Raw genomic sequence first — 72,089 nt, 5'->3', positions numbered from 1 at the left:
CGGCAAACCAAATGGTCATGGGTTCGATTTCCAGTTGGGAAACATGCCTGAATTACGGGTTTGGTTCCCATTTGGGGTGTGTGCAAGAGGCAACTGATTGATGTTTCTCTCTCCATCAATGTTTCTCTCCTTCTCTTTCTTCCTCCCTTCCCCTCTATCTAGAATCAATAAAAGAAAAAAAGAAAAAATAATAAATTGAATTACAAATATTTTTTAGGCATTTACAACATGCCCAGCACTGTGCAGGGGCGTGGATACATGATGAATAAAAGAAGCAGGATTATGGTCTCTGTCCACAAAGAGATAGAAGTCTAGTTGGAAAGATCAAATGGATCAAACAATAGGTTAAGATAACAAGGTAATACCATGAGGTAATAATGTGATAACACCTGAAATTGTTCAGTGTTGACAATGAGGCTGTATGAGATGAGAAGAACATATTGGATTGGCCAAAAAGTCTGTTTAGTTTTTTCTATAAAATAAAAGACACATTTTTCATTTTCACCAATAACTTTATTGATTTGGATCTTTTGAGTATGTTGGCTATCTCCTCATAACATTGACTTTTCTCAATTAATGTCTCGATTTGATTGCTATCAACTTCAAGTGGCCTACCTGGCTGTGGACTATTGTCTAACGAGAAATCTCCAGCATGAAACTTCATAAACCACTTTTGACACGTTCAATCAGTCCCAGCACCTTCTCCATACACTGCACAAATCTTTTTTTGCATTTCAGTTTTTTTTTTACCTTTCTTGAAATAAAGCATAACATACTGAAATGTTGCTTCTTTTCTTCCATTTTTAATATTAAAATGGCTACACAAAAATTCACCAATTTGGATAAGTTTTTTTTTTTAACTTTACATATATTTTAATCTCTGAGTACAACCATCAATGTCATACAGTTCATTCATTTAATGTGTACAGCTACTTTTATATATATATTTTTTCTGTTTTTTTTTTTTATTATTATGCTGTTACAGTTGTCCCAATTTCCTTCCCCCCCTGCTCCCCCCTCCCTCCAGTTGTCTCCTCCCTTAGTCCATGCCCATTGGTCCTGCATATAGTTCTTTTCAACATCTTCCTGTCCACTCCACTCCCTCCCACTATGCTTCCCAATTCCTGCACCATCTCCCCCCTCCCTTCCCCCTCCCCGCTGACCTCCCCCCAGTATGCTCCCCTTACCTATAATTCTTTTTCCCTTCTCGTTGCCTACTTAGTTTGCCCTTGCCTCAATTCCCTAGCTTCTGCTGTTGGTTGTTGTAATACAGTTTTCATTTTAATGTTCAGTGTCCAGATCCTCCTTCTCCTAAACAAGTCCCTTTAACACCTCATATAACAGTGGTTTGGACCTAACAAACTCCTTCAGTCTTACTTTGTCCTGGAAACACTTTCTCTGCCCTTCTTTTCTGAATGACAGCTTCGCTGGATAGAGTAATCGTGGTTGTAGGTTTTTGATTTTCATTACTTTGAATATTTCTTGCCAGTCCCTTCTTGCCTGTAAAGTCTCCTTTGAGAAATCTGCTGATAGTCTAATTGGGACCCCTTTGTACATGATTCTTCTCTTCTCTCTTGCTGCTTTTAAGATTCTCTCTTTATCTTTAATTTTTCACATTTTGATGATAATGTGTCTTAGTGTGGTCCTCCCTGGGTCCAGCCTATCCGGAACTCTCTGTGCTTCTTGGACCTGTAAGTTCACCTCCTTCCCCAAGTTAGGGAAGTTCTGCTTCATTATTTTTTCACATAATTTTTCAATTTCTAATTCTTCTTCTTCACCCTCTGATAGTCCTATAATTCGAATGTATGTTCGCTTATAGCTGTCCCATAGGTTTCTGAGCCTCTCATCATATTCCTCACTCTTTGTTTCCTCTTTCTGCACTGGTTGACTGTTCCCTCCCTATGTTCCGATTTGTTGATTTGATCCATGGCTTTTTTTCCTCACCACTTGTCTTGTATGTATTTTTGTTCATTTCAGCAGGGCTAGCCTTCATTCCTTCTCTGTCTTGATTTAGCCCTGCTGTTAGGTCTGTAAGCTGTCTTATGACTATGGCTCTAAACTGAGCTTCCAAAAGATTTGCTATTTGTTCCTCGGTCAAGGCTTTTATTTGTTTTTTTATTAGCTGTGTGATTGCTATTTCAATCATTAATTCTGCCATTCTGACCATTTTGTTTATCTTTCCCTCTTGGGCGGGGTGCTGTCACACCTCCTACGCTGTATTGGGCGGAGCCCCGTGTGCTTGTCACAACCTGGTGACCTTTCTCACCACACTGTCGCGCTTTGCGTGGGGGTGGGGGTCCAAGATGGATTCCCGCTGTTACTCTCCGCTGGCGAACAGGGCTGCCTCCCAACGGGGTCACCCTCTCTGGTGTTGGAATCGTGAGCCGAAGGTGCCTCTCTCCTTCCCCCAAACACAGGCGTCTGCTCACCAGGTCCCACTGTTCGCATCTACGGCTGCCGCCTCCAGCACAGTTCGATCTCTCTCAGCTGCAGGCTTGCATTTCCTACCCATCTGGACGAGCACCACTTGTTTATGACTTCTTATGTTGGACTTCCATGTAGCTTTATTTTTCAGGAACTTATTATTTTTAGTTTTGCATTAGCTGTATTCCTTCTTAGTTGTAGAGGGAGACAGAGCGCGTCCGTTTCTGCCTCCATCTTGGCCAGAAGTCCTAGGACACTTGGATAAGTTTTTTTTTTTAACGCACGCTGCTACAATAGCTGTCAAAATACAACCTAACACAATTGTTTCGATGAAGTTAAGATAACTAAGCACTACTAATCCATCTTATGAAAAAAACAAACTTTTCGGCCAACCCAGTATCACTAATTGTCTCATTCCTCTCCTGGTTTTTTCTTAAAGTTTTAAGGTTTCGTAGTGACACTGTACCCAGCATCAATAACCTCTTTTGCCTTCCCAGAGAAGAAAAGAAAATTCCGGGTAAAAGCATATTCTTCGCCCAGCATCTTTAGCCATGTTCACCAAGATGTGTCCTTATCTTTTTCTGTTTATTTCTTCATCAGTGGTGGTAGAGAAGTCAATTTGGGGCCTGTTACCTCTGAGTAGTAAGTGTCATAGTAACGTGAGTGGAAGGGACTTGAGGCTAAGGGATTAGGTCAGAAGATGCTTTGCTTTCTACTCTTTCCATGGTGAGCTCTCACCTTCCCAGAGACCTTGAAACTGCTTCTTAACCCTGAGAACTGAGGGTTCTCAACTAGGGCACCAACCTAAACCTTTGGTGGGCTTCAGCCCTTTCTCTATTAGCTGGATGACTTTGAGCAAGTTGCTTACTCTCAGCTCTAGTTTTTCTCAACTATTGAAAAGAATATATAAAAATGAAGGTGAGAATGAACTGAAATAATTAACACAGAGTGTTTATCATAGTGACTGGTACATAATACATTTTTCTAAAATGGTATATTTCTGTCATTATTAGCTCTACTACCAATATTCTCCCATCACTACCATCATCACCAACATCATTAGATGTCATCACCATTACTACCACCAGTATCAACACCATCATCATTATCATAATAATCTTAGTACATCATACCATATCACATCCCCTTAGGACCTTTTAAAATGACTGGTTAAATTTGTCACCCCACTTATATAATATCTTTATTCAAGTTTTCAGAGACAAGGAAAAGACTTGCTAAAAATTAATGCTGGCAATTTTATTACCTGTGGTGGAAGAGAAGGAAAGTCAGTTTTGGTTGGATAGACTGTTGGATGCTTCTCAGATCGCCTCCTCTGCAACTGTTGGGTCTGTCCCAGAGATAAATTCTCCCACTGAGCTCTCTGTTTTTCCCGTGAATAACAATGGTAGCAATGCAGGTAAAGGAGACCTTAGCCCACTAAAATAATTTCCCTTTTTCCCTTTAATTATAGGATCATGATGAAGAGAAGATGCTTCATTTCAGTTTTAGTCCATAATAATAGGAGCGCCTGGAAGAGAACAACAGAAAAGTTTTGAGGTTGAGATTCTAAAGCATAAAACGAGCAGAGTTAATTATCTTTGGCTTCCCAGATGGATTTCTGTGTACACAATTGTGTTTCATTTTTGTAACTCGAGGCTACATTTTGAGGGTTTCTGAAGTAAGGAAATTATCCACGCTGTGTCCAAAGTCATGCTCCAATTAAAAGCTCATAGGAAGGGTACAGGATCTGATGCCACCAGGGGAAGATCCAGGAAGTGCAGATCATTCTAAGAAGCAACAACAAACAATAGGAGTCACAAAAATGGGGAGACAGAGAAACAACCTCCCATCAAAAGGAAAGGTAGAATCCCCAGAAAGAGTGCTAAATGAAATAGAGGGGAGCGAACTATCAGATATGGAATTCAAAACATGGATTATGGAGAAGCTGAATGAGCTCAGCGGAAACTACAAAGAACTCCAGGGAAACTACAAGGAACTCACAGAGAATTACACAAGCATGAAAAAGGACATAGAAGCTATCAATAAGAGCCAGGAGGAAATGAAGAATACGATCTCTGAATTGAAGAACACAGTAGAAGGAATTAAAAGCAGGCTAGAGGAAGCAGAAGATCGGATCAGCAAGCTGGAGGACAACGTACACAAAAACTCCCAGACAATGCAACAAAATGAAAAAAGACTGAACAAGACTGAAGAGGTTCTAAGACAGCTGCAGGAAAACATGAAACGTAATAATATCCGTATCATAGGAATTCCAGAAGGAGAAGAAGAGCAAGGAATAGAAAACCTCTTTGAAAAACTAATGACAGAAAACTTCCCTCATATGAGGAGAGAAAGAGTCACGCAAGTCCAGGAAGCACACAGGGTCCCAATGAGGATGAACCCCAACAGGCCCACCTCAAGACACATCATAATTAAAATGGCAACATTCAAAGACAAAGAGAGGATCCTAAAAGCAGCAAGAGAGAAACAACTAATAACATACAAGGGAGCTCCAATAAGGCTATCATCAGATTTCTCAGCAGAAACACTACAGGCCAGAAGGGAATGGCAAAAAATATTCCAAGCAATGAAAAACAAAGGCCTACAACCTAGAATACTATACCCAGCAAAGCTCTCATTCAAAATGGAGGGTGAAATAAGGAGCTTCCAAGACAAAAGAAGGTTAAAAGAATACATCTCCACCAAACCAGCATTGCAAGAGATGCTAAAGGGTCTGCTTTAAGAAGATAAAGAAACAGAGAGAGACAGAGAAGAACACGAGTACAAAGGGGAAAAATGACAATGAATAAGTACTTATCAGTAATAACCTTAAATGTAAATGGATTAAACGCTCCAATTAAAAGACATAGGGTAGCTGAATGGATTAGAAAGAATGACCCACATATATGCTGTCTACAAGAGACCCACCTTAGAACAAAAGATCTACACAGACTGAAAGTAAAGGGATGGAAAAAAGTATTTCAAGCAAATGGACATGAGAAAAAAGCCGGGGTAGCAATACTTATATCAGACAAAACAGATTTCACAACAAAGTCCATAAAAAGAGACAAAGAAGGGCACTTCATAATACTTAAGGGAAAAACCCATCAAGAAGATATAACCCTTATAAATATATATGCACCCAACTTAGGAGCACCCAAAAAAAAAAAAAAAAGCTCATAGGAAGATGGACAGCAATACCACTTGGGGACCCCACAGAGAAGCCCTTCTCTGGAGAGATGTTTATTTGGTAATTCAGAAGGGTAAAGGGACTCATTCTAAAATTTTTGCTTTAGGGCTCTCAGGTAAAGTTCCACTCTGCAAAGGGGTGTTCAGTTCCGTTGAATTTCTTCACCAAGTCAACACAAATTTCAATGTGGAAATGAGTGTGTGGAGACATTTCCGATGTGGTATTTCTTTTTTTTTGCCTTTGGATAAAAACACAGTCAGACCTTTGTGCACAGTGCAGATCCTGGAAGGCCATGGAAGGCAGAGTGGGAGGATCTCTAAAGCATCTCAGGGGAACATTTAGCACAAACACAGCACATGCCAACTTGCCTTAAGGCTGGGAGACTGAGAGCGCCTCTGCAGCAACCCCACTCTTCCCACACACTCACCTGAGAGGAACTGGAAGTCATCCCCATGGCTTGTGTATGAGGCTGATTCATTTATCCATTGAACAAATATTTGTTGAATGTCAGCTAATGTCAGACCTATTGTAGGCACTGAGGATATAGCAGTGAACAAAAACAGGCAAAAATCCCTATTGACATAAATTCACTTTTCCTCAGATTGGCTTAATATTGTTATTGTGCTCTACCTGGTTATATGTATGTACATATATATATTCTTAGATTTTATGTATTAATCTTAGATTTCTTAGATTTATGTATAAACAATACATAATAAAACATTAATTTTTATATATAAAAATATTTAAATATATATTATTAGATTATAAAATCCAAGAATCAGGGAATGAGTTTATCTAATTATCTGTGTACAAAGCCCAGAATAGCACCATTCGTTCATTCACTCATTCGCTCACTCACTCAACACATACTCTGAGTTAGGTGTTAAGGATATAGTTATGAACAAGACAGAAAACCTCTCATAGAGATTATAGTGTAATTTAATGAATATGAAGACAAAGATAGTGATGCCATAATTTTCTGACATTTAATCCAGGTTTAATGATGTACAGATTTTAAAACTTACATTTGAAAAGATATAGTCAAAGAGTAATGCCATATTCGTTACTAGTTGACACATTTTCAGCATTAATGACTTTGTCCACTCCAGGTACAGTTTTTTATCTTTTGTCTTTTTATTTTGAAGTAATTTTAGGTTTACAGTAGTGTTGCAAAACTAAAGTACACAGAATTCCTGGTTACCCTTCACTCACCTTCCCCTTTTGTTAAGATCTTATATAACTATAGTACATTTATCAAAACTAAGAAATTCACATTGGTATGATACTATTTACCATATTATAGACTTCATTTTGATTACACCAGTTTTTCCATTAATGTATCTTTTTCTGTTCCAAGATCCTACACAGGACATCCTGTTGCATTTAGCTATCGTGTCTCAGCTTCTTCCTATTAGTGACAAGTTCTCAGTCTTTCCTTGCTTTTAGAACTTTTACAGTTTGGGAGAGTACTGTTTAGATATTTTGTAGAGTGTCCCTGAATTTGGGTTTAATGGCTTTTTCTCATTAACATACACTGGGGCTGTGACTTTTGGGGAAAGAATGTCACAGAGGCGAAGTGCCCTTCTCACAGTGTTATATCAGGAATCCATGACATTACCATGACTTCTCACTGGTCCTGTTGACCTTGGTCTCTTGATTAAGGGGTCTGCCAAGTTTCTCTACCATAGTCATTTTCCCCATTTAAATTCTCTGTATAATTGAAGTCAGTCACTAACACACTCAGAGGAGGGGGAATTCACCTCTACCTCCTGGAAGAAGGCTTCCTTTCTTCTTTATTTTTTTTCTCACTTACATGTAACGTATGAGTATTTGGGATTAAGGGTTTTAAGGATCATATATAATTTCTCCTTTAAGTGATGTTAAAGTTATGTTATGTGAAAGTTTAATCTGCTTGTACAACACCTTGTTTAGAAAACCATCATTTAACATGAGTTCTTATCAGAGAGAGAGGGAGTGTTTTCTTTGGAGGGTTCTAAAGTTCTTGTAACTTGTAAATTAAATCCAGTACTACAGATGAAATAATCTTTTAAGTTTAACACAGTTGTAACAACTGCTTATTGTATGTATTTTAAAGTAAATGACTCAATAACAGTTCACTTCACATAACTGTGGAATCATAGGTCGTGGTCGGCAGTTGTCCGTCTCGAGAGACGATGGTGTAGCTTCTTAAGAGTCTATCTGCACCGCCGAGAATGGCTGTGCAGTCCGACTCGGGAGTGACATCGTATCTGTCTCCTCCCGTGTTGAATCGACATCTTGCGATGATGCTGAAGCTACAGAGCCTGGGCAGGGTGATATGGAGGGTCTGCTGTTGCCCATGCAGCAGACCCCCCCTCTCTTCGCAGCTGAAGGATCCAAGGGAAAGACGGAGTCAATACAGCTTGGCTTCAGGTGCGCCGCAGGAGTTGCCGGTGTTGACTACAACGTCAAACCGCCTTAGGGACTCCGGCTCCGGATTTTCTGTCAGGGTTTACTCCCTTAGCCTTTCCCCTGAAGAGGTATGCCGCAAGGCAGCGGAGGTTTTTTGGAGTCAGAGTTTTCCTTCTCTGATGTACCCTGACTGGAAGATCGAACCAGCGACACTTAGCTCGCAGGCCGACGCTCAATCCACTGAGCTAAACCAGCCAGGGGAATCATAGGTAAGATACAAGAATTATTTGGTCCAGCCTCCTCAGTCTACACATGAAGAAATTGAGGCCCAGAGATGAGGTGCCATTTTTCTGAGGTTGCTCAGCCAGTTAGAGGGAGGCCAGAACTCCTGCTTCTCAAGGCTCTTTTCCTGTAAATACCTCTGTCTGATCTCCCCAGCATCCAAGGGAGTCTGTACCATCTCTTCCCTGACCCTTTCCCAGCTCTTTCCACAGTGCATGGCCTTCCATTCATTTCTGCAGGTCAGGAAAAGGCCCGTGTTCAGGCCATCCTTAGGATGCCACAGGATTATGGAAAACATATTTTGCAGACACCCTCATGCTCCACTGCCGCCCAGCTCTCATCTGCAACTGGGAGAAGAAGATCCGGCATCCTCCAGCCTCTTCCTCAGCTGATGGCTAGAGGCCACACTCCCAGTTTACCCAGGGTCTGCTTCTGGCTGCAGTTGCTACAGTTTCAAAGTGGAAACTCTCTATAAAATGTAGAGTTTACTCCTAGAGACTGCTGTTCCAGGGACAACAAGAGCAATTTCTTAGAAGACTGGGCTGGCTTTAAGCTATGAAAGAGCTAAGCTAAGCTAACAGGTCTCACCTTCTGAAGAGGCAATGAGAACTATATAAAAGCTGGTATTGGGAGAAGAAACTATAAAAACATTGTCCTCTCCCCCCACCACTCACTTCAACTGGGGTTAAAAGGCAGTGAGATAAATGTGTGACTGAATATGCTCAGCTAAAGAGATATGTAATTTCTCCCAGTAAAGTCAGTGGAGCTTAAAGTCCGCTCACATCCTACGCACAAGGGGAGTGCCAAGGACCAAGTCCATGGGGAAGTGTTCTCTCTCCAGTATCTCTGTGGACGATGAGGTGTGTGCAAGGTCAGGGATCCAGGTCTCAGTCAGAAAACCCGAGTAGCTGAGTTTTCATGTTGCCCATTTTGACAGTCTTGGCCACAGTCAATGAGACTTAGAAGTGGAAGCAAAGGGAGTGAGAGTCTGAGGAAGTGGCTGCAATCATAGCATCAGAGGCTTCTCCTGCAAAGGGCTTTCACACCCCTCTTGGAAAGGCAAGTAAAGATGGTTTTTGACTGCTTCAGTTTCCCTCCCCTTGGTGTGCCTCCTCCATATATGTCCCTCTGTCTAGGGTCTTCAGTACTCAGTCCCCTTCCCTCCACAAGAATCTCTCAGAAGAGCTTGGGAACTCATTCATAGCATGTCAATCACTGATTTCACTTCAAAGTGTCAGCCCTTTAGAAGGACTGTTGCCTGTAAAAAGCCATAAACACCCACATGTGGTTCTCAGCCTTCCTCAAGTATCAACATCATGGGTAGTACACTGATGAATACAGGAGCCCAGCCCACACTCAAACTCTGGACTATTAAAAAACTCCACAGGTGATTCTCAGGCACAACCAGGCCTGAAAACCATTTCGAGTTTAAGTGAGAGGTTCTTGGTGTGTGCTCCCTGGGGCCAGCAGCATCAGCATTGCCTGGGAACTCAGGAATGCAAATTTGCAGGCCTGAATCAGACCTCCAGAATCAGAATCTCTGGGTGGGGCCCAGAAATCTGTGTTTTATTATATCTTCCAGGGAACTCTGATGAAGAGTGGTTTGAGAACCACTGCTTTTAGCAAAAGGAGCAATGTCTAATGGGAACATTTTGGTCAGGAGGTGTGTTAGTGTGGATGGAGGGCAAGGATGCCCTCTGAAACCACACTTGATGAATGGTTGGCTAGTCTGTACCCAATAAAGTCATCTCTGGTCACTGTTTTGAACAGTGGAAGAGTTGCTAGTAGAACTGTGTGAGGTCCCAAGGTGCTTCCTGTGAAGGGAACTGATGTACAATGTTTCTTGTATCTTACATCATCTTCAATGTCTCTATTTCACAGTGCAGTATTCCCTCACTTTACCCTGGCTGGTTTGGCTCAGTGGATTGAGCATCGGCCTGCGAGCTAAGTGTCGCTGGTTCGATCTTCCAGTCAGGGCACATCAGAGAAGGAAAACTCTGACTTCAAAAAACCTCCACTGCCTTGCGGCATACCTCTTCAGGGGAAAGGCTAAGGGAGTAAACCCCGACAGAAAATCCGGAGCCGGAGTCCCTAAGGCGGTTTGACGTTGTAGTCAACACCGGCAACTCCTGCGGCGCACCTGAAGCCAAGCTGTATTGACTCCGTCTTTCCCTTGGACCCTTCAGCTGCGAAGAGAGGGGGGGTCTGCTGCATGGGCAACAGCAGACCCTCCATATCACCCCGCCCAGGCTCTGTAGCTTCAGCTTCACTGGAGAGGACACTCCAGCGTCATCGCAAGATGTCGATTTAACACGGGAGGAGACAAATACCGTGTCACTCTCGAGTCGGACTGCACAGCCATTCTCGGCGGTGTAGATAGACTCTTAAGAAGCTACACCATCGTCTCTCGAGACGGACGGCTGCCAACGACGGTCACTGGTGGATCTACCAAAGCTGTCTCAGATCCACAGACCATCAGCAGTGTTAGATCCTTTTCTTCCAGTAGGAAGGATAGATTTTCTTGAAGCGGTCACAACATACTAGGTAGTAGTATTGATTGGCGGTGGTTATGTTAACTCCCCTCTTCCTTCCTCTTCTGCCCCACAAGCCACAGACCACAAGCAAGGCTGGTGGACAGGGCAGAGATGCAGAATAAGTTTGCGGTAGAGGAAGTGATTTGATTTGTTGAGCTAAATTGGACTGAATTAAAGGCCATAGAACTCTTCTGCACAGTATTTCATTCTTTTTTAAAAAATTAAATTTATTGGGATGACATTTGTTAATAATAACAATATATAAGTTTCAGGTGCACATCTCTATAATACAACATCTGTATATGCTATTATGTTCTTTAATTGTATATTTTATCTGAAAACAGTAGTCTCAAAGCACTCACTTGAAGGGCAATGTCTTCAGGGTGTGGAGCGTTACATGTGGGAAAGATATCCTGAACATTGACTGAAATGAGGGGAAATTTCAGTTCTATTCAGCTAGCACTGTTCTTGGTACTGGGAATGCAGCAATGAACAAGAGGGACTCTGTACCCAACCTCAGGATCTCAGAGAGAACACAAACAGGCGAGAATGCCGCTAATGAAGAGGAGGCACAGAAAGGATGCTGTGGGAGTTGCTTTGCTCTTCCTTCTGGGTATCAAGTAGGTCCTCTCTGGGTGAGTGATACTTAATCTGAAGACTAAAGGTTGAACTGGAATCGGCCAGGTGAAGAAAAGAGTGGGAAGAAGGACATTTGAGACAGAGAAAAAGCTTGTGTGGATCCTGGAGTTAAGAGAGAGCCTGGTATAGACGTTTTAAGGACTGTAAATTGAATATGTGGGACCTTAGAGAGCGCAGGGGATGACAATACAAAATGAGGTTAGAGAGGTGGTAAGTCTGGATCCCCCAGGGGCAAGGAAGTCAGATGGAGAATTTGGACCAGGGCCTAAGGGTAACTGGAAGCCTCTGAAGGGTTTAAAGCAGTAGAAGAAAATGACAGATTTGCATTTTGGAAAGTGGATTGGAAGAGGGAAGAATGGGTATTGAGAGATAGAAGATGTCTGTTTATACAGACTAAACTTAGGAATGTTTGCTTAGGAAAAACATTAAATGAACTAAAAAAATGATGAGACTACAATGTGTGTTCTTATGTTATTTTTTAGGCCTAGTTTTGTTTCTTTGGATGAAACAGATTTATGGCAGCGATCTTCAAAGAGTGCATGTGTATTTGACAGACATGTGGCTTATATCAAGTGATACTAATTGAACACTAGCCCTTTGCAAATCAGAGAATAAAAACATGGTGCTGTACACCACGGGGGAATTCTAGGAAGGCTTGGTCCTTACCCAAGGAAACTAACAATGGAGTTATGGAAATAAACAAAACACTGAAATGTTCATTGAAAATTCAAGCAGTATCAAAAAGTGAGGATGGAATCATCAACATTCTAAAAGGAGTATTTGAAGAAGTTGCTTCATGGAAGATGTGGGTCCTGGGCAAAGCTTTGAAGGATCTTGGTAAGTGGGTAGACAGACAAGCGTGGGGAGGACAGTAGGGGAGGGCAAGGCAGAGTATGAGCAGGGACCGTTGTGGTGGGATCCACATTCATGGTTTCCATTTGTCTTGATTTTCAGGGAAAGTCTGAACTGAACCTCAGATATAATAAAAGATCACAGTAGCTTTTAGCAGAGAATAAGGGAGGAGAAGTAAGTGTTCCCATATTAATTAGAGGTCACTTTTCTGCCACACCTGCTGAGACTGCAGCAGAATAGGAGCACGTGGGTGGACTTGGCTGGAAAAGTTGATTTGGAAGACACCTGCAAGGGCAGAGGGGGCCCTGGCACTGCCTCAGGGAGTGCAATGGGTCTTCTGTAACTACTGGTCGCCCCAGAATTCAGCATGCTCTGGTTTTTAGAACATTACCTAGGGCCAAGGCAGTTTTGAGAAGTTACATAGAACAGAAGGGGCCATTTCTAAAGTCACATTCACCAGAAGACCCAACTCTGCCCCTTGGCACTGAGACAAACTGTGAAGGAGTTCAACTGTTTTGAAGGGTAGACTTGGCTCTGAATTGCTCTCAAGTCCCAGGTACAAGTTGCCACTTGACGGCCACCTGCCACCACCTTGGGCATCAAGTGGAGAGAAGGGTGAAAGGCAGGGTGACTGAAACTGGACCTTGTTACAGCAGCACCAGGTCTGGAAAAGACTGAGAGAAGACAGACGTAGTCTGGCTGGAAAACAGTAGTCTGCAAGATGAATTGAACAGAGAATGTCATGGGCAGAGCATTTCTAGCTGTGGGTATTCTCTGGAGATGCTTGTGGGGCTGTGTGGTTGGAGGGCCAGAGACTTTGAAGATAGCCTATGTGCCCCTCCCTGTTTTCCCTGGAGTTGGCCCTCTTCTATCTATTCTGTATTTGGGGGGATCTACTTAATAATTTATTTTAAAAAAGATTCTGATGGCAGAAATGAATTAAAAATCTTTGTCAATAGAACGGCCTTTTCACAACATGCTGTGTTGGTCCCTGCTTGAAGGAAAGTCCCCCAAATAAGGAAGGGACTTGTTGAGTACTCTGACTCTGTGGCACCCACTGGGGCAGCAGCACTGAGCTCTAGGACCTCAGCTTGTGCAAATCAGGTGAGGCTCTGTGGGGGTCGCTGGGGGCAGGGATGGGGAGCAAGAGCTCCAGTATTGCCAACACAGAAGAACAATGGACTAGTGTGAGTGCTGCCTGAGGGTCCATTGGAGGTGACAGTCCACCAGGGCTGTGGGGCATGTTTGTCCAGGCAAGCAGCCACAGGGGATCCCAAGCCATCCTCCCCTGGCACATATCCTGACTACACCTGCAGCAGAGCCCCTGGGCACCTGGAAGATAGCAGGAGCGGTTGCTGGGAACCCTGTCCCAAACCACCTGGCCAGGCCAATTTCTTCATTATTTCCTGGTTGTGTTTGAGGACTGTCCCCCTCCTGCTGCCCCACACACAGCTTCTGGAAGGATTCTCCATTGTGTTCAGGTTGCTGAGCCTTATCCCTTAGCCACTCATGGCCTCACTATCCAGACATTCCTGAGCTGGGGGATTAAGATCTAATGAAACAGCTTCTAGGGGGAAGGGTCCAATGGGGACAGGACCCCTCAAAGGCTCTCACTGATGTTTTTGTGAAATGAATAATTTTATGAGTGTGCTTCTTTCTCCAACCCTGCCAAGCTGTCCCCCAAAGATGAGAGTGACTAATGAGGAGATTCTTCTAGGAGCCTGATGGTGCATCCAAGATTTAGGGCTAAAGTAGAAGATCTCCTCTAGGTGGCCAGCGTCCAGGGACACACACTCAGGTACTTCTTGGTTTCAGCATGTACTTCTCAGGCATCCATAGAGACTGAGATTCACAGTTAGCTGCTGATGTTGCCTGACGGCATTTGGAAAGTTGGATAGGAGCAGGTGTGCAAAAGTTTGATGTCTGTCATTTGCTTTGGTCAATCTAATCAGTCCAAGCTGGCATCACAGCCTCTGACAGGTGGGAGAATATAGTTGCCTAGATTAGATTATGTGATTCACTATCATTTATAAACTATGATTTTGTAACCTGGTTCCTGAGAAATAACAGTAGAGGGCCATGATAACCTGGACTTGGAGGAATCCTGGAGAGAGCAAGGTATCACCAGCCCACAGTGATTGCTCTGTTCTAGCAATCTACTCATTTATGAGTCTAGGTGACTATATCATGTAATATATCACCACTCTGTTACCTGTTCTCATATCTCTCTCATCCAGTCAGTACCACAGGACTTCCCTGAGGCCCAGGCACAAGACCATCCATGACATGGTAATAGTAAAAGCTGTCCCTTTTAGATGCTTTCTGTTTTCCAAATTAACAAATATAATCCTTACAAAAATGTTATAATGTATGAACACAGATTAAATAAGTAACTTGTCCTCCAAAGCTGATGGAGGCAGACTCAAACCCAGGCATTGTTGATCAGTCACCCAGCTATATAACGTTGCACAAGCTGGAATAGGTTGAGTACTTATTCTCCCCAAATTTCAGAGCCAAGCAATGGGGGGTGGGGGAGCAGGTAGAAGAGACAGACCAGGCTCTGATTCCTGAAAATGAAAGCTAGGTGTGGTAGAGGGAGAACTGGCTAAGGCAAGGGTTCTCAAACGTGATCCCCAGACCAGCGGTATCTGCATCACCTCAGAACTTGTTAAACATGCAAATTCTCCATCCCCATCCCAGACCTACCAAATCATAAACTCTGGGAGTCCTGATTCTGAGGCACACTAAAGCTTGAAAATCGCTGGGACAGGGAGTCACGGGCCTAGGCTATAGGCCTGTCTCTGCCCTGGCCTAGCTAGATGACCATGTGCAGGTAATTTTATCTCTCTGATTCTGGTTTTCTATCTAAAATGAAGGGCTCACTCCAGATTCATTCACTTTTCCTTACTCCAACAAACGTTTCTTGAGTACCTACCATGTGACAGATTCTGAGAGCAAAAGGTCACTATGCCTTCTAAATGGAACACAATGGTATCTAGGGGGCTTGATCATCTGTGGTCACCACTTGAGGTTCAACTCTAGTTAATTCTTGCTGGGGCAAGTGTTAGAAAGACTTTCTCTCTACCTCCTCTTTCTCCTAATTCCAGTGTAGCCCCACACTGTTGCCAAAGCCACATTTAAGAGGAGCATGACTCTGGTCTTGTTGCTCTGCAATTAAAACCTTCCAATGGCTCCCTGTTATCTATGCTTTCCAAATGGAACACAAGGAAGGCTCAGCCTGCTTCTGATCCTTGGAAATAGCAGAGGCCTTGGACACAACTCTGCACACAGGCCTGTAGGATGGTTGGAAGAGAGGAGTTCTGGCTAGCAGAGGTCCTAGGTTCTGCAGAACATGAATCCAGTGGCTGAAAAAAAAGAAAGTAAGATTCTCGTCCAACATTTGGCAAAGCTCTGCTCTTCCTTGAGGCTCATGTGACATTTCCCAGGAAAATCCTAGTTAAATTTCCTGCCTGTATTTCAAAACCTACAAAAATTTTGAACCAACAAAGAATGAAGGTGTTAACAAAGCATGAGTTTGAGTCTATTGTGGTAACTGGAGCCATTATACTCATCAATCAGTATCCTGAATAATGTCCCTGGGGCTTAGTGACTGCGGTTGGTTAATCTAGATGGGCTAGGGAACTCCTCCCAACTTCAGACACAGTCACTGATGTCTCCATGGCTGCCTCACCCTGAAGAAAAAGGGGCTAGCGATTGATGGATCCATGAGACATTATGGAGCGCATACGCTGCAATTGGCATTGTGTCAAATTTTCTGGATGTAAAAGAAACACGAGTTGCTTCCCTAAGGAACTCACACCTCCTGCACTAGAAAAGAACATCTGCCAATGTTTCTGCATTCTACAGCTGGGCAGCATCTGTACATTGGACAATCCATACTCAAGCAGAGGTGGGTTTGGGACTGCTTAGCAATTGTCTGGAACGTCACTCGAATCTGTGCTTCTGCCTGTGAAGGCCACCTCACTGGTGCAAGAACAGTTGCCTTGTCTCAGAGAGGTAAGTAGTCTGAGCTGAATCCTAGGTTGTGCATATGGGATTGGAATTCTTTGGGAAAAGAGGGAAAGGCAAGGATTTTCAGACTCCTATTTAAACTCTCAGCTTCTGTGCTCAGCATCCTCTGGTTAAAAACCTCTTAGGCATCTGTGGCAGAGTGAAAAGTCCACCAGAGCCCTGTCCACACTTCCCACTATCTGAGTACGCCTGGGCCCCCCTGAGCTCAGTGTTCACTTTGCCATTATGAGGACAGTGGTTGGTGCTCAGCTGATGCTCATTGAATTTGTTAAATGTGAATATCTAGGTTTAATTTCATTGATAGTTTTTATGTTTCCCTTAGCTGGTATTTTAGTAATGTCCTTCTTTCCTTCCTTCCTTCCTTCCTTCCTTCCTTCCTTCCTTCCTTCCTTCTTTCTTTCTTTCTTTCTTTCTTTCTTTCTTTCTTTCTTTCTAGCGCTCTCTCTCTCTTCCTTCCTTCCTTCTCCCTCTATTCCTTGGTATTTGCATTTTTCCAACTTTATTGAGATGTAATTGATAGATAACATCGTATAAGTTTAAGGTGTACAAGGTGTTGATTTGATATTTATATATTGCAAAATGTTTATTTACCATCATAGTTTTAGTTAATACCTTCATCACATCACATAATTACCATTTCCTTTTTTTTGTAGTGAAATCATTTAAGATCCACTCTCTTCACAACTTCCAAGTATATATAATATAGTATTGTTAACTATAACCACCACAGAAATGCTTTTCTGAATGTGCCCTGTGAAAATACAATATAAAGCTGAAAGTCTCAAGATGTTTGTTTAGAAAGATATTTTTTGATCCACTGCTTTCTTTCTTCTGGTGGGAAGGTGTTTGTGCTAGCTATCTTTCCTCCATTCCTCCACCCCCACTCCCACTAGAACATGAGCTCTTTGAAATCAGGGACCTTACTTTCCTTGTTCATTGCTATATTTTCAGTGCCAGATATATATAGTAGGATAATTGTCAACAGTTATTTGCCGAATGAATAGGATAGATGAATGAATGAATGAATGAATGAGTAAATGGGTGAATGAATGAATGGATGGTTGGATGGATGAAGAAATGAATGAGGGGATGGATGGATGAATGATTGATTGTGTGAAACTTAACTCTCTTGTGGTGAGGCAGTGTTATATAGTGATAAGAGCTCTTCTTATTACAAGAAAAAAATTGTAAATGTGTGGTGATCATTTGATATACATATCAGTATGTTGCACACCTGAAAATAATAAAATATGTCATTTATATTTCAATTAAAATTAAACAAAAAGAAAGAAAAACAAGAGCTGTGCAATCAGATTGCTCACGTTGGATCTCTGGCTGTTCTTATGACCTATGTGTTTCAGACAAGTTTCTTAACCCGATCCTGTCTGTTTCCTCATCTGTGAAATGAGGCTACTACTTCAAAGCATTGATATAAGGATTAAATGAAATAATATGTACAAGTATTTAGAAGGGTTCTGGGCATATAGTAATTGGCTAGACATCTTGGTTATCATTGGCTTTGCAAACTGGAAGTTACCTGTGAAGCTCCTGAAGTTGTTTGCTCTTCATCCCCCTCCCCCTACTTCTTTTTTCCCCTGAGTTGACTGTGTCTATTTGTGGAACATGTTAACTAATGGAGATTTTTTTTTTAAGAAACAAGTACTCATGCCAATTAATTTATACTTATTGTGTGCTGGTCACATCTGTGATCTTGTTTTTGCTTTTTTTGTATTTTTTTGTATTTTTTTATAGAGAACAATAGTGACCCTGGGTTTAAATCTAAAGCTTTCATATTCATTATTAATAACAATAATGATAACAATAATAATGGCTACAATTTATAGAGTCTTTACTATGTGCTGTGCATTGTATATTCTGGTGGCTAAGTCATTGTCTGGACCAGGAGATCATGGATACTAAGGTATTGATTGACTGTCAGTATCTGACTTTGTCTCTGGACTCACTGAGGCCAGGCTTAGCTCACTAGTTTTTCTCTGGTGTTACTGTGGTCACACATACGTCACATAGAGTTACTGTCTGATTGAATTAACTGCTTTGTCTTTGGAGACAGACCTTTTTTTTCTTTGAAGCTTCAAAATGTCTAAAATTCTGAGTGGTCTTTCTCCCTTTCTTGTCTTTTTCTTCATCCTCCACTTATATTTCTATCTCCTTTTCATCTTCTCCTTCTCTTCACCCATTCATTCAAGTTGCTCTCCCACCAAATAAGAGAAGTGGCAGTTCAAAAAAAGCAGTACAGCTGCCTACCCAGCACCTCCACCCATGACTGAAAGCTGCCCAGGAGCATGGCACATATGCAAATAGACTTGTCTTGACATGCTAGAGGCTTTGCCATTTTGTAGTAAACTAAACCTTTGATTCACAAGGAAATGGACTTTGACTTGATTGAATTCCTATTTCCATAGTGTTTGGAAAATCATGAATTACACCTCATGAAAATCCTGTCACTGGAGGTCTTTGTGTTTCAGGAAGAGCAAGAGGAGGAGGTTCTTTGTTGTATTTTCAGAAGGGAGGATGATTGACATGCATCATCTCAATAATCGACAAACTCCCTTCAGTTTTCTCCTTAGAGCCTATAGCTCAAGTGGAATAGGGGCCAACAGCATCCCTGATGTCTATTGTTTTGGTGGCTCTGCTCACTTGGGGGTCTTTTAATGCTGCACATGGAAGCAGAGAGGCCGAGTGGTCTGAGTTATGGGCATGCAGAGTGGGTGCCACAGGTTGCAGAGTCCCCAGATCACTATTCCTCAGCTGTGGGGTGGAGAAGGGAGACTACAGGAAAGGGATTGTCTCTGGGTGTGGAGTATTAACAGTACCAAGCTCCCTCCTGCGTGTGGGAAGAAATGGTTATGTGCTTAGCTAGACAAAAGATTTTCCACGCTACACTTAAGCTGGAGATTATTTTTCTTCTTAATCAAGGCTTTCTAGGGGCATTCCAATGGATAAGAGTTGAAAGAGGGTAAATAGAAAAGGAAATACTGAGAGAAAAGGGATGACTAGTTTTTGATTGCCTAGGTTAGTGCTTCCTAAATTTTAAAGTGATGTCTTCTAAATTTTTTCTTTTTCTATTTTTTTTTACTAAAAATAACTAACTAACCCATTAAGTCATGGGTTGCTCCAGACCTACTGATTCAGGTTTCCTGAGACTAAGGTTCAAGAATATTTCTTTATAATAATTATCTTGTGTAATTTGGATGGGAACTACTCTCTAGAAACTCCTGTGGGAATTTCCATTAATTAAAAAAATCAGGTTTTCATACCAGGATTGTGTCTTCCTTTCCTCAGGATCTCTAACATCTAAGTTAATTCCCAGCACAGAGCATTTGTAGATGTACCATGGAATATATTCCTCAAAGGTGGCCATCAACTGGCAGGCTGTGGGGGAAGGTACTCGTGGTGACATGAAGGTAAAACTATCAAATTAAGACTATTATTGAGAGTGTGGTGTCAAATAATGGTAAAGCAAAAACAAACAAACAAACAAGCACTAAAACAACCAAAAATCCTCTTTGCTTCTTTGCCTTAGAAGGACCACATGATGAGTAAAATAGCCTAGAAACATTTTCTTTTGCAAAGCTGTTTTCCAAACTCCACGGTGACAGTGACAAGGGCATCAAGGTAATAACCACTAAGTTTTTTTTTTTTTAAACTATTTTCCAGGATTATTTATGGCACTTTTAGGCCATAGATAATTAAGGACACCTGGTCCTTGGTTTTCTCATAGGTCAAATGGGGGCATGGATGCTTTCCAGCTGCCTGTGTTAAAGAGAGGTGGTCAGTGTGACTAGAATGTATCTGTCTAGTATCAGACAGCATTCAAAGATTGCCATAAAGAGAGCCGAGCATCCCCCAGCCGGCCACAGAGGCCAGGCTGCTGCATAAAATACAGCCCTAGCTCCTGAGCCCTGGCAACCATCCAGGCCACTTTGGCTTGGGTCTATGCAATTGCAATCTATTTCATCAGAATAAATGTGACTTCCTTTTACATGGTTCCAAGCCACGACCTCTATTGAAGTACAATAAAGCTAGAAATCCCAACCATTACGTCTGTTCCTAGGTTAGGACCTGCCATGCAGCTGTTATCCATACTCACAGATTGTGGATGGGAACTGGGGATGATGAGTTGTGGTCAGGATCCTACCATGTCTTTGACAGCAGCAGTGGGACCTGCTCTTCTCTTGGGAAAGTACAAATTGACAAAGCTTGAACAGGTAGAGACCCTTGTGCATGAATTTTGAGAACAAAAACATGAAAGGAAATTTAGTTATGTAGTTTCTTGATTGGAATGAAACAAAGAAAATTAGTATGTAGAGAACTCTACACTAGACTATTGCATTTAATCATTGTAACAACAACGATTATTATTATTGTTATTATTATTATTTTAACTTGGAAATGGAGGAAACTAAAACTAGAAGAGTTTAAACAACTTACCCAAGACCACAGTGTTAGCAGTGCAGCCAGATTCCTAACCAGGTTCTCTGACTCTAAACTAAGTAACCTCTTCACTATGCCCTGCTGCCTTGTCCAGAAGCAAATTCTATGGAAGGAATGAAATTATATTCATTTGCAGAGAGATGAGAAATGGGCTTAACTGACATAGTATGTAAAGTAAATATGGGAGATTGCCTGTAGGCAGCAATAGAGTTTGATATTCTACCCATGACACTGGAGGTCTATTATTGTTCTAGCTGTAAGCATTTGTAAACATTTTATGTAATTTATGTAAAAATTTGATATAGTATTTCTCTAGAATAAACAGTGGTTCTTAACCTTGAAATTTTCATGAACTCTGTGGACTGTCTGCCAAGAAAAATGTATATATGCACACAGGACCCCCTTTAAAATTATCCAGGTTCTCCCCTCCCTCCTACCCCACCTCTCTGGCCATGAAATCTTTCTCTAAATACTTGACTTTACAAATTGTTCTGAATTTCTGAGCCAGAGACAATCTTTAAAGTTTAGTGATTGTTCAACCTGTAGGCCATCAATTTTTCTATGCTCTAGTCTGTCCATGCCTGCATTTATGATAAATCATTCATTGAAAGGTCATAGAGATTTTGTATCTACCCAACACCAAATATTTGGCTATCCTAACAATTTTTGGTTTTGATTACTGCTGTATCGCTAAAGCCTAGAACAGAACTTGGCACAACTACATGATATAATCTATATGTTTTTTGTGCTTAATATATGTTTCTGAAAATTATTGTGTGAAAAATGTTTAAAAATTAATCACATAAATGCAATAGAACAACTTGTTCTTAAAGGGAACTTATCTATAACTGCTCCATTATTTATATCACTGGAGATTTTTGGTATATAAACTTTACCAAGCTAGAAAATTTCCTTCTAGTCCTCTAATTTTCTAAGATATATATTTTTCAAAATTACAAATAGATGTTGGACTTTATTGTGTTTAGATATTGATTGAGGTAACTTCATAATTTCCTACAGTTTAATGTGGTGAGTTAATACAATTTCTAAGAACAAACCATCCTTTAATCCTGGGTTAAATCTGATTTTATTGTAAGATATTGTTGTTATTATCATTATTATTATTATATCATCAGACATTATTTCTTAATACACCACTGAATTCAGCAAACTAGTATTTTCTTCAGGATTTTTGAATCTATGTTCACAAATTAAATGGGCCTGAATTTTTCTTTTCTTGTATTGACTTTATCTAGTTTTGAAATCAAGAATTGCATTAGTCTTTTATTTGAAAACTACCTGAGGGTTTTTCTTGTTTGTTTGTTTGTTTGAACTATATCTTAAAGTCAACATGTTGTTGGATCTTCTAAAAAATTTAAATTCAATCCAGGAATCCGTATCTCTTAATTTGTAAGTTTAATCTTTTTGTATTTATTATTTTTACAGTACTATTAAAACTTATCTGGTTACCTCATTCAGAGAAGGAAAACTCTGACTCCAAAAAAAAAACCTCCGCTGCCTTGCGGCATACCTCTTCAGGGGAAAGGCTAAGGGAGTAAACCCCGACAGAAAATCTGGAGCCGGAGTCCCTAAGGCGGTTTGACGTTGTAGTCAACACCGGCAACTCCTGCGGCACACCTGAAGCCAAGCTGTATTGACTCCGTCTTTCCCTTGGACCCTTCAGCTGCGAAGAGAGGGGGGGTCTGCTGCATGGGCAACAGTAGACCCTCCATATCACCCTGCCCAGGCTCTGTAGCTTCAGCTTCACTGGAGAGGACACTCCAGCGTCATCGCAAGATGTCGATTCAACACGGGAGGAGACAGATACCGTGTCACTCCCGAGTCGGACTGCACAGCCATTCTCGGCGGTGCAGATAGACTCTTAAGAAGCTACACCATCGTCTCTCGAGACGGACGGCTGCCGACGACGACGACGGTTACCTCATTTCTATTTTCCACTCACTAGATATTTTTATTACACTTTTTCTGTTTCTCCATTGAAAGATCCAGTTTTCTTCAGCTGGCTTAAAAATTAAACATTCTGTTTCTGTTTTTATATTAAGAACAAAAGTGGTAGTTGCCCCTTACCTTATTCTTACATTTATTTTTCCCTTTTGAGTTTTTAAATTTATCAACAGCTATTTTTCCCCTTCATAAAACAATGCTATGTTTTAATTTTCTTTTTATCTATTTTAGGGCCACACATTATGTGCCTGCAAAAATAAAATAAAATAAATAAAATAAAATAAAATGTGAATGATGTCCCCTGGACTTGTGCAATTAATATTGACATTTTCTATACATTTTGTTATGCGTTCTTTTGTGATGTATTTTCTCTCTTTTTTTTTCCAGCTTTAAGAAAATAATAAACTTTATCCAGGTATTTGACTGCCTTTTGCTCTCACATTTTTTGTAACATTTTCCCATGTTGCCTTTTTTATCTGAGTGCTTCTTCTCCCAAGAGCAATTTTACTGTGAGACCATATATGCTTGAGAATACTTTTGTTACATTGCAATATTTAAGTGACAGTTTGGCTGTATTTAAAATTATAGGTTCAATGTTCTTCAATACTTTAAAAAGATTTCTTCAATGTATGTTTGTATCTAGTTTTGCTGATGAGAAGTATACTATCAATATAATTCTGTTCCTCAGTTATTAATATACTTTTTTCTCAGTAAACTTTTAGAATTTTCTCTTTGTATTAGTTATTAAATTGCATTATAAGGTGTCCAGGTGCTAGTTTTTCTTTACCTCTATTATTTGACTGTTCATGAGCAGTTTTGATCTTACATATTTCATATTTTAAAAAAAATTTATGTATTTATCTTTATCGTATCTTCAAGTCAAGGACAAGACAAAATAACCACTATCACCATTGCAGGTTATCATAGACTAGACAAAAATGTAAGGAAAATAAAGAAATAGAGACATAAGATTGGAAGGGAAAAGATAAAACTGCCATTGTTTTCAGAAGAGATGATCATCTACCTAAAAAGACCATCATAACCAACAGACAACTAATAAGAGAATTCAACAAATTTGCCAAAAATAAGATAAGCTCACAAATATTAGAATTTTTTTATGCCAACAATAACCAACTAGAAAATACAAAAAAATGAGATGCTGCCCTGGCTGGTGTGGCTCAGTGGATTGAGGGCTGGCCGGTGAACTAAAGGGTCACAGGTTCAATTCCCAGACAGGGCATATGCCTGGGTTGTAGGCCAGGTCCTCAGTTGGGGGCATATGAGAGGCAACTGCACATTGATGTTTCTCTCCCTCTCTTTCTCTTTCTCTTCCCCTCTCTCTAAAAATAAATAAATAAAATCTTAAAAATAAAATTGAGGTGCTATTCACAATGTCAAAAGAAACTATAAAGTAATTAAGAATGGACTTATCTAAAAATACACTAGACTTCTGTGGAAGAAATTTTAATAATAAAGAAATAAAATGTGATCTCAATAGATGGAGAGCTATCCCATACTTAGATGAACCAAATTACTCTTATAATGATACCAACCTCCCTTAGAGGAATCAGTAAGTTAAATAAAAACCAATCAAAATTCCAGTTGGATTTTTTTGAGGGACTTGATAAATTTATTCTAAAATATTAAGATGCACTGTAATAAATAAAATGAAACCTATAAAGTGTTAGTACAAGACCAGACAATGAGATCAATGAAGTAAAATAGAGTTCAAAGGTAGGCCCATATATATAATGTATATCTATTTAAAAAGTACACCATGAATTAAGTTAACAGTTACAAATTAGGAGAAGAAAGTTGCATTGAGTAAAACTGATAATATCTAGAATTTTACACATAGAATATACAAAATTCCTGCTAACCAATAAGAAAAACACAACAGCCCCAGTAGAGAAATTGGCAAAGGAATAAACAGGAATTTTAGAAAAGAGGGAACCCAGAAGGTTAGCAAGCATATGAAGAGATGTTCAAATTTATTAGTAGTAGTAATATAAAATAAAACCACAGTGAACTATCACTACATCTATAGGTTGGCAAAAATTAGGAAGCTGAATGATGCCAAGTCTGGTGGTGAGGGAAGCCTCATGAACTGCTGCAGGGAGCCTGGAGAGCAATCTGCTTGTAAATAGCCAACTCAAATATATACTTCTAGGCATATAACCCCAAGAAATTTTCACATGCGTCTGTACAAGGATACATATCAGAATGTTTGGATGCTTTGTTTTGTAAAGGGAGAGTTGGAAACAGTCTGGATAAGTAAAATGCAGTGCTCATGTTCCATGAAATACTTTCAAGCCTTCCACATCTTGGTGATTGTAAATAATGCTGCAATGAACATAGGGGTGCTTATGCAGCCTAAGTGCCCATCGATAGATCAGTGGATAAAACAACTATGGGACATTTACGCAATGGACTACTACTTGGTTGTAAAAAAGAAGAAAATTTTATCCTTTGCAACAGTATGGATGGACTTGGAGAACATTATGCAAAGTGAAATAAGCCAATCAGAGAAAGACAAATACCATATGATTTCATTCATATGTGAATTCTAATGAACAAGCTTAACTAACAAGGAAGATGGAAAGCAGGATGACACTAGTGGCAGGAGGGGGTTAGGGAGTAGAGGGATTGAGCATAAAGAAAAAAGGACTCATGGACACGGACAACAGTGTGGTGATTGCTGGAGATGAGGAAAGGGGGGTATGAGGAGACTAAAAGGTAATGTGGAAAAAAAGAAAAGAAACACTTTCGAGCCTTTGGAAGTGACAGGTGAAATGTATACATGGCAATGTGGATGGATCTTACAACATAGTGAGAAGATAAACAGTATGAACTCTCTAATACTATACCACTTACATCAATTAAAAATCCACGAGTACACACAGGAGACTTCCAGCCAAGATGGAGGCCTAGACTGACATGCTCAGTCTCCCTCCACAACTAAGAAGGAATACAACTGCTGCAAAACAAGAAATAACCAGAAGTTCCAGAAAATAAATGGAAGTCCAACATATGAAGTTACAAAGAAGTGGTGCTTGTTTGGACAAGTAGGAGGGGCGAAGGCGGGGCAGAGAGGTCAAGCTGTGCTGCTGGCGGCAGCAGTGGTAATGGTGGTGGAATGGCAGTAAGCACAGATGCTCGTATTTAAGGGGAGGTGAGAAGCACCTGGGGAGCACCCCCAGCTGCAGACCAGACCCGTCAACTTGTGATTTCAATGCCGGGTAAGGAAAACCCCCATTGCCTTGGACTGTGAGGCCCAGAGAGGGTGGGGATGGAGGAGGAGGCTCCCAGTCTCTCAGCAGAGAGTGAACAGCAGGAATCCATCTTGGAAGCCCACCCCCACACAAAATGCCAAGCATGGTGAGAAGGGTCACCCAGTTGTGACGAGTGCACGGGGCTCCATCCCCTATAGTGTAGGAGGTGTGAGAGCCCTGCCCAGGAAGCAAAGGTAAACACAAAATTGTCAGGATGGCAGTAATAATGATAGAGATCCTGGTGATGCAGCTGACCAGATAGCAAATATCTAATCTAATGAAACAGCAGATAGGAAATCTTTCTGAGGCACAGTTCAGAGCTTTGGTTATACGAATGCTTACAGACCTAACAGCAGATCTTAAATAAGACAGGGAAGGAATGAAGGCTAGTCCTGCTGAAATGAAAAAAAACACATATGAAACTAGTGGTGAGGGCAAGAAAACCAAGGATCAAATCAACAAATCGGAACATAGGGAAGGAACAAACAGTCAACCAGTGCAGAGAGAGGAAGAGAAAAGTGAGGAAAATGAGGAGAGGCTCAGAAACCTATGGAACAGCTATAAGTGGGCCAACATCTGAATCATAGGGTTGCCAGAAGGTGAAGAAGAAGAACTAGAAATTGAAAAATTATGTGAAAAAGTAATGAATCAGAACTTCCCTAACTTGGGGAAAGAAATAGACTTACAGGTTCAGAAAGCACAGAGAGTTCCAAAAAAACTGGACCCAGGGAGAGAACCACACCAAAACACATTATAATCAAAATGCCAAAAATTAAGGATAAAAAAAGAATCTTAAAAGCAGCAAGAGAGAAGAAGAGAATTACATACAAAGGAGTCCCAATAAGACTATCAGTTATTTTCTCAAAAGAAACTCTGCAGGCAAGAAGGGACTTGCAAGAAATATTCAAAGTAATGCAAAGCAAAAACCTACAACCATGATTACTCTATCCAGCAAAGCTGTCATTCAGAATAGAAGGGCAGAGGAAGTGCTTCCAAGACAAAGTAAAACTAAAGGAGTTCATCAGATCCAAACCACTGTTATAGGAAATGTTAAAGGGACTTGTTTATGAGAAAGAGGATCAAAACTATGAACACTAAAATGAAAACTGTATCACAAAAACCAACAACAGAAGCTAGGAACTGAAACAAAGGCAAACTAGGCAATGAGAGTGGAAAAAGAATCATAGGTATGGGGAACATATTGAGGGGAGGTCAGCTGGGAGGGGGAAGGGGGGAAAGGAGGGAGATGGTACAGGAATTAAGAAGCATAGTAGGAGGGAGTGGAATAGACAGGAAGATGTTGAGAAGAACTATGTGCACACCAATGGGCATCGACTAAGTTGGGGGTGTACAACAGGAGGCGGGGGGTCACTGGGTGGAGAGGAACAAAGGGAAAAGAAATTGGGACAATTGTAATAGCATAATCAATAAAGCATATTTTAAAACGATGAAATATATAAGTGAAACCAAAAGAAAAATTCATGCGTGCAAAACAATACACATTTTATTAAGGACAGGCTACAAATGTGTTTTAGTTACAAATAAAAGAATCACCATCAACCAGATGGTTGCTTTAATTGGAATTAGGTGACTGTTGGAGGTGAGTGGAGACAGGAAAAAGAATATGCATGTAAGGTGGGGAGGAGAGTGAACGAACGAATAAATGATAAATGGATTAAAGAATGAATGAATAAATAGATAAGAGAGGTAATTTTTGTGGACCAATGATGATAAAGTGCTGTGGATAAAGAGGATGATTAATAACCAAATGAAAAGGGAAAAATAAGACCTAATATAGATGATAACACATAATTAGTACTTAGTAAATATTTGTTGAGTAAAGGAAGAAATGAAGTCTGTGGCAAATCTTTTTTGCAAAGCTAAGAGTTCTTTTTGCAATATGGATTGGTACTCTTTACTGAATTATTTTAGGGGCTTTAATTCTGCTATATCAGATTTTTTAAAAATGTAAGCATGACTGTATTTGGAGACATCTAGATGACATTAACAGAATCCTTTTTTTCCCCCTCTGCTTCTTGAGGTATTGCATAAACATGGACACCTTGTCCTCTTTTGAGCTATGCTATGCAGTTTGACTTAGGATTTTGAGACAAAGAAAATGTCTTTTCAGCAAATATTTGCCATTTTGATCAAGTCTTGGTTCCCAAATACCTGCCCATATGTGGTCATTGATATCCAGGGTCTTTGTTGGAAGCACTGATATGAAATCTGCTTCCTGAGCTCTGAGGTTGTCAGAAGTGGCAGGGTTTATAGCGGGCCAGGATGGTGGACTTGCCAACTGACATTTTTTTTCTCTGCCACCCTAGAAGATTGGATTTGTTAGAGCACTGCTGAATTTGTCCTCCTACCATTTTTCCAGAGGACAAGGATTTATCCCAGGGGCTCTAAACTTCTATTGGTCTGCTCCATGTTTTAATATCAGTGATCCTATATTACTACTAATAAACATGGCTGACATTTAATGTCCATTGAGTTCAACTTAATGAATATCTATTAGTAAAGTCATTTAAAGCTCTGGTTCTAACCATATGAACTTGGGTCTGACACTCAGCCAGCCTGTGTTGCTGGGTAAATCAAATTCCCTAAACATGCGTTTGTTTCTTTGAGCTTTATGGATAGAAGTTTCCTCAGAGTTGTGGTGCCTAGGTAATATAGTTAAAGCTTAACATGGAGTTTGGTGCATAGTAAGTAGTTATTATTATTATTACTTTATGGAAATCATTATGTTAGCTAGGCATGTAAAGAGAAAAAAAGATGAGTTTTTAAAAGTTCTTAATTTTATGGAACTTGGGGAGAGTAAGACAGATGCCCAAAATACGGAGCAACATGAGGGGACCTGTGAGGTCACATATCCTCCTAAGAACCTGGTGAAACATTCTGAGAACTGCTTCTTCATTTCATAAACAAGGGAACTGAGACTTTGAGAGTTACCTGGCTTCATTAAGGAGACACAACCAGTGAGTGGCAGAGCCTTGATGGGTACCAACATCTTTTATGACTAAACCAGGTCTGATGGATGTGCCTGTTTTCAGTGAACCCTTTTCAGTGTGGCCCCAGGCCTTGTGACACTGCTACCTTCCAGGCTGCTGTCAGCATGGGGCCTCCGATGTCCTCAAGCCCAGAGGCTTTGGGGAGAGGGCTCAGAATTCAGCCAAGATATAGACTTCTCTGTTTTTGAGTCATATATGTGGTCAACATTTCTCAAGACCTGCCTTCAGATCAAACCATTCGCATCAGTAATTTATTTTATTTTTAAAACTATATATATATTTTTTCTCTTTTTAAAAGATTTTACTTATTTATTTTTAGAGAGAGACAGAGAGAGAGCGGAGGGGAGAAAGAAAGGGAGAAAAACATCAATGTGTGAGAGAAACAGATTGGTTGCCTCTCGCATACCCCCAACAGGGGACCTGGCCTACAACACAGGCATGTGCATTGGCTGGGAATCGAACTAGTGAACAAGTGACCCTTTGGTTCGCAGGCTGGCACTTAATCCACTGAGCCACACAAGCCAGAGTGCAACAGTAATTTATTAAATCCATTACTTCATTTAATGAACTTTTATTGAGGGACGCATATGCTCCATGTCCTATGTGAGGCACTGGGGAGACAAAGGTGAAACCTCCTTGAGGAACCTATAGAGTCATGCAACAATTAGCTGTCAAATAATGAACAAAGTACTCCAAGAGCTAAGAAAAAAGGGATTAATATTTTCTGGGCCAGGTGGTTTAGGGGGCCAGAACATTTTTCACCAAAAAAGTGCTATTTCAGCTGGATCTTGAAAATCGAAGAGGTGATTTTTAGGTGAGGAACTGGGGGAAGAAGGGCCTGGCAAGAGAGGATAGCAAGGTCAAAGGCAGAGAATTGCATGGGTGTGCAGAGTGGAGCTTAGAAGTCATTGGGGACCAGTGGCAGGGGCCGGGGGTAATGGTAAGGGAGATGGGGTTGGAAAGCTAAACAAGGGCTAGATTGTGAGAGGCTTTATGTGCCTCTAGCTCTGTGGCTGAAGGGAGTAGGAGAAAGCTTTTTAAACTGGAAAATGGCATGATTCAATCTAGGTTGTGCAAGATGGCTCTGAGGCAGCTCTGGGACAGAACAGCAAGGCCTGCCCTAGGGGGTCCTTGCCAGGTGGTCTTGACCCAAACTGTGGGTCACTGGGGCCTGGGCATGTGGATTTCACATACACAGCAGAAGGCTTCCGAACTGGGAAGGAGTTCATAGCTTAACACCCCAAACACTATCTGAGGATGAACCCCCTTACTTTCCCTTGAGAAGCTTCATGCTAACAGGTGGGCAGGCACTGGGAGAGAGGTCCTGTTCGTATGTGCCTGCAAGTTCCTTCTGCATAATCAGCTCCAGTTAAAGAGTATAGGTGTCTTGTCCTTCCTTTTCGAGTGAGTTGGCCTCTTTCTCCATGGGCATAGGGACCATCAGAACCAGTGTTCCCCCATATTTAAGTATGACTAAACCTTGCCATTTTGGTGGCAGCTGGGGGGCAAGGGGAGGGGCTATTGTGTTTTAAAATGGAATAAACAGAAAAGCAATATTTAAAAAAAAATGAGGAGGTTGTTTAGTGAGGCTTGAAGAAACTACAGGTGTTTCCTCCTGCAAGCGAGAACCAGTGACCCCTGGGAATAGCATTTCCCGTTGAGCAAGGCCCATGGTGGACTGACTCCTGCTGACATCCTGGGGGTGTAGAAGCCTGAACTAAGACTATAGAAAACCCCGTTTTCCACGGGGTCTTTTGGGCTCATTGTTTGTGTGGGGAGGTACAAGACTTGGCACATGCTTGCACGGTTCCTCTTGGACACACTTCCACGCTCAGCCTACATCACCTCATGCTCTGTGGCCACGTCTGAAGGACCACGGCCTTATGTGCTGTGTTGTTGTTCAGATTTAGCTGGCTGGCTCTGGGAGTGAAGCGGTCTGTAGCCGGTGGGCCTCTGAGGGTGCACGCCCTCAGATGACAGGCAGTCTGCTGCAGACAAAGTGCACGGGTGCCTGAGGTGGGAGGATGTGACGAGGCTGTGCCCTTGCGCAGCGGGAACTTGGGCCTTTAAAAAGCTGAGGAAACCGCCTCTGAGCGAGCAGTGGCTACACTGGAGGCAAGCACACCCAGGTCTCACATTAAAGAAGCCAAACTGTCTGCTTCAAAGAAAAAAGGCAACATCCTGTCACAGGCCATGCTCTGGCAAAAATGTGAGTGGTTTGGCTGTGGCCATCAGAGCCGTATCAGCATGGGTAGGGGCTGGGGGCTCACCAGTGAGCCTGTCATTGGAGAGGGGATGGGAGCCACAGGAGTCTGTGCTCCCAGGCAGGAGGGCAGGGAGGAGTGAGGTGGGTGAGACAGAGCCTGGTGGAGAAACCAGCCTGTCAGTGGTGATGCTGATTTTCCAGGTTGGAGGGGAACGAACTACTGTTCCAAGTGGGGACAGCTCATTGTACCTTCACTGCTGTGCATGAATCACTGTGGTGGAGAAAGGGCAATTTATGATTCACAAACAGAAGTCAAATGTGATAATGGTTTGGGGCTGGGAGGGGAAAGCTGTGGAGTTCTTTACATGACTTTATTTTATAAACAGTTACTTTTCAGCCTGTGGTTCAATTCCAAGGGCCTGTTTCTCTGAGCTTTCTCTTTTTTTCTTCCTTTTTTTTAATCCTCATCTGAGGACATGCTAATTGACTTTAAAGAGAGGAGCAGGGAGGGAGAGAGGGAGAGAAACATTAATGTGAGAGGGAAACACCGATCTGTTGCCTCTTGTACACACCCTGAGCAGGGACTGAACCGGCAGCCTTAGCATGTGCCCTGACTAGAGATGGAACTGCAACCTTTTCATTTACAGGATGGTGCTCCAAATAACTGAGCCACACCAGCCAGGACTGAGTTACTGAGCTTTCTGCCTGCCAGAGTTGTGATTTGTTTCAGGGAATGCATTAGGACAAGTTGGAAAGTTGACTTTGTCAAGCATGTTTTTACCCGCTTCACTGTCTTGCCTATTGTCATTCTTCCCATGCTGTGGCAAGGCTTGTGTGTCTCAGTGCAAAAGGGCAACAGGTTTATCTTGAATCTTAATGTTTATCCCTGGAGTTGGATGGAACAACTGTGAACTTTATTTTCCATTATGTGGGACTGAACAGAGACTCACATTATTAATAACTGAATTCATAAAGAGATTACCTACAACATTCCTCTCTCAAAACAACAAAGTCAACTCAATGGCTTCATGAGAATTAAACCTTATTGGAGCTCAGTTCTGTGCTTCTTCAAGAAAGAAATAATACCAAAAAATTGCTCTATTTGTCCTTTTGAAGGTGCTTAGGTCTAATAATGCCTTTTAATGGATGCAGGTGCCTCACTGCAAACAAACCTAATATAAGAGAATCTAGATTTACTGAAAAAGATAAAGTAGGGAGTGTATTTATTTTACAAAAAGATATTTTACTGGAACCCTTAAAGTTCTGAAAATATACCTTCATTGATTAAAGCATAACTTACAGTCACTGTATCACCAATTCATTGTTTCTTTATTTCTTGTGTAAACTCTCTGGAATTGAGCTGATTAATGTGTAATATGAGGAGTGATTTCAAAATTTCTCGGATTATGAAGTCTCATCATTATTTGATACTGGCAAAATGCAATTTTTAAAAAAATAAAAAGAAATAAATTCTAATTTGGGTTTGAGAGAAAGAAAATCAGGGATATTCTAGTGTGGGTCATGTGCAACTGCTGCCTGAAGGAGCATAGAGCAAGACCCTAATTTTGAGGGACAATGGCACCAGCCCCTTGGGAGCGCCATGTGGCTGAGGGCAGGTGGGCATAAATATCTGTACTGGGAGCTGCTGTGTGTCCTGATGCCATTACACTTACACTGAATCAGTAGGTTTTATGTGAGCCCCTGGAGGGACTTCTGCTTTGGTTCCTATCTATCTACTCAGAGCAAGTCACTCTCCTTTTATTTTTACCCTTTAGATTTCTCCCATGTAAAATGGGGTAAAGATAATACCCATTCTGCAGAGCTGTACTCAGTAAGCTGAGATACCCCTGAAATGATGTTGATTGCTCTGGTTTTGCTTCAGTGTCTGAGATGGGTTGCTTCCCTGCATTCATATTCTCCCCTCTTGGTTACACACTATATTTTTTCTTCTTTAATTCCTCCTGAGGGACTAGAGATTTTATAAAAGGGGATGCTGGAGGAATGCTTCCTGTTCATACCTTAGAGGTCAAATCAGGGGCCACAAAACTCCATTCTTGGGAAGATTGTATTGAAGGCTTGTCAGTGGAATAACTGGATGAACATTCTCAGTATTAGATGCACAGAATTAAAATTCTTTAACTGTCCTTTGGTGCCTTAAAGGAGCTTAGGAAGGGCCCTGGGCGTTGGACCCACCCTCTTACCCTGGATCCAGGTAAGGCCCTTGTTTAGGGCACTGAGGGCGCCTGGGTGACTAAACCCTGTGGGAAAACCAGTAAAAACAGGGCAGCATTTGTCAGCCCACTAGAATCACCTGATAGAAGGGCAGGGTTTGAAATCAGACACCAAAGTGCTGAAAAGGCACTTTCTTTTTTTCAGAAAACACCCTCGTGGCATGAGCTGAAATGACTGTACTATGAGGTTCTGGAAAGGGTTAAGAAAACATTCACTTTGAAATTGTTGCCTCCTCCCTACCTGGCCCTTGATCCTCATTTGTGGACTAAATGTGAACATTGGTTAGATCAGCTCAGAACTGCTGGAGCACAGAAGTAGAAATCCTCGAGCTCCATCCCTGGACTTGAGATTTACTTGGCTGATCAATTAGAGAAAGAAGTCATTCCACTTGCAAATTCTCCCCCTGGCTTCTGCACTTGGTCCCGCAGATCTCTCGTGGATGTAAAGCAGTAACATCCACCCCAGCAAGAAGCCCTTGTTAAGGCCATCTTCCTGACAGTGCAGCAGAGAGACAGCAGGAGCAATGGAGTGAGATGAGTCTGGGTTTGAAAGTTGGCTCTGCAACTGAGTTATTTAATCTTATCTTCTTAAAAACTTAGAAAATGGGGTGGGGGGATCTAATCCCTACCTTACAAGGTTTTTGTCAGAGCTAAATTATAGAATGTGTCTTCAAGTATCCTGATAATAATAGTAACGAGAAAGTACCTATCCTCCTGTGATACCTCCTGTGGACCCATTTTGAATGACCAGGGTTATGACAAATTCCTTCATGTCTATCCTTTTCCACACTTTGATTAGAATAGTTAAAAAAGGCACAGTCAACATATTCTTGAATGATAGGATCTTACAAACAGTTTTCCAAGGGTCTACCTAAATCAGGGGTCAGCACACAATGGCTGGAGTGCCAAATCAGTTACAGGAGCACAGATGCATCTATTCATTTACGTATTGTCTGCAGCTGTTTTGCTGCAACAGGAGAATAGTTGCCAAAGAGACCCTATGGCCTGCAAAGCCTAAAATATTTACTATCTGGCCCTTTACAGAATAAGTTTGCTGACCTGCGGCCTACACTGATTTGGGTAGTCACTTTGGTATTCAGTCCCTTAGATCACTCATTATCCTGGGATTGCACAATGCCAACACCAATGGAGGTAAAGCTTGCCGTCAGTTGATTAAATGCTTTGCATAATGCTTAAATCTGATTTGGTTGACTTCCTCTTTAAAAGTAATAAAACTGTGTATAATGAACTCAGTACCACCAGTTAGAAAATGAATGAATTGAACAACTGTTTTTTCTTGTTGTTACTTGTATTAGGGAAAGGTCTACGTGATGACAAAAGCAAGGCCTGATTTTCTCTGAATTGGCTGGTTGTCTTGATGTCATACTCTTGGCCTTGACATTTCTTTGCTGTAGTGCCCAAGGAGGCACCTTAGGAGCAGGGAATAGTTACTATCAAATTATTATGGTATGGATGTGCCTTTGCCTTCAGACAGCTTGAACAGGGCAGGGGTTCATCAGGCAGATAAATTAGGGACTCAAAATTCTCATGAATACAGACCTCTGGATTTACTCTAGGGGTCCACTAAATGGCCAAGTACTTAGAGGCAGTTAAAAATGCAGTTAAAGATAATAAAAACCTGTAATATAAATACAACTTTTTGGAAGTCTATCTCTTGCATAAATTTAGGCAAACTTTCAAAATGAAGTAATTTAGGTCTGTGTGATGCCTCTTAATATTGGTATTCTGTTACCACCTTTGCTTACTTAAGAGCCTAGTAAGCACCTTTATTTCTTACCAAGTGTATTGATACAGTGGTTCTTATTGATAAGGAAAAGTAGGATCCAAAGGACGCACAGGGATTCCCACGCACAGAAGGAGGTGAAATAAGCGCCACACATCTACTAAGCACACAGATTAATTGGTAAAAGGGCAGATGATTTTCAAGGTGGGTACTTTACTTCCTTCTCCCTATATTTACTAAAGAAAAATGCCAGCTTTGTCTCCCTCTATACCCAGAAGGTTCCTGAGTCAGAGATTTTGAAAGCTCTCTTTAAGTTCAGAGCTGCAAATCTGCTCTATTGTGAGGAACAAAAAGAACCAAGGTTGCCTACAATTATTAGCTAAACATCTGAACACTTAATTCACTTCATTAGAAGTCCTGTAAATTTTTGCTTTTAAACTTTTTCAAAGTAAAGTTATCAGGTTTTATTTGTTTCTTCTGGCTTATTTCTAAAGTTGATTTTCCCATAAAATAAGGATGTCCATCAACTTCTCACTTTGAGCCAACCAACCAAAGTTGGTCAATTAATTACGATTATTAACATAATTTTCACCTTTATAAAATATTTAGCAACACTCCAGTTTTCTCATTTTTGTTGAACAATTGCTCAAGAAGAGTGGACCTGCCTGGGACAGAGAGACCTTCTCTGAAACTCTGTGGTTCTGCTGTGTGAGGCTATGAATAAAGCATTGTTCTTGCAGGCAGACCACGTGGATTGTACTTTCCAGTTGTGTGGGCCTTAGGCAAGCCATGTCATTGCTCTGGATCTCAAGTGTTCCAGCAGTAAAATGGGCCTTGCCTTTTCCTGGCTCAGGGCAAGGAGGCTGAACTTCGCTGAACTCCTTTTCCAGCTCAAATTACTGAGCTTTCATGAGTGCTTATAAAAAATAAACACATGTTTTCATACATGAGTCACCACTTTAACAGAAGTGATTCTTGCATCTGCTTAGAGCTCTGATTTTCAACCTTGGCTACACATTGGAATGCTCTGGGACATTTAAGAAATGCTGATGCCTAAGTCCCACCCCAGAGGTTCTTTTTAAGTTTCCCTGGGAATTAGATTTGCAAATACTTTCCAGGTGATTCTTCTGTGTAGTCAGTGTGACAACTACTAACCTGGGGGTTGAACTAGATGGCTTCTAATACACTTGTGAACATTGTGCTACTGTGAGCAGAAAATGTTCAATTCTCTTCATAGGGATAAATATCAGTTATGGGGCACTGAGCATTTATCTGATGCTGTGCAGTGTACCAGATGTCCTTTTGGTTCAGTCTAGATTATATTTGGTTGCTAGTGAAGAGACCAGAAACTACATGGATTTAAATAAAACAGTGATATACATTCTCTCACAGAAAGAAGTTTGTAGTAGGCTGTGCAGGACTGTATGGAGTCTCTATAGTGCCCACAATATCCCAGCCTACTTCTGTGTTTCTGGTCTGCTGTCCTTGGCATGTGGCATTTGTCCTCAAGGTTGCTTCATAGTTGCCACGGTAGCTCCAACCATCACATCTGTATTCTGGACAACTAAGAAGAAGAGGGAAAGGCAAAAAGATCATGCCGCTCTATCGTTGCCCTTTCCCGCAACATGTTGCTTATGCTGACATCTAATGGCTAGTTCTATCTGCAAGGGAGAATAATGTAATGTTCTAGCTGGGCCAGTTGCCTCACTCTGCCATGTAGGGTTTGTTAGTAAGGAAAGAGAGGGCTGATGTTTGGTGTAGCAATGTCAGTTTTTGCCAGACTTTGAATGTATTATCTCATTTAAACCTAATAAGAACTCTAAGAAGTAGGTTCTGCTTTAAGCTCCAATTCATAGATGAGAAAGCTGAAGCCTAAAGATTGGGTTAGTAATTCACTCATACAGGTAAAACCATCTGAACCAGACCTGGAAAATTGTGTTGCTGTCTCCCTGTCATGGCCTCACATGCAGGGCTTAGGTAGGTGGTCTTGGTAAAAGCACAGGCCATCCATGTTAGATAAAGAACTAAAGGCAAAAGAAAATGCACTAGCTGACCAAAGTCTGTTCATACCTTAAAAACATTATTTTTGGGTAGGGAAATATGTTTTCATTATACATAAACTAAATAAGGGCTCTTATCAAGATATCTAAAGAACATCTTCAAATCAATGAGAAATTTAGGTTGCAATCAATTACAAATCAGTAAGATGCTTAACAAAAAAAATTGCGAGAAATTTGAAAAGGTACTTCATAAAATGGACAATAATTATATAGCTATATTAGTATCAGGAAAATAGAAAATAAAACAATAATGAGATGCCACTTCACATTCACCAAATTGTTTAAAAATAAAAATTTTGATAATTTAAATTTAGTAAGAATGTGGATCGAACATTGTTTCAAACATTTTAGAAAATATGTTGGTGTTATTAACTAAATTTCAACATAACATGTCTGCAATATTTAGAATTGCATTAGTGTACATAAGAATATTTATAGCATTATTAATCATAATAGCCACAAACCAGTAACCACACAAATAGCTATCTACTCCAAATAATAAATCAATGACATACTATGCAACAATAAAAACGTTAAACTACAACTATGTGTAAAAAGATAAGTGAATTCAGCAATTTGAGTCAAATAATGCAAACATAAGAATTACTTACTGGATTATTCTATGTAAAGCTTAAAAATAAAAAAAAACTAATAGACAATGTCAGAAGCCAGAAGCCATGATACTTTCAAACTTCAGAGAGGAGAGAGAAGAATATTTGAGAGGGAATGTGAGGGAAACTTCTGGAGTTTTCAATATTCTGTTTTGTGAACTATTTAGCTAATTAATAATAATTTATTGAACTCCATATATATTTTAATATACTTTTCTGTGTATATATTTATATTAACATGATAAAGATGGAAAAGGATATTTGATGTAGCTTAGAATAAAGAAAAATGGAAACAGATGTAAATACCCTTCAATATGTTGAAAACTTATTTTGACGCATGTATTTCAGTTTACTTATTGAAGGAAATAAGGTCATTGCCCTGCTGCTATACCTGCTCTATGGGGGTCTTTGCAGACATTTTAGCTGCAATGCGGGACTCAAATGGGAGAGAGGGACCTAGAATCTCCCCCAAATAACCTAGTTCACCTGTTTCCTGGGCAGCACTGATGGAGAGTCCTGTGTGGCGGCTTGTGCTGGAAGCCAAGACCTCTGTCTCCTTCACATTTCCTTCTTCCTAACTGTCTGGACTTCAGAAAAGTCTGGCTATCCCTCTGTGTGTGTATCTGCACACTCGAGTGCGTGTGTGTGTGTGTGTGTGGAGGTGGGGGGTATGGAAAGCAAGGTATAGAGAGCAGGGTTTAATTCTGAATTAGGGTGACATCCTGTTCTTTCTTTGCCATTAGCAGTTTAAGGCAGACCTGAGTTTGAATCTTAGATTTCTGCCTCACTGGTTGTATGATGCCGGCAAGTCCATTTGCCTGTCTCTGCTGCCATTTCCTTATGCATACCGAATGTGCTTCTTCATAGGGTTGTGGTAAGTGTTTACTGCATTAAGTCAATGCTCAGTAAATATTACTTACTGTGTTATTTTCTCATTCTCTCTCTCTTTGCCTGAGGACAAAGGTTATGCAGCTAATTCTAGATCATAATTTGTGTGGCCCCTGAGTTCTGTATTTCTTGGGAAATAGCAGAACACTATTTCCAGTCTTGTAATTTACGGTGAGACTAGTTAGTGATCAGGGCTAATGCTGATGGTTAAGCTGGCCATTTTGTGACCAAACTTGGAACTTGGACTGGTTTTCTACCAGCCTCTATATAAGGTGTGGTGGCAGAAGGCTCATACTGACTGGCAAACTTGTATTTGTTTTTTTATTTTATAAGATTGAACTGAGGTGTTTATAATCTATTTGCAAGGAGCATGACACTTGAGTATGCAAAAAACAGCACAGATGATACCGAAAACTGAAACAGCAATGTGCTGGCTCTTTTCTTAGTAATAGTTTCATTAGTATCACTTTCTGGGAAGAACAAGTAGCCAAAACATTATAAACCAAAGTCATTCTCAGACCAGGTGTTGGGACCTGAAAGAATTTGAATTACCTTCTAATCCTCTGGAAAGAATCATACATTTAATTGGAAGAGGGGAAGAGTCTAAAGATTGTTACACATTTCCAGAACTGAGAAATGCTTGGGAGAGGGAAAAGAAAGGGAAAAGAGAGGCTAGAGGGTTGAAAGGAGGAGCAAGTTTGAATGCTGAATGAAAGCAACACCAATTCAAGAAAGAAAAATGTACAAGGGAAAATCAACCATCCATTTATCATCCCGTGCATGCATCCATCCAATAACAGAATTATTTCTGAATAGAGAATTCAACTGATAAAATAAATTATCTTCAAAAGGAGCAAAGTGGAGATGGAATTAAGGAAAGTGTCCTGAGCATATGGCATTGGATATGAAGCCTCAAGAATTAATGACAATCAGGCTTTTTACATAGATACTGGGAGTGAAGAGGCGTCTTAGAACATATAATACAAGCATTGGGAAGAAAATACAAGGTTATCTAGGTTAACATACACAACATTTTTGTCATACATTGCTTTATTCAAATAAAATCTACTGCAGAGCTCCAACACAAAAATAAAAATGAAACAGTTTTAGGGAGATATCAGATCTTGGCTTGCTCATTTACTCCTCTACTTCCTTCTCTTTATTGGCAACTACAGCTACCCTTGCTATATTCCCAGGTCTTTAGGTTACACGGAGTGACAGCCCTGACCTGGATCAATCCTGCATTCCTTCAAGATCCCCTAACAGCTAGTCAGAGGTCCTTGGTAAGGGTAAGGACCTCATTTCTAGAGGAAAGTTTGTGGTCTCCATGGAGCTTTGAGGCTGTGGAGATCGTGTTTTCAGTCTACGTGGATGTCTTGTGAATTAGGAAGAGGGTATATTTCTTAAAGACTGAGCCAATAGCTTCTTTCCCAGGCTTCATATTCTAACAACTTCTCCAGTGTCTTTCACAAGGGAATTCATCCCTCCCCCCATCATGGAGCCATTGGTTAGTAAACCTGAGACCTAGCAAAAAATTTCATCTTGACTGGCAGTTATATCTCACATCATGAATCAATGATCAGGGCTACTTTCACTTACATAGGCTATACCCCAGGCTACCATGAACCCTGGGACTTGGATAGCTGGGTTGGACCCAAAATGCATAGTCAATGTTGGGTTTAAAGAGTCCTTCCTCCAAGGAAGTGATCCATATCTGAAGGTCTAGGGAAAAGTTTATTTCTTTTGTAAGAATTTCTTTGGTCTTGAAAATTCCAAACTAGGAATAAGCAATTGAATTTCCTCTCCTCCAGCTGCCTAACCATAAGGCTTTCCTGTTCTATAGCAGATTGGCAATGCTAGATTCAAGACACAGATCTTGATCTAATAAAAAAAGAAGTATCAGTCTCCTCTGTTTCACCTCCTCACTTAGGTGTTACCCTGCGATACAATTTGGGTGGGCACCTTGGGTTGGTCTTATGCTCTCAGTGTGGGTCCATTTTTCCCTTTTTTCATCCCTGCTATGGTTAATAAAGCTGAGACAATGCCATATATGACAGCCAGAAGTCTGCCTTGCCCTAATAAGTGATACAAGTCCCCTCTCTGACCACCGAAGAGCCCTTTGAAGAAGTATCATGACTATGGCCTTAATCGTGGCTACATCACTATCCCTTTGGAGATATAGTTTCCTTGAGGGGCCACACCTAACGTCAGGACAAGGCCATGCCACCTTACTTTGTTTGTCACTCAAACATCTCTAATGTGCTTCTTGTTGGTGTCAGTCTTTAAAAACTCAAATCTACCAAAAACCTAAACCTCTGGTGCCTTCTGAAGAAAGAAGCCCTTTTACTTGGCTTGTGGTATCTTTACAAGAGGCCAATGTCAGGATTTCAGTGCCTCCTGTGCAGACTTGTTCTGTTTGCAAGTGAGGTATTTGACCAGTCTCTCTGCAGCATCATTGGCTTTCTTGTGTCATAAACAGGGCTGTCCTGCTACTTGGGGAAACAAGGCCCAGATATTGTAGAGATGACTTCCAGGAGAACAATGAAGGCAGGTTGAGACAGGCCTGACTGGAAGCAGAGGGCCCTGAGTGTATCGAGGAGAGAGATATTCAGTATCAGGATGTAGCAGGACAGGGGAAAGTTAGGGCCACTGTACCAGGGCTACTTCTCTGATGAGTGAAGTGCCAAGGATTATTGGTTGAGATCAAAGGAGAATCAGCCACTTGTTGAGCACCTATTATGTACTGGGTGTTTAACTGGGTTAATTTTATACTTTCCTCATGATAATCCAATGAGATGGATATTGTCTCATTTTGCAAATGGGAAAACTGAGGCACATACAGGTTAAGTGATTTGCCAAGAAATCACACAGTGATAAGCTTTGTTGTAGCTGTTGCTAACCAGGTCTGCTTGAGTCCTAAACTATACCATACCACTTCTCAATGCCAATGATTTTAGTTAGGTTTGCATTATATGCTTCTTTCCCTCCTAACTGAAATATGTTCACCCTTAGATGGAGGTGGGCTCTGATTTTATTGAGGGTAGTCTGAATCAAAAGCCTCTGGAAATTTGAATTTCAGGATATTGTATTCAAGACTCAGTACAGAACCTCTGAAGCCAGCTGATTTCCATCTTACAATCTGAGTTCCTAGGACTGGTCTTCCCCAGTGGGCTAATGAGCCAGGAGAAGATAGAGCCAGCTGGTGGAAACATCTTTGGGGTCATCCACGATCCCTAGGCTAGGGAAGGACTCTGGACATCTGGGGCTATTTTGTGTATCTTGATGTGGGCTGAGCCTGTCTCCAGAGCAGTGTCACTGCATTGGAGACAGAATGATCATGGCTCTTTCTTTTTTGCATAACCCCTATAGACTGGGGTCCCCAGTTGCTGATCATTCAAACCCAACTGAAGCAAGTGTAGATGGAAACCAGCCAGACAAGCCAAACAAGCCAGAACTGAGGCAGATGCAGCTCTGTCACAGTTTGTAATTCTAGGCTTGCTTGTGCAATTATTTATTACGTCTATATACCCCATTAGACTAGACAATAAGTTCAATGGTGGCAAGGTCGTGGTTTACTCTGCTCAGCAGGTACTCATTCAATGAATGCTCTGCCAGGGGTCTCCTGGTCTTGCCCCTACCCTAAGGCATGATGCATCTGAGATGGGAGCTCTTTCTGCTCTGGTGACCCCAGTTTCTGTAAAAGGCGGGCAGATGCAGCTGGTTTCTCAGGTGGACCTCTCCACTGTCATTTCAGCCGAAAATACCAAAAATAAAACTTTGCGGGAAATTGTTTGGGTCTCTCAGTTCTCGTCACTCCTCATGTGAGCAGACTGCTGGTAAGCTTCTCATGGACTTTTCTCTTTCAGTTTGTAAACATCATTTCTTGGGGGAACTGGCGATCAAGGGAGACTGAGTCAGGGTGGTCCAAGCCCAGACTCCAATTGGAGGAAGGAGGGTTAAAATAGGACTGGGTACCATTCGATGGCTGACCTCCATTGTTACCTAGAGAAATAAACATGACTTGCCTGGGTAGGGAGGAAACAGGCAGTGAAGCAGAAATAGACTGTGCTTTGAATCAGAGATCCTGGGTTTAGTTAATCACTGTTGTTTACAAGTGCAGTCCTTGGGCAAGTCACTTAACATCTCTGAGCATCACTTTCCCCCTCAGTGGAAAAGAGGGTGAGAGAAAGACCTCCCAGCCTATTTCAGAAGTTGAGGTGAGGCCTCACATAAAATCATTTATGTCAAAGGCTCTGTGAGGTACAGAACAACAGAAAAGCGAGTGTGGTTATTTCTGAATTCCTGGGAGTTAAGGTTGTAAGCGAGGAAACACATGGACCCTTGGCATGCATTCATTCAATGTACTTGAGTGTCTACATAGAAGAGACATTATGCTGACACTGTCTCTGGGGGTAGAAAGCAGAACGCAACAGCCTTCCCTGTCTTCCTGGCCTGCAGGAGGTTTAGAAGGAGGAAGGATGCCTGGTATGAAAGGTGCTGAGAGCTACTGGAGGAAGGATGACTCAGCAGCCGTCCATGTGAGGAGGCTGAAGGCTCTGGTACTACAGGTCTTTTGGCTGACCCTGCCCAAAGTCATATATGGAGTGGGACATTCAGAACATTTGGGACAATCCATGTAACCCTGAGGCTGCAGCTTGGTGAATGAGAATGGGCTGTGGGTGAACAGGCTCTCTACTTAAGCCTAACATAATTTGAGAGGAGTGCAATCACCCTGGGTATCCATTCTAGGTTGGCTGTGTCTTCCTTTATGTAGGGATCACTTGGCTCCTAGACCCTTTTGGTCTGGGGCTCTCTGGTTCTAAGACTAAACAATCCTCTGCAGTCACCCTAAATGTATTTAAGGAGCTTCCTTTGGCTCCTCTTTATCAGAGTGTTCCCTGTAGGTCCTTTTGGCTTGCTTAAAGTTCTGGGGAACTTCTAAGTGCCCATAGCCTTCCTTAGTCTTTCCCAGGGGCCTGTCTATGGTTGATGAGTGAGCTCTGTGAGGGCTGATGGGAATAAGTCTCTTAAAACGGGGACACATCAGACCAAAGAAATGGAGTCAGTTTCCATCTTTGAGATCTTCTGACAGAGACATTAAGACGTCAAGACTTATTCCTCTTGGGTTGTCCCAGCAGTCTTACAAGCAAGATCAAATTGTAATTCAGTGGAAGTTTCACCTGTTCATCTCTTTGGAACACCTTCTTTAAAACCACCCTTTCCCCTTCTGCCCTGGGTGTTACCCACATTGCTAGGGTATATAGTGTTGATATTTCCTGGCTACAGGGGCCTTTCAGTTCAAACACTGGTGAATAGAAAGCCCACATTGATCTGCATATGGGCTTTCTTTGTTGGCCTACATTAAAAAAAATTTAACTATAATCTAGTGTAAATTGTTCGGGAAAACCTTTTTTGTAGCGTGTCAAGTCCAATTTTGGCCAAAGCTCAAGTTCTTTCTTCCTGTTTGGAAAAATATCAGCCATTGTCCATGAATGGAAAGAACAAATTTGAAAACTTTGACACTCAGACCTTCACTGTAGGAAGAACACCCACACTGGTGTTTAAATTAAGGATCTCAATAATCCTTTAGCCAACCTGAGCTAAACTTTCCCAGGAGGCCTCAGATATCATAGGCCTAGAACACAAACAAGCTTCTTTACATTAAAGTGAAAAGTGTCAGCGACTTTTTTTTTTTTTTTTTTTTTTTTTTTTCATTTAGAAGCTAGGGCAAGGTTGTGAGCTCTAGGCTTGAATTCCTATGGTTCAATTATTTGTTTTTGGTTTTGTTACAAGTAAAGAGAAAATTATTTGTATTTCTTCTTAATGGTTCTTTTTATAAACATAATACTGAAGATTCAGCAGGAAAAGAGAAAAATATTTACTGTGGTTACTTGGAATGATTAATAGTGTATCACGTGTCATTCTGGGTAAGGAAGGTTTTGTTTTTCAAAATGGCCACATGTGGCTGCAGCCTTGAGGTTCAACCAGTCAGTTGTAAATGAGTTAGAGAGATTCCTCTTCCTGGTTTCCTGGTGAGGAAAATGTGGGCTTATTCTAAATCCTACCTAGCCCTTAGAGCAGAAGTCCCAACTGGTATCCAAATTACTGCCTGGGTCTGGTGGCACTTTGGAAATCTGTAGCAGAACAATGGTTGGGAGGAGAGTCTTCTTTCAAGAGCAGCTTGAAGACTGTTCTAGGGAACACCTGTCTGAAGAGGGCTCTCTTAAAGTCTCCCAGAACAGAAGTTCCAACAACCAATGCCTGGGTGTCAGCTCTACTAGGAAAGCAGCTTCCTCACTTTGGTATAAATGTGGTTTGCATGGGGTCACTAAGTAAACAAGTGCTGACAATTTTGCATATTTCCTCAGTGACATTTATCATGCCTTCATCAAGGCACTGGAGGGCCATGCTTATTTAAATCAGTAGGATCCACATATTCCTTAAGCTTGGTGCAAAGCAAATAATGCCTACATGGAGCCAGAGCACTGTCTGAGGTGACCAGTCGACCGGCTTGAAGCCGTCATGGTCTGTGCTCTCCAGCAGAACAGCAGCTGCAGGACTCTTATTTTTGTGATGTGGAGCATGTCTGGGTGTGTGACAGAGGGAACTGAAATGTCTTCTGCTGACTTTTTATACCTTCATATTTTTTCGTTGCTCTTTTTGGAAAAGGGAAGCCCTTATTGGGGCCAAATTCACAGGTTTTTCTGTAAATGAATTCCCCCCACCCCCAAACTCCACTGGTGATTGATTTCCAATAGTGGAAAGGCAATATGGCAGAACTTGTCAGCCTGAGGAAGGAGAGTCCTACCTAATAAGAGCCAAGAAGCTTGTGTTCAAGTGAAAAGATTTTTCTCAGTGATGGATACTTGGATGCCTGCAGGAGACTTACAGGGCCTTCAGTACACAGGATATACGGTGAGAAAGCTTCAGACTTTGAGGGGGATACTACCTTGAGCTGCAATTTGATCTGGGGCTATTATAATCTCTGCTCAACTCTACTTAGGGAAATTGGATTTTCGTCTTCTAATATTATTTAAATCTCCTGTTTGGCTCTTCTCTTATTTATTATTATTATTTTAAGAAATTATTTACTAATCTTAATTTTTTTCTTTTAAATATTCTAGTTCATTGGTTTTGAAGCTAGCTCAATATAAGGATCCAGGAGTTCCATGGCAAAGCAATCATGGTTTCAGACAAACTTCTTTTCCTTTTCCAAATTTGTATTTATGGGCTCATTTCTCATGCTGGTAGTAGTAGGGAGGACAGCCGTTATGGTGGAATTAGAAATGTTGATTGTTGCTTCACAAAGGCTGGTGTGAAATGCACCAACTTCAAGTTTTCACCTTGTAAATACACTTGGCTGTTGGACTCCTGTGGGAATTGTCTTGAAGCTTCAGATTCTGCTATTTCCTGGTCACTTTGCAAAGCTATTATCAGAAGCACCCTCACTGTTGCTCACTCACTGGAGTCAGTTTATAGGACTCTGTGGCAGCTGGTAATGGACTCACAGGTGGGCAGTCAGGAGATCCTGGGGAGCTGTGAGAGTCCTGTGCCTGAAACAGGTATTGTTCTCCATATGGTGGTTGTGCTAGGGCACACCTGTTGATGCTGTGAGTTCCAAGGACATCAGAGGGTGATGCCCTCTGCTGCAGCACCTCCCCAAGCCCTCTTTGTTCACTGATTCAAAAACAACAGGAGGCAGGAAGCCTTTGCTTAACAACATTCTGGAAATGTCCAACTCGCCACTTTGCAACCAAGTATTAGAAATATCTGTTCCTGGGAGGGAATGGGAGGAGGGAGCAGGAGTAGAGAGTGGAAAAAGGGAGTGGGATCCAGCATGCTCTCAGTCCTTCCCCAGAAATGTACGTGTAAATCGGCCAGGGGTAGGGGGTTAGCTATATACCTTTCTTTGATCTTGTCTGAGATGTGTGCCTGTGGGAGTGAGCCTTTCTTGTCCCCAACTGAATTAAAAGTGTGACTACAGTGCTCAGACACCCAAATAACTCTGTGCCCTGAGTTTCCTGAATGCAGCTGCCTCAGGCTGCACTTTGTGCCTAAGAACAGCTGGAAACCCAATTGGAGACAAGTTTGGGCTGAGTGAGATGGGTATGAACAAAGCTGATGTGGCTGTGGGTGGCTGCGAGAATGAGTAAGTAGTGTGGGAGGGCAGGTGCCCCTGTTCTCTGCCACGTCAGGCCACACTTGGTGTATGTGGTCAGCACTGGGCATCACTCATCATAAGGGGAAATGGTAAGTGGAACTTGTGCAGGAGTGATGCATGTAGAAGGAAGGTTGGAGGGATTCAAAATGTGTCATTAAGCAATAGCTGAAGGAAAGGGATATTCATTCAGGCTCTCCAGGGGACCTGGTCTCTGCCTACAGATGCTGGAAAGGGCTGCTACTATTACTACTACAAATGAATATACAGGGTGGGGGTGGTAGGTTTACAGTTGTACTTTACTGTACAGTTAATTTAGAGTGACTGTAAACCTACTCCCCCACCCTGTATTAGTTCACATTGATTACTTGGTACAAGCTCTATCCTAAGTATTTACGTGTAATTCTCAAATTACCTTCCAAGGCACATCTTTTTATAGATGAGGAAACTATTAATGGATTATGAATTATGAGTTTCACTGGAAGGTAATGCAAGGGAAAGTGGTGCTTTGTTACAATGAGGGAGGTGTGATAGAGAAAGAGATATTGCAGCTCTCCAGAACAGCGTGGCATGGGTGAAAGGAGGGGAAGAAAAACAACATGTATTGAACATCTACCATATGCTGGACTTGGCTTGAGAGCTCCCCTGTATTGTTTCAGTTAATTCTCACAACTATTGTGTGAGACAGGAATTATTACCTCCATTTCACAGATGAGAAAACTGAGGCCCAGAGATGTTAAATAAATAATCTAAATACAGGTATTTTTACTATCAAGTCCATTGTCACTGCTACTTAAACAAAGGTGATAGTGCACAGGTGGTCCTGGGGCACAGGTAACAACAGGCTGGCTCTCTCTGCTCTGCACTCTCGTTTCAGCCTGAATTCACAAGTTGCAAATGTTTTATTTATGTTTGTCTCTCCCACTGGACTTCAAGGTGCTTGTGGACAGGGGTTGGGGGCGGGGACCTATTTTGTTCAGTGTTGTATTCCTAATGTCAAGAATAAATGGATACCAGTAGAAGTCCGTTGTTATGACAAGGGAATTTAAAAAGAGGAAATTAATCTCCTATTAGATGTTGGAGAAAATTTCTTGTATTAGATCAGGCATGAATTATTAGTGGTTCTCATCTCAGCACAGCTTCCAAATCACCTGAGGGATTCCTATGCCCACATTGGGTCCCCAGAATCACACTTCCCAGGTGCAGGGCCTGGATACTTGTATTGCTACTTGGCCAGGTTAAGAAGCCCTCATGAATGCATCTGAGTTTGGGGTTCTCTGACTTCACATCATGTGTTCCTGGGGCGCTTGGACACCCCTCCTCACATCCTGCCACCTTCGCTGCCTGCTGAGCTTCAAGGCCAGGCCACATGTGTGTGCCTGCAGCACAGATGGAGGCCTGGTGCTATGTGAGGCATGGGATCTTATCAGCTGGGTATTTACCATGCAAAGTTCAGTCAGGGCAATGCTGCAGATCCGGGTTTTATAGATACCCAGGCTTCCGGGCCCTTATCGATGGATGATAATGAACTCCCACACGTGAGTCCTAAGGGCCAGTGCTACGTGCCACTGTAGGCTGTGGACTGTCTGGGTAGGCAGACTGTCACTGCCCGACGATGGCTGCTTTTGTCTTGCTCTGTCAAGACAGAAAAACCTTATGCTCCAGCCCCATGCTTTGGTTTCCTGGCTTTGATGAAAAAAGGCAAAAGGAACTTTCTCTCAGTAGCAAGTTTGGATGCCCCAAGGCACATGCATCACCATTGGTACTTGTCATGTGTCCTGAGAGCCATGCAGAATGTGAGAACCATTTGCTCCAGCCCATTCCAAAGGTCCAGGAGACATGAAGGGAAGAGGAATGGCAGACAGCACATTTTAAATAATCACCCAATCAATAAATCAACAAGTAACTGACTAAGCTTATTATGAACATACTACTTGGGAAGGTATAGAGAAATACTGTATAATATCTGACCTTCAGAAGTTTATAATCTAGTTAGGGGAATCAGGAATTTATACCAAAAAAGATAACTAATTATTAAATAGCAGACTAGAATTTAATTGAATGTTTTCTCTGTATCTGATTGTATACTAAACATATATTATGCTACCCATTTACTATGTAAATGACTCCCTGTAACATTCCTTTCATAAGACATTGCAGATTAAGAGGCGCAGAGAGGAATAGTAACTTGCCCAGGATCTCACAGCTAGAATGTCGCAGAGGAAGGTTCAGAGTCCTGTGCCATCTGACTCAGAGTCCCTGCTCTGACTGCTGTCCTCTACTGCCCCTTTTGATGAATACTACCAGGTCTGGAAGTGTTTGACAGAGAGTAAGATGTAGTAACTTCTGTGGGCTTGCACTAGCCTTGGGTTAGGAAGAATTTAGGGGTTAAGAAAAGTGACAGGAAATCCTGACCATGGGTAATTCCAAGTAAAGATGGAGGTGAGACAGGCAAAGAACGTGCAGAGAAGTCTAGATAGAACTTCTGGCTGGAGTCAGGGCTCATGTCATGGTTAGTGAGCAAAGTGGTTTGGAAACTGGGTTGAGATCACCCTGTGAGGCACTTGAAATTCTAGACGAAGGAACTCAGCCTTCATCACCTGGGCTGGGGGCAGGAGTGACAATACTGGGAGAAATATTCTAGGAAGTTTCCTGCGCTCCTCTGCACTCAGACACAACTGAGGTGAGCAGGCAGCCCCTTGAGGAGAGCGGGCACTCTGAAGTGGGGACTTGCCTGTGAAGGGAGATGAGCCCCAGTGACACTGCTTTCCACAGCCACAGCTCCAGAACAAGCCCCCGCCCCACCCCGGCCATACCAGGGTGTCCGTGTGAAGGAGCCAGTGAAGGAACTGCTGAGGAGGAAACGTAGCCATGCCAGCAGCGGGGCGGCAGTCACACCTACTGCGGTGAGGGGTCCACTGTGGCCAGAGAGAGAGAGAGTGTGTGTGTGTGGGGTGGGGGTTAGGGGCGGGGGTTGGGCAGGAGTGCACTTCCTCGCCCCATGGGATGCTCCCTTGGGCACAAAGGCCACATGTTCCCATGTTTATGGCTGCTGCAGAATGGCCTTGGGGTAGAGCAAGTTGGTGGTTCTTTAAAGTGGAACAAGGGATGTGGGCTGGTGTGGCCCACTGAGCAAAGCTATTGCCAGGGCCTGAGTGAGTAAATGACTTACACATCCTGGTGTGAGCTAGGGCCCCCTGGGAAGAGGACAATACTAGTCCCCTAAGTGCACAGCCTTTTGCTAAGTGGAAACAGGAATCCCTCAACAGTGGAGGTGGTGGTGGTTGGGATGGGGGTGTGTGTTTTGTTCTAACAAGGCAGATTCCCCCCATACTCTCCTGCTCTGGGGCCCTCTGGGCAAATTTCTTGCAGGGGGCTAGTTGGAGATGGCTGAACACTGACCCTGGTCTTCTTCTTCCCCTCAGGTGGTGCTGCCCCATCAGCCCCTGGCCACATACACCACAGTGGGTAAGAGCTCCCCACAGCCCTGGCCTCCTCTGGGTCCCTCACCGGGGTGGCCTCTGCAGCTCTGTAATTTGCTTCTTTCCACAGGTCCTTCCTGCCTTGACATGGAGGTCGCTGCCTCCACAGTGACGGAGGAGGGGGCCCTGTGTGCTGGCTGGCTCTCTCAGCCTGCCTCTGCCACCCTCCAGCCCCTGGCCCCCTGGACACCCTACACTGAGTATGTGTCTCACGAAGCTGTCAGCTGCCCTTACTCAGCTGACATGTATGTGCAGCCAGTATGCCCCAGCTACACGGTTGTGGGGCCCTCCTCCGTGCTGACCTATGCCTCCCAGCCACTGATCACTAATGTCACGGTATGTCACACAAAGGCAGAGCTGCACCAACTCATGCCTAGGGTACCCTGGTAGAACATGGGCTGGCTTCCTGACTTCCAATCTGCCTTGCTATTGATTCCCAGGATAATTAGGTCATCTAAGCTCATCTTATCCTCCTGGAAGCCCTGCTGTTATTCCCATTGACCTAAAATATCTTCCACAGAGAAGGCTTATGGCCTCCCTAGCCATGCCTAATGCTCCCTGGGGTTGGGACATTCTGCTTCTCTGTCCTAAAGCATCCCTGCTGCCCTATGAGCAGTGGATCTTAGTTACAAGACTAAGTTTTTAGTAAATGGGCTACCACAAGAGATTGCATGGGGTCTCCTGCCAGAGCTAGACTTTTCTTTCTATTCATATAAGTTAATGGGTGATCATTCAATTAACAACAAGATTTACCAGAGACTTCAAGGCTGAACAACAGGTGATACACAATTTTAGAAAACTACTTTTGATGGCGTCTGACCCATATGCAGGGTAATTTTTCAAGTGATGCTTCTAGTGTCAGATTGCTTGGGTTTAAATCCCTGCCTCTTCCCTTACTAGCTGTGTGACCTAGGCTAAATGACTTAATTTCTCGGAGGCTTGTTGTCCTCATTTGTAAAATGGTAATAGTAACAAGAGAATTGATGTCAGGATCAATGGAATGATGCATGTAGAGATCTCAGCATAGTTTCTGGCATAGAGAAAGCACTCAATAAATGCTAGTTATTATAATGGTCTAAAAGTCAACTAACTATGTTAACTAAGGTCTGCCTCCAAGTGCCAGATAAGAAAGGAATGGCCTGTTCCCCCAAGAATGAGGAAAGAAAATAGTTTAATGTGAATTGTACCTGTTTGATTAAAGAAATAGGAAGTCCCTGAATGTTCAGAGGACAAAAGGCTATAGTGAAGCTGTGTCCAGTTTTAGTCCAAGGAAAACTGGGAGGTGAACCTGGGGCCTCATGAGTAGTCACAGAGCCCAGCCTTGATGGTGGAGCTTGCTTTGGTTCTCTAAGACCCCTTCCTTTCCCCCAAGGATCAGTGTTATCCTGATGTTCCTCCACCTTTTGAGCATCATCCAGGCATGGTCTGCAGGAACCCTCCCCACCCTATGCCCACCTGGCCACCCAGCAGACTCTGGGGCCTATATGATGCTGGATAGAAATGAGTTAATTCAACACCTTTCCCAGGCAACTAACTCATTTTCATAACAGGGAGCTGGGGTGGCCGTGGGGGTGGTGGACTTAATGGCTCCCAACCATTTCATGACCAAGGATTCCTTTCATTATTTATCCTTTCATCATCCCCACCTCCTGCTTTGTAAGTTTCTGTGTATCAAACAAACTATATTTATCAAGAAATAATTTATTTGTTTTGCCATTTTGTAAATTGAGACTCATCAAAGCTGGTTAGAACTACCCAGTGGGCACTCCTGTTAGCAGGAGATAAGATGAATTATGGTCCTAGGTTGATGTAATTCTATCCCTGAGCAAAGAAATCTGTAGTTGCAGTTGACCTGCACAGGTGTAAAACTAAAATGAAGGGTTTCTATTTGGATTTTTGAAATATTGGAAATAATAAGGCATTGTTGGGAAGCTGAAAGGCCTCTGAGACCCTTTCCAGCTCCGTCATTCTACAGCAAAAAACCCTTAAGCTTTGCTACTTAATCTGTGGTCCCTGGACCAGCCACATTAGCATCATCTGAGACCTGATTAGTCATGTAGAATCCAGGCCCTACCAGTGACCTCCTATACTGGAAGCTTTGTTGTAACAAGGCCCCCATGTCATTAAATTAAGTTCTTCCTAAATGACTGTAATAGTTTAGTCTCAAGACATGGTGGCAACTGGAGAGAACTATGACAGGGAAGGCAGGGGTGGTAGGAGCAGACCTGGGCCCCTCATGCATCATTCCATGCAGAGACTTTCCTCTACCTGCTTCCTCTGTAGTGAGGGGTAGTAAATATGCAGGCCCTATTTCTCTCAAAGTCTTGACTTGGGGTTTGCAGGGTGGTCACTATGCAGATGAGAGATATTGTTCTAGAGTATCTGAGAGCATGACCCTGATCTTTGGAGGTCCCTGCAATGGCCATAGGGGCCCAGCTCAGAGACAGAGGAGGATGAAGTCATGGCAGGTGAGTGGAGCTGGGTTGACCCAAGGGAACCTCAGAGTGCTGAAGCTGCTGTGTGGAACCAGGGTTGTTTTTATCTCTGTGCTGCCTTTGTGACACAGCTACTGTGCTCTGTGAGTCTCATTGTTAGAATTTTCATTGGTTTTAAGATGCACATCTCTGTTCTTTCATATTCAATGAAATCAGCTTCAGATGTGGAAGTAGCATGAGCAAAGACAGAGCTAGTAAGTCAGAGTCAGGGACACAGAAGTGTGTCTGACTTCTCCTTTCAGGGAGACCTTGAGTAGGTGTTGGTGGAGCCCCCTGGAGTGAGACAGCAAGAAAGAGCCTTGTTAGGAGAAACAGAGGTCCCCTAGAGGACAAGGGTGGTCAGTGAATATTCCAGGGCTGCTAAACCTCAGTCCTGTGTCTTCCCCATCACAGACGAGAAGTGCTGCCACACCCACCATGGGGCCTCAGCTGGAGGGCCCAGAGCACCAGGCACCTCTCACCTACTTCCCATGGCCTCAACCCCTGTCCACGCTACCCACCTCTACCCTGCAGTACCAGCCTCCGGCCCCAGCTCTGTCTGCACCCCAGTTTGTCCAGCTCCCCATCCCTCTCCCTGAGCCAGTCCTTCAGGACATGGAAGACTCCAGGAGAGCCATCAATTCCCTGACCATCGACAAGCTGCTTTTGGAGGAAGAGGATGGTGATGGATACACGCTCAACCACACGCTCTCTGTGGAAGGCTTTTAGGGCTGGTTTCACCTGAAAATCCTGGTCCCTGAAACTGGGAATGAACCTTAGATTTATGTCTGTATGGAGTGGTCATTTCATAACCACACTTTTTGCCCTGAACTAGAATTATAGACTGACATCCTTCCTTCTCCCTCCCTTGCTCCCTTCTCTTTTGTTTCTCTCCCTTCCTCTTTTGTTTCCCTTCCTTCCTTCCTCTCTCTCTTCCTCTCCCTTTCTCTTCGCCCCTCCCCCATTTATGTTCTTTTTGGGAAAGGAATTACAGAGATAATATTTGATGGCAAGTGTTACATATATATGGTCCAGGTGCTTTAATTTCTGCTATGTTTCACTCCTGGGGAAGGCCCCTTCTCTGGAGTGCCCACTGTGTCACTGCAACAGCAGCCCTGCTGAGCTGTCTTCATCTGGGCCAGCAATGCCCTGCCCTCTGTCCTTCTGAGAGGTATGGGGTATCCTGTGGGAAAACTGGCCCTGCCAACACCTTCAAGGACAGACTCAATGCCACCGTTCCTGAGCTGTCAGTTTTCACAGTTGCTCCTTTGTTTGCCATTCTCAGTGTTGGCCAGATTTACAGCCTAAGCAGCAGTCTCAAATCCTTGGGGCTCAGTGGGGTGGGGCAGAAAATGAAACACCAGAGTGAATTGGGGGTGTGGTCAGAGGGACAGAGGAGGGATGGGTAGACTGTGTGTGTATATGGAGTGTGTTTATATGGTGGAAGGAAAGCTGAGGAATGATTTATAGCTCCAGATTAGTTGATTATTAAGGAGAGGAAAAGAAAAATTGCCTTAGTTCGTGGTTTTGCTACCTACTCTCTTTGATGATACTTGCAAGGAAAGCTGAACTCTTATCAAGAGGATGAGGGATGTGTCTGCTCTTTCTTCCCATTTCCAGACCCTGTGTAGTGCTGTGTGTAGGCCAAGACGCACTGAAGCTCATTGTGCCTGGGTCCCTGCTCAGTGCTGTCACATGTGCTTCTGTCATGTCTTAAAAGCCTTCCTAAGCCACCATTATGTGGAGCCAAGTCCTCTTCCCCAAGAGCTATACTTTCTGGGAGTCTGGGGAGCCTCAGCCAGAAGAATAATTAGATTTCTTTTTCCTTCCTTCCTCCCTCCTCCTTTCCTTCCTTTCTTTTCCTTTCCTTCCTTCCTTCCTTCCTTCCTTCCTTCCTTCCTTCCTTCCCTCCTTCCTTCCCTCCTTTCTCTCTCTCTTTCTCTCTCTCTTTCTCTCTCTTTTTCTGGAGAAACATCAAATTGGCAGGGGCCTAGGAACACTTGTCACTGGGTGTGCTTAGCTCCTGACGGTGGCTGTGTGCTTGGGAACTGGCACATCCGTCTGCTAATGACATCATTGTCACTGTTAGGCAGACACATTAGTTGGTGGAATAACATGTAGAAGTAATGGACTTTTCTTGGAAATGATGGCTCCTCTGACACTTTTTTTTTTTTTCCATTTAAAATAAAAACTCTGGAGAAAGTTGCCTTAAATTTTTTTTTTCTAGAGTGGGTTTATTTTGACCCATATTTCTCAGTATCAGACTAAAATCCTAATATAGATATCTTTTTTATAGTTTCAATTTATAATTTTATTTATTCTTTTATTTTATTGTTGTTCAGTTACAGTTTTCCCAATATTTCTCCTATTGCTCTCCCTTGCACTGCCTACCTCCTGAATTCCTATAGTCAATTCCCACCCTATTGTCTATGTCCATGGGTCATTTATACTAGTTCCTTGACTAGACCGTTCCCCTTCTTTCTCCGCTTATCCCCCCTCCTCCCTCCCCTTTGGTCACTGTCAGTCTGTTCCTTGTTTCCATGCCTCTGCTTCTATTTTGCTCATTTCTTTGTTTTGTTCATTAGGTTCCTGTATTAGGTGAGATCATATGGCTTATTTCACAAAGCATAATACTCTCCAGTTCCATCCATGCTGTCGTGAAAGGTTGGCATTCCTGCCTACTCTGTGTTGTGTAGTATTCCATTGTGTAAGTGTACCAGTTTTTTTCATCCACTCACTTACTGATGGGCACTTAGGCTGTTTCTAGCACTTGGCTATTGTAAATAATGCTGCTATGGACATAGGGGTGCATAGGTTCTTTTGAATTGGTGTTTTAGGATTCTTTAAGTATAATCCCAGCAGTGGAATCACTGGATAAAAAGGCAGTTCCAGTTTTAGTTTTTTGAGGAAATTCCATACTGTTTTCCACAGTGGCTGCACCAGTCTGCATTCCCACAGACAGTGCACTAGGGTCCCTCTTCTCCACATCCTCACCAGCACTTGTTGTTTGTTGATTTGTTGATAATGGCCATTCTGACTCGTGTGAGGTGGCATCTCATTGTGGTTTCTATTTGCATCTCTCCGATGGTTAATGATGTTGAGCATCCTTTCATATGCCTATGGGTCCTCTGTATATCCTCCTTGGAGAAGTGTTTGTTCAGGTCCTTTGTCCATTTTTTAATTGGATTGTTTGTCTTTCTGGTGTTGATTCATGTAAGTCCTTCATATATTTTGGAGCTCAAACCCTTGTCTGAGGTATCATTGACAAATCTATTTTCTCATACAGTTGGTTCCCTTTTCATTTTGCTAATGTTTTCTTTAGCTGAGCAGAAATTTTTAGTTTGATGTAATTTCATTTGTTTATTTTTTCCTTTATTTCCCTTGACCCAGGAGATATATCAGAGAAAGTATTGCCATGTGGGCCAATACAACTATCTTGATTATTTTTATTCAGACTTAACTTTTAGATGTAAAAGCTTAAGAGAGCATTTTAGATAAATGATTTCCACCTTTGTTGCTAGTGATGGTGAGTAGGCCCTTGGTAATGATTAAAAGCCCAGGTTGCTCAGTTGTTTGGAGCATTGTCCTGTATACCAATAGGTTTTGGGTTTTATTCCCAGTCAAAGAACATACCTAGGTTGCAGATTTGATCCCTCGTCAGGTGTGTACAGGAGGCAACCAAACTATCAATGTTTGTCACATCATTGTTTCTCTCTCTCTCTCTCTTCCTCCCTCCCTCCAATCAATAAACATATCCTCATGCGAAGATTTAAAAAAACAAACAAACAAACTTGGTTTCTTATAAAAAAACACTATGCAAAATTTCTCACCTTATTCTTTGAGGATTTGATAGGATGCAGAAACAATCTTCATAAGGGCATGTAAATTGGCAAAAACTGGCAATGAAATAAAGTATTTTACATATTTGCTAATATTTAAAGGTGTCTTTTCTCTTATTATCTTGAGGTAAAATGTTTTGGTTGCAGTAGTCGCCTAAGTTTCTTCCAGGGCTTTTGTTTCTTTGTTTGTTTTAAATTTGCTAAGATGGGTATATATTCAGTGGAGACTTGGTCATATTTTTCTGTGCTGAAGTGTTTTATTTCTTATCGAATTAATCCCCCTTAGCCTGTAGTCCCATGTCTGGCAGTGTCATTATAAGAATGAACTTACACTAGTCCTGTTGATTTTACAACTAGATCTTCTGCAAAGGAAAATAAAATCAGCCTCATTGTGCCTGTAGCCCCTTTCTCCCAAGCAGAACAGATGAGGCAAGTCAGTGGGTCTCCAGGAGAATAGAGATCTGAGGAGAGGATGGAAATTTCATAACCATATTGCTCTTCCTGTTAGTCACATACATGAGTGACTTCTCATGATCCTGGTGTTCAGGGGTAAGTTCAACCATTGGCATTTCCACAGCAGACTCTTAAAGTTCATCAGCCAGAACCCAAGGCATTGTGACAGGATGCAGAACACTATGCCCAAAGGAAGCCATCTCTTAGGGCCAGACATCACAATGAAACGGAAATTCAAGAAGCCAGCCAGTTCCCTCTAACACAAATCTTTGAACCGAATAATGATTTGGCAAGGCCTCTTTTTTCTGGTGATTTTATGAGTTTACTAAGAGCTTCTGAGTTTACTGCCTTCATTGTCAATCTTGACTGGTTGTTATTATTTTTTAATAATCCATCTTATTCTTATTTAGCTCTTATTTTCAGATTTTTGGGGACAATATCACATCTAGGTATTTAGCTCACTTCAGATGATCAGATTCATCATCTTCTTATCCTCCTCCTCCTCCTCCTCCTCCTCACCCTCCTCCTCCTCATCCTCCTCCTCCTCCTCCTCCTCCTCCTCCTCTTTCTTCTTCTTCTTCTTCTTCTTCTTCTTCTTCTTCTTCTTCTTCTTCTTCTTCTTCTCCTTCCTTCTTCTTCTTCTTCTCCTTCTTCTTCTTCTTCTTCTTCTTCTTCTTCTTCTTCTTCTTCTTCTTCTTCTTCTTCTTCTTCTTCTTCTTCTTCTTCTTCTTCTCTTCTTCTTCTTCTTCTTCTTCTTCTTCTTCTTCTTCTTCTTCTTCTTCTTCTTCTTCTTCTTCTTCTTCTTCTTCTTCTTCTTCTTCTTCTTCTTCTTCTTCTTCTTCTTCTTCTTCTTCTTCTTCTTCTTCTTCTTCTTCTTCTTCTTCTTTCTTCTTCTTCTCCATGTTGATCATATCCAGAAAAAAGGCAAGGAATTTGAGATTCCCTTCCCCCCAACTTTACTGAGGTTCAACTGTAGGGAAGGAAAGACCTTTTAAAAATATGTGAATCACTTGATTGGGCAACATGAGGAAGGTGGCCAGTTTCTTAGATTGGTGCTTTGTCAGATGCTGATCTCTGAGTCTGTCCATTTCCAGCCTGAAATAGGGGAACAGGAAGGAGTTGAGCATGTGATGAGATGAAGAAGCTGGATATCTACTAAAGACTGAAGTCACACCAAGTGACTCAAATTCTCTGAACATTAGTCTGTATCTATCTCCAAGTGAAGTTTGAAGACATGTGCTAAAGCCTAAACATGATTTTACTGGAATCATAAATCATAGATAACTTATGTCATATTAACATACTTCATTTATGAGTCATAGATGAGGCACTCAATAATTGAGTTGAATTGACTTAAGAGGTTCTCTATTACATTTCATTTAGGAAATACTGATATGGATGATTGCAATTGATTATAGTTATGTCTCCTTTACTAGACTTATAGATGCATGATGCTGCTCATATTTTTTTCTGAATGTTTGGGTAGAAAACTTTCATAAATGGATGTTTCTTCATCTACTTGTCAGTTCTTTCAATTACAGCTATGGCTGCTATGGAAAAACTTTAAATATTTTTTAATCATAATTTTTTAAATTAAAAAATTAAAAAATTTTAAATGTTAAGAACACAAGAGATTTATCTTCTTAACACATTCTTAAGTGTATGATATAGTATTGTTATCTATAGGCACAATGTTACACATCAGATTTATGGAACTTACTCATCTTGCATAACTGAAAGTTTATACCTGTTGCCTATCACCCCTTACCCCCAGCCTCTGGTAGCCACATTCTATTCTTTGCTTCTATGAGTTTGACTACTTCAGATACCTCATATAAGTAGAACCATGTTGTTTTTGTCCTTCTGTGAATAGCTTATTTCACAGAATAATGTCCTCGATGCTTACAGAGAAATGTGCTATATATATACAATGACATACTATTCGGCCTTAAAAAGGGAAATTCTTCAATATGGGATAACACCTATGAACCTTGAAAAGAAGTTCATTTATTCATTGAACATATATTACTGAGCACCAACTCTGGGCTAGACATGCATCATGAATTAATACAGATTTCTGCCTTAAAATAGTTTTTCTATCTCGGTGATCTTTTTTTAGTATGTGTTCATTCTTATATATGCATATTTATTTACTTACAAATTGTGTCCCTGGCCCTGACTGGTGTGGCTCAGTGGATTGAGCACCAGCCTGCAAACCAAAAGGTCACCAGTCCAATTCCCAGTCAGGGCACATGCCTGGATTATGGCTTAGGTCCAGGACAGGGGACAGGGCAGGTACAAGAGGCAACCAATTGATATTTCTCTCTCATATCAATGTTTCTCTCCCTCTCTTTCCTTTTCCCTTCCCTTCGCTCTAAAAATAAATAAATAAAATGTAAAAAAACCATATCTGGAGTCCTGGCCAAGTGGCTCACTTGTTTGCATCATCATTCCGTACACCAAGAAGGTAGTGGGTTCAATTCTCAGCCATGGCATGCACAAGAGGCTGCTGATATACGTTTCTCTCTCTCTCTTCCTCTCTCTATCTCATCCCCTTCCTCTCTCTCTAAAATCAATAAACAAATAACATATCCTCTGGGAAGGATTTAAAAATATATATATCTAGAAGTAACATTTTTGGACAGTCAACTTGTCAACCAAAAAGGATTGGCAAATGTAATATAATTATATTTGTATTTTTAATATATATATATATATATATATATATATATAATTTATATTTAAATTTGCTAGTGCTTTGAGTTCTCTTACCATGAGAAAGTTAGTGATTCTCTTACCATGATAAAGATGGTATCATTTAAAGGTATTGTGCTTATAAAATGATTATCCTGTAAACCTCAGTATGTTGAGAGAATGTATCACCATCAACAACCCTCCGCCTGTGAATAACTTTTCTCTTGTCCCTGGGGAGACTCTCAGAACCATGGATCATATATAACCAAGTTAGTCCACATTAGTGTGACCAATTAGTCCTGGTTTGCCTAGGACTTTGCTGAATTTGGCATTAAAAGTCCTTCAGGCTAGGAAATCCTTCAGTCAGGGGCCAACTAGGACATTTGGTCACCTCAGTCCACATATGAAATACAAGTAGATTTTAATTTTTTTTTCTTATAAATTAGTAGCTTCTGTCTGCACCCCATTGGATTGTGTCCTGTGATCTTTAAGACGCATGCATCCCATTTTAAGCTTGTATTAGAGACTCTCGCTTGCCAGAGCTTTACTAAAAGCAAGAGGGAAGCCAGCTCTAGTCTGAGGGACCCTACTATGAAGATGTGTCCTGAGGCAGTACTAGGTCTGGGTCCCATAATTGTGTGATCTTGGTATTTCTCATTTGAGATGAGGTGTGGTGGTAGCATGGGATACACAGTCATTACTTGCCTCCCTAGAACTAAAATCAAGTTCTCACACATGGTTTTCTTTCTCCAACCTGGTCCTAAAGTGACACCTATATTAATATGATAATATCAGCTCATCTGGGAAAATCTTAAGAGAAAGCCAATACAGTTTTTTGTGTATATTTTTTGTTTTACTGAGATATAATTGACATACATCCTTGTTTAAATTTAAGGGGTACAATGTGTTGATTTGATATATTTATATATTACAAAATGATTACTGTCATTGCTAGCTAATGCCTCCATCATATCATATAATTAGCATGTTTGTGTGTGTTGAAAACATTTAAGATCTACTCTTATAGCAACTGTGAAGTAGGTAATACAGCATTATTAACTATAATCACCATGGGATTCCCCAGAACTCATTTGTCTCATCACTGCAAGTTTGTATGATTTGTCTACCCTGCTAACTACCGTTCTGATCTTTGTTTCTATGAGTTTGGCTTTTTTAAGATTTCATACATAAGTGACAGCATACAGTACTCAAACTCTTTTCATAAGGTCAAGGCGCTGTCTTCTCCTGCCCAATTCAATTAGGTAAGAAATTGTAACAGCAGTTCTGAACCTTGACTGCACATTACAATCACTTGGGGAGCTTTAAATATCCCTGTGTCCAGGTTATGCCTTAGACCAGTTAAAACAGAATTGCTGGGAGTGGGAACCAGGCATCAGGAGTCTTTAAAGCTCTCCAGGTGACTTCAAAGTACAACCAAAGCTGAGAACCATGGCTCATTCACCCTTTCCCTCCAGTGGTATTGGGATTATTGTTGGGTCTGAACGCAGATGCAACTTGTGTGTGGCACAGAGATTTGATGCTATTTTATTTAATTGTAGTTGTTTTCCTATCAAACCAGGCAGGGTTATAGTATTGCATAATCTCATCATTAGAAAATGAAAGCCCAATGACCTTAGCAGTGAGTAGAGGCAGCCTATAGAGTGGATACACTCAGTTGAGAGAGAGCAGGTAAAGTTAATTTAAATGCTCATTATCTGACAGCACAAGGATTTTCTTTTAATGTGTGTGGACTCATAAGCAAATACGAGAATGAAACATAGGAAATAGCAGAATGTTGGAGCTTTTTTCCTCTTGTTTCACCTGAGTACTTTCAAACTTTAATAATGAATCGATGTAGTCAAATATGGAGCAGGATGGGCCAGCTGAAAAGAGAATGGAGACAGAAGCTATGGTAGAATCCTTTGTTTAAGTCTTTGCTGTGGTCAACTCAGGGGCCACCCTGGGCAGAGAGCTTTGTGACATTTGAACCAAATTAAACTGTGAGGAATGAAGAGTGTAGGACTGAGAAATCTGCTTATTTCAATAATAGGGATTAACTAAGCTTGACTGATGTCCTTATTTACTGTCCATATTTCAGTGGAGAAAGAGTTTGATGTCTGGAAGGCCTGAGAGCTGAAGGGCTTGGCTCCCAAGAGCGTAAGCAAAGTTGTCAGCAACTTCTGGTAAATAAGACCGCAGACCCTTGCTTCATTTACCACATGCAATAGCATTTATCTGTTGGATACTGTCAGGGACTTCAAAGAAAAGTCCAGCAAAGCCCTGACCACAAGAAATTAAGAGTTCGTAGGGAACATGGAGGGTTACAATACAGTGAACTAAGTAGAGTGGTAGATATAAACACAGGGGCTTCACCTAGCTCATATTTGTTAATGAAGATGTTACACTACCTCAGCTAATCCTCACCAAAAGCAAATAAGGAATGCACCATTTTAATTTCCATTTATAAGGGGAAGAAATAGTTAATGGCCATGCTTGTGTTCAAATTTTTTTTTTCAGTTACAGTTGACATTCAATATTATATTGGTTTCAGGTGTACAGCATAGAGTTAGACATTTATATAACTTATGGTAAGTCTAGTGCCCACCTGACACCATACACAGTTATTACGACAATACAGACTATGTGTCCTATGCTGTACTTCACATCCCCATGACTGTTTTGTAACTGCCAATGTACTCAACCCCTGCACATTTTTCACCCTCCTATCTGGCAACCATCAGTTTGTTCTCTGTTATCTATGAATTTGTTACTGTTTTTGTTTGTTTGTTTATTTTGCTCTTTAGATTCCTCATATAAGTGAAATTATATGGTATTCATCTTTCTCTGACTTATTTCACTCAGCATAATAATATCCTTTACCCATATTTAAGATTTTATTCTTTTTTATGGCTGAAAAATATTTCATTATACATATGTACCACATCTTCTTTATCCATTTGTCTTTTGATTGGAACATTGAATCAATTCTCATTTAATTATTGAACACCACTCTGGCCACCTGAGAATAATTGAGATTTTTCTTTTAATAAACAAGGCTTTCTGTCTCTGGAGTGACTCACTTTCTGAGCTGGCAGAAGTGTGAGACACTGAGAGCAGTCTTTCATCTTGAAGGTGGAAGATGTTCTGCTGGCATTCTCAATGTCTTTCCCTTATATTTATGACTGACATTGAAGTTATATTTATAGTTTTAAACATGTACAAAGGGTTACATTTTAATTTTAAAATAGCTTCTTGTTCCTTCCTTTATATTGAGTTATCTTCTTTTTTATCCTGTTCAAGAGGAAGAACTTAGATCAAGTACACACGAAATCTTTGCTGACTTTCTTCCTTTAACAGTGTGCATGGAGGGTTAGTTCGGAAAAACTTCATTCTCTAGAAGACTTGAATGATCATGTGACCTTATCATGTTTCAGTGTTGTGACAGCTGTGTAATTAGGGGAGGGACAATATTGTGTCATACAATGAGATGCCTGGTTTGTTTTCTGTTGTAGGAAGTAGAGACTAAAATATATACATTTCTCTAATGGAGTTGTTTAGGGGAATAACTAATATCTCATATGATGTATTTACTTATTTAAAAAAGAGAATAGGAATGAGATGTCCCTGAACTATACTTTTCTATCATTACAGGGCATTTAGGCATCACTGCATCTGAGTTATCAACATTGTCTCAGATGTTTTTAGTATAATTTATGTTCTTATATGTATATTTCTTAAAACTAAAAAAATTTACAAAATTTTTCTCAATATTTGTGCATGATATATGTGTAGCTCAAAACTATTTGTGACCTGCTGTTGGCATGTACAAGACCAGGATATATACCTCATATTTTAAGTGCTCACATACTGTATATATAATATATAAACATCAAAAACAGGTTATTGCAAAAAAATTAAATCGAGTAGTTTTTGATAGGTATGTAGTGGTGCCATTTTATTCATTGTTCTATGATTGTTTTTGTAATTCTTTGTTCCTTTCTTATTCTCTTGCTCTCTTTTCTTGTATGTTGATGACATCCTGAAGTGTTGTGTTTGTATTCTTTTCTCTTTATCTCTTGTATATCTCTTGTAGATTTTTGATTTGTGATTACCGTGTGCCTTCATATATATCACACTATGTTGATAGCAGCCAGGTATTGGGCCACTTAGCAAGGTATAGGGCACACTGAGGCCAGCTACTGCTTGTTTAGGGTTTGTGGGCCTTTGAGAGATTTTAGGAAAGTCTGCAGCTTGCTTCTTGTGTGGATTAGCCTATGAAAGAAGCTAAGCACATGAATTGGGTAGCAAGAGGTTTCAGGGAATCACCTGGGTGGGGAGAGAGCGGAGTTAGCTAGATTAATGAAGACTCAGATTTGAGGCCCACTGGTGCCTGCAGGCTGGGTAGGAACAATGGTGCCTACTAGCGCTTTAGTGCTGGAGAGGGTTGCCCCTACAGCCTCCACCCTGAGGCAGACAATTCAGTTCTTCTCTCTATGTACCTGGCACTTTTTGTGTTGCTGTCCCTTCTCTGGAGCTTAGGCCCAGTGTTTATGAGTAAGTGAGCCTGTGCTGGGGCCGTTTAAGAGGACACTTGAGTTTATGGCAGTCTCACCCAGATTGAGGCCCTGCTCATTTTCATCACCAGCTGTTATGGGGAATCCTCTTCCTAGCATTAGTGCTTCGGACTGGGAAGCCCAATGGAGCTGAGACCCTTGCTCCTTGGTGGGGCTGTCTGCTGCCAAGATATTACTCCCAATTCTTAACCATCACATGAGGGTTTGAGACCAGTTTCTCCAACCCCTCCTACCAGTCTCTACATAGCTTCTTCTTTATATCCTTAGCTATAGAGGTTCTGTTCAGCTAGTCTTTTTAAGTTTTGGGGGGTCACTTTTCAACCATTTAGTTGTAATTTTAATGTGGTCATAGGAGGAAGAGAGCACCAGCTTCACCTACTCAACTCTCTTAATCAGAAGTGGAAGTTCATTCTTTTCATCATTTTGTCACATAACCAATAATGTTATTGGCAACATCTGGATGACAGCTACTTTTATTTTTAAAAGTCTTTACCCCAGTTTACCCCAACTGATCAAGCAAGTATTTATTGTCTACCCTGTGCCAGACATGATGGGTGAAGATAATGTCCCCACCTGGAGTGCCTCAGATTGCAGTAATACAGGGGGTCTGCATATGGCAGAATATGTTCCAAGGGAGCATGGAGGGAGAGGTGGATGTGAAAGGTTCATGCATGTGCTCCAGGACACTCAGTCAACACTGGATCCAGAGTGGATGTGCGGAGTGAAGGGCAACATTTTAGGCCTGCCTCCTGGTTGCTCAGTGAGCATGAGGTCTAGAATCCAGGTAGTTACTGGTGTTTCTTCTCAAAATCATAATATATTCTCTCTTAGCCTCATGATATCCCAGATTTTCATCTCATGGCATTGATTATTTATGTACTAATTTCCAAACCCTGTGGTTTTCTTTTTCTTTTAAAAAATATTTATTATTTGCATTGAGTAATTTTTTTAAATATGCTTTATTGATTATGCTGTTACAGTTGTCCTAATTTCTTTTCCCTTTATTCCCCTCCACCCAGTGACATCCCTCCCTCCAGTTGTCCCCCCCTCCCTTAGTCCATGCCCATTGGTTGTACATATAGTTCTCAACATCTTCCTGTCTACTCCACTCCCTCCTACTATGCTTCTTAATTCCTGTACCATCTCCCTCCCTTTCCCACTTCTCCCTCCCCACTGACCTCCCCCCAAAATGTTCCTCATACCTATAATTCTTTTCACACTCTCGTTGCCTACTTAGTTTGCCTTTGTTTCGATTCCCTAGCTTCTGTTGTTGGTTGTTGTGATACAGTTTTCATTTTAGTGTTCATAGTTTTGATCCCCTTTTTTCTAAACCAGTCCCTTTAACATCTCATATAATAGTGGTTTGGATCTGATGAACTCCTTCAGTTTTACTTTGTCCTGGAAGCACTCTCTCTGCCCTTCTCTTCTGAATGACAGCTTCACTGGATAGAGTAATCGTGGTTGTAGGTTTTGGCTTTTCATTACTTTGAATATTTCTTGTCAATCCCTTCTTACCTGCAGAGTTTCTTTTGAGAAATCAGCTGATAGTCTTATTGGGACTCCTTTGTATGTAATTCTCTTCTCTCTTGCTGTTTTTAAGATTTCCTTTTTATTCTTAATTTTTGGCATTTTGATTATAATGTGTCTTGGTGTGGTTCTCCCTGGGTCCAGTTTTATTGAAACTCTCTGTGCTCCCTGGACCTGTAAGTCTATTTCCTTCCCCAAGTTAGAGAAGTTCTGCTTCACTATTTTTTCACATAATTTTTCCATTTCTAGTTCTTCTTCTTCACCTTCTGGCAACTCTATGATTCAGATGTTGGCCCGCTTATAGCTGTTCCATAGGCTTCTGAGCCTCTCCTCATTTTCCTCACTTTTCACTTCCTCTTTCTGCACTGGTTGACTGTTTGTTCCCTCCCTATGTTCTGATTTGTTAATTTGATCCCTGGTTTTTGCCCTCACCACTAGTTTCACATGTATTTTTGTTCATTTCAGCAGGACTAGCCTTCATTCCTTCCCTGTCTTGTATAAGATCTGCTTTTAGGTCTGTAAGCATTTTTATAACCCAAACTCTGAACTGTGCCTCAGAAAGATTTCCTATCTGCTGCTTCATTAGATTAGATATTTGCTGTCTGGTCAGCTGAGTCACTGGGATCTCTATCAGTATCTGTGCCATCCTGACTGTTTTGTGTTTACCTTTTCTTCTTGGGCAGGACTGTCACATCTCCTAGACTATAGGGTGCGGAGCCCCGTGCACTCTTCACAACTGGGTGACCCATTTCACCACCCTGTGGCGTTTTCTGTGGGGGTGGGGGTCCAAGATGGGTTCCTGCCGTCCAGTCTCCGCTGAGAGACTGGGAGCCTCCTCCTCCCTTTCACCCCCTCTGGGCCTCACAGTCCTAGGCAATGGAGGTCTGCCTTCCCCGGCTTTGGAATCGCAAGTTGACAGGTTTGGTCTGCAGCTGGGGTGTTCCCCAGGCGTTTCTCGCCTCCCCTTAAATACTGGTGTCTGTGCTTACCGCTGTCCTGCCGCCATTGCTTCTGCTGCCTCGGATAGCACAGCTTGACCTCTCCTCCTTGACTTCACCCCTCCTACCTGTCCGGATGAGCACACTTCTTTATAGCTTTATATGTTGAACTTCCATGTATTTTTGGAACTTCTGGTTATTTCTGGTTTTTCAGTATTTGTATTCCTTCTTAGTTGTGGAGGGAAATGGAGTATATCAGTCTAGGCCTCCATCTTGGCCAGAAGTCCCAATCCCTGTGGTTTTTACTACTAGATGAGGTAATAACGTTTTGGACCTACAGCATACACATAATATAGATAAGGTAGATGAATGGATGTAGATATACACAATTAGATATATTAAATGGATTACACAGATTGTAGCTGGAATTCTCACCATTTTGTACTTTTGTGGTATCTGTGAAGCTTTGCCCTCAGGTACCTACAGCTGATGGGTGGGTTGGCAGAGGCAGTAGCACATGTGCTCAGCCTGTTCTTCAACTGTTCGGGTCCTAAAAGTTGCCACTAAAATTCTGAACCTGCCTTGTCATCTGTGGGCTCAGATTCTTATTTTTCTTTATCAGTCAAAGGGACTATCATTTTGAGGATTAGTAGATTGTTGCTGCAAAGCATTCAATGCAAGCTGATGCCTGGGTGCTTTTCAAAATCAAGGGACATGATGGTGGTAGCTTTATTTCCATCATGTTTCTTTTTTGTATTCCTTCTGATATTTTATTCACCCGCTTGACAAATGCTTTAGTGTGTTAAATTCTGCAACACTATCCTGACACTGTCTACTTGGCCATAGATTAAGGGCTCAGCCCCAGGAGATAACCACTACCCCCCCTTCAGATGCCAATTGCAAGTTCAGGTTGTCACCTGTGCTTCTGACTGACTGGCTGTAGATTGGGGTTTCCAACGACCTCCTCCTTGGGTTTAATTTGTTAGCACAGCTCAAAGAGCTCAGAGGAACATTTTACTTCACAGCCAGATGAAAGAGAAGGACAGGGCAAGGTATGGGGAAAGGCCCTAGAGCTTTCATGCTTTCTCCTAGCTAGTGCGCCCTTGCTTCCCAAGTCTCCGTGTTCACCAACCAGAAAGCTCTCTGAAACCCCCACACATTCCTTTTGCTTTTTTATAGTCACTTCATTATAGCTACATGACTGACTAAATCATGTCCAGTGGTGATAGATTCAACTGCCAGCCCCTCTGACACTCCCCAGAGGTTGGAGGGCAGGGTGAATGAAAGGTGGGACTGGGAGCTCCAGCCCTCTAAATACAAGGTTGCTCCCCTGACAACCAGCCTCCACCTTCTAGTTATATTGGGGCTTTCCAAATGTCACCTCATTAACATAACAAAAGATACCTTTCCACTCTGAGCTTTCATCACTTGGGAAATTCCAAGGCTTTTAAGGAGCTCCTTGCCAGTAATTGGAGGAAGACCAAATATATATTTTTTGTATTATTAATCACAGTATCAGAGTGAGCAGCTATTAGGCCAGCCCTGGTGCTGGGACACTTTCCAAATAAAAAATTTATTGCCTTACTTCTCTGGATCCTGACATATTTAGCACAAATCGGAATATTCAAGGAGTTAAAATAAAATGTATTAAACATTTTGGTCAATTTCAGCCCAAGATTTTGTTCTGGTAAATTACCTATTAAAGTCTCCAAATCTGTATTTTTGTTTAGAAATGCCTTTATGAAGAAGGACCAATGTGATCAATCTGAAGTATTTACAGAGATAATTTGAAATAGGTATTTCTCTCTATTCTGTAGAGGATTCTTTCTTGTTTTTCAAATGACTTAGACTTCCATGTCCATGTTTGTTCCCCCTTTAAACAGAGATCTGCAAGCCATTTCACTAAATAGGATTCCTTCTGCATAAGCCCATAGAGTCTGAGGGGGAAAGAAATGCAAAAATATATATATATATATATATATAAATATATATATATATTTATATATATATATGAAAAGAAAAGACAAAGCCTAAATACTATGGCCAACCTATGTTCCTAGAGGTGTGCCTTCTTTCTGCCTCGGGAAGTAAATCAGGATTTTTCAGAGTTGCACCATTTGGCTTATTCACCACTGGGGAATACGGACTCTGGTCTATGTTCTTGAAGACAAGGAAGCCTACAGGAGGACTTAGCGATGCTGAAGGGGCTTTTGAGCAGACCTGCCAGCTCACTTCCAAGTCCCAGAGACAAGTTCAGATTGCTGTGCATTTGCTGCTGTGTTCCATGTCCAAGTCTTGATTAGATGTATGTTTGCAATGGTATGTTGTGAGCAAGGGAGCGTTCCTGAAAGGAGTCACTCACACACGTTTGTTTCTTTCCACAGTGCCAGGTTTATTAAGGGAGACCTCCTCAGTTAGCCAATAGAGTCACATGCAGGTTACACACAGACAGGGGGGCTTACACCATAGAAGTGAGCAGAGAGAGCATCCTCCTGGAAGCTGGGTCACTGGTGGCATCCACAGAGAGAGAGGCAGGCATCAGTCTCAGGCAGGCAGCTGCATCGACAGCACGTGTCTGGTGCAGGACTCGGAGCATGACCCATGGTACAGCCAAGCTCGAAGCTCGAGCATGGAATGTCGGAGCTCTGAGTTCTTACAGCCCACAATGGATGGAGGTCCCACTCATATCGGGTCCAGATGGAGTCCTTATCCCAATGTCAGACTTCTGGTTTTAGGCATTTCAGGTCCCTCCCAAAGGCTTTCCCATTACACCCCATTACCTCAGTCTTGACATAGCACTTGAGATAATTGTCATGGCTGACAGCGACTATATTTGATTCCTAAAAGTGTTCAGAAAGTCTGCTCTGCTCTTGCTCTCTACCTTGAGTAACAGGCTCTTCCACATATCAAAATCCTTGGTACCTCATCTAAGGCACTGGAGCATAGTGGAAAGAAGAACAGTTCGGTGCAGACAAAATTAGGTTTGAATGGGAATAATATATGTGAGAATATAATTAAAGTGCCTGCTGTAATATTTTACATATCATGTCTTCCACAATGTTAGTTCCTCTTAAGTAGATAGTTAGGAGCTCTTCTTGCATCTTAAGGTTTTAAAATTTAAAAACAGCTCACAGGTATGCTACAAACATTTTATAAACCAGATTTAAAGACAAATTAGTTTTCTTACAGCTGATATTGAAATAGAATATCCTGTCTAGAATATAATTTACCTTCTTGTTTATAGCAGCCATTTTTCACCAGTTTTAAGTCTGAATAAGAGTAACTTTTATATACTGAAATAATGTAGTTGTCATAAACTTAATCATATCAGTAACCAGGTATTAAAATTAGAGTGTACACACAGACTTATAAAAAATGCTGCATATTCTTCTGGGAAAATTCAGTGCAATGATGTGGGTTTATCAGAAGCCTGTCCATGGTGCAGGTGAACTGTTGGGCTGATATGCAGTAGGGAGAGGAGCAATCCATCTACCAGAGGCTGAATTCCCCAGGGTGATACCCTCAGCTTACCAAGGAGAGTTTTGATATTTTATATCAGTATTACTTTTTTTGTACCCACAGATTTATTATAAAATTTTTTGAATAGGCATAAAAATTAAGGAATTGTATAATTAACACTCATATACTCACCACCTAGAATCTACAATTAACATTTATCTCTAGTCTATTACAAATCTGTCCAATCCAACTATCTACCCTCTATTAGTTTGTCAATGTTTCTTATGTTTAGATATATTTCAAAGTGAGTTGCAGACATCAGTACACTTACTACTAAATATATTAAACTGATATTAGCCTAGGGTTCTTGTTTTGTATTGTGGGGCCCAATTTACATGTAATGAAACATACAAATTCAATGAGTACACTTGTGTAATTTATATCTCTAGTGAGATACAAAATATGACCATCAACTCCAAAATTGCCTCATGCCCCTTATCAATCAATCTCCACCTCTATCTCCTTAGACACAATCATCAATTTCTTTTTGCAACACAGATTATTGTTACCTGTTGTAGAATTAACGTGAATGGAATCACACACTCTGCACTCAGTTGTGTAACTCTTCTTTCACGCAGCATAATGTTTTGTATTTATCCATGTTGTTGCATATGTAAGTAACTTGTTCTTTTTTATTGCTCAGTAGTATTCCTTTGCATGCATATACCAGTTTGTTTATCCATTTTCTTATTGATTGTTTTCAATTTTGGACTATTATAAATATAGTTACTAAGACCATTCTTGTACAAGTTGGTTTGCTTTGCGTGTATGTATGTGTATGTGCATATGTTTTTATTTTTCTTAGGTAAATACCTAAGAATGAAATTACTGGATCATATAGTAGGTATATGTTTAGTTGCATAAGAAAACTGCCAGATCATTTTCCAAAGTGGTTGTGCCATTTTACACTCCTACCAGTAACATATGAAAGTTCCTGTTAGTACACATTCTTGCCAACGTTTGATTTATTTCACTCTGGTTTTAATTTGCATTTTTTTTGATGATTAACAATATTGGACACTTTGTTCTGAATGTATTTATTGCTTGCTTATGGTTCTTTGTGACATGTCTGTTAAAATCTTTTGCTCATTTCCCCCCCTTTTTAGTACATTTTATTGATTATGCTATTACAATTGTCTCCTATATCTTCTACCTCACTGCATTTCCTCATCCCTCTGGCAATGACCATATTGGTTTGTGCATTTTATTTATTTTTTTAATATACTTTATTGATTACGTTGTTACAGTTGTCCTAATTTTTCTCTCTTGCTCCCCTTTTCCAAGTAACCCCCTCCCCTCCAGCAGTCCCGCCCCACTTAGTTCATGTCCACGGGTCATGCATATAAGTTCTTTGGCTTCACCCTTTCCTATATTATTCTTAACTCCCCCCTGTCTATTTTGTATCAACCAATTATGCTTCTTAATCCCTGTACCTTTTCCCCCTTTCTCCCCTTTCACCCTCTCAGCTGATATACCTCTAAATTATCCTCATACCTATGTTTTTGTTCCTCTTCTGGTTGTTTGCTTAGTTTGTTTTTGTTTTTATTTTTTAGATTCAGTTGTTGATAGTTGTGACTTTGTTGTCATTTCAGTGTTCATAGTTTTGATCTTCTTTTTCTTAAATAAGATTCTTTAACATTT

General features: G+C 41.4%; 1 protein-coding gene across 1 annotated transcript; it reads left to right on the top strand.

Moving 5' to 3' along the window:
• Positions 1–31,046: 31,046 nt before the first annotated feature.
• POU2AF1 (POU class 2 homeobox associating factor 1) lies at positions 31,047–53,683 on the top strand. Its single transcript, XM_090265905.1, has 5 exons — positions 31,047–31,259; positions 49,724–49,854; positions 50,374–50,416; positions 50,501–50,766; positions 53,319–53,683. The coding sequence occupies exons 1-5, from the start codon at positions 31,244–31,246 to the stop codon at positions 53,631–53,633; spliced, it is 771 nt and encodes a 256-aa protein (XP_090122031.1). The 5' UTR covers positions 31,047–31,243; the 3' UTR covers positions 53,634–53,683.
• Positions 53,684–72,089: the final 18,406 nt, after the last annotated feature.

This window comes from Furipterus horrens, unplaced genomic scaffold (assembly GCF_987537825.1).
Source record: "Furipterus horrens unplaced genomic scaffold, mFurHor1.1.pri manual_scaffold_2, whole genome shotgun sequence".
NCBI classification, from domain to species: Eukaryota; Metazoa; Chordata; class Mammalia; order Chiroptera; family Furipteridae; genus Furipterus; species Furipterus horrens.
This window is presented reverse-complemented; position numbering and strand designations above follow the sequence as displayed.

Excerpts from the sequence above, each read along its gene's own strand:
- POU2AF1 (XM_090265905.1), top strand. Across the intron at positions 49,855-50,373 it reads CGGCAGTCACACCTACTGCG|GTGGTGCTGCCCCATCAGCC; the intron begins GTGAGGGGTCCA and ends TCTTCCCCTCAG. Across the intron at positions 50,767-53,318 it reads CACTGATCACTAATGTCACG|ACGAGAAGTGCTGCCACACC; the intron begins GTATGTCACACA and ends TCCCCATCACAG.